Genomic DNA, 56,674 nt, shown 5'->3' on the forward strand with positions numbered 1-56,674 from the left:
CTAGGCATATATGATGAACAGAGAGTAGCAGTAGTGTAAAAAGAGGGGTTGGCGGGTGGTGGGACACAATGCAGATAGCCCGGTTAGCCAATGTGCGGGAGCACTGGTTGGTCGGGCCAATTGAGGTAGTATGTACATGAATGTAGAGTTAAAGTGACTATGCATATATGAGAAACAGAGAGTAGCACCAGTGTAAAAGAGGGGTGGGGGGGCACACAATCCAAATAGTCCGGGTAACCATTTGGTTACCTGTTCAAGAGTCTTATGGCTTGGGGGTAAAAACTGTTGAGAAACTTTTTTGTCCTAGACTTGGCACTCCGGTACCGCTTGCCAAGCGGTAGTAGAGAGAACAGTCTATGACTGGGGTGGCTGGGGTCTTTGACAATTTTTAGGGCCTTCCTCTGTCACCGCCTGGTGTTGAGGTCCTGGATGGCAGGCAGCTTTGCCCCATTGCTGTACTGGGCCGTACGCACTACCCTCTGAAGTGCCTTGCGGTCGGAGGCCAAGCAATTGCCATACCAGGCAGTGATGCAACCGGTCAGGATACTCTCTATGTTGCAGCTGTAGAACCTTTCGAGGAGCTCCGGACCCATGCCAAGTCCTTTTAGTTTCCTGTTGGGGAATAGGCTTTGTCATGCCCTCTTCACGACTGTCTTGGTGTGTTTGGACCATTCTAGTTTGTTGTTGATGTGAACACCAAGGAACTTGAAGCTCACAACCAGCTCCACTACAGCCCCGTCGATGAGAATGGGGGCGTGCTCGGTGCTCCTTTTCCTGTAGTCCACAATCATCTCCTTAGTCTTGGTAACGTTGAGGGATAGGTTGTTATTCTGGCACCACCCGGCCAGGTCTCTGACCTCCTCCCTATAGGCTGTCTCGTCGTTGTCGGTGATCAGGCCTACCAACTTGGAGAGGATGAGTAAAATGCAGAGGACTTTAGAGGGCCTGACGAAAGGTAACAAGTTCAATGACACATGGAAGTATTGTATCATTATTCACAGACTTAGTTTGACTGAGCTCACTACAGGTCAAAAAGGTTGTATTTCAATGTCTCAACCAACACCATGTGATTCATCTGAATGAAAGTTTCAAACAGCATTTGAAAGATGAATAGCTGTGAAGTGGATATAAATTACAATGATTTTGCTCTCTCAATGTTGATGTTACAACAATGCTCATGCTATTGTGAAAATGAGAGGCTTGTAGGAAATGAGTCCAACTTCCATTGAAGAGTATTCTGTTTTGTCTTGTAACTGAGGTCTGGAGCAAAGGGGCCCCCACACCTGCCAGGGAAATTCCCAAGCCCCACCCATTGAGCCACTACCTAGGACAGCATCTCTGCCAGACAGGACCTCACTTGTCACTGCTAAGTTAACTTGAGTCGGTTTCCTCATTGTGTAAATGGTTAAATGTACTTTTACCATGTTAATAAATGTCAACATGATATAAATACATATATATATATATAAATACATATACATATATATATATAAATACATATACACATATATATATATATATATATACATATACATATATATATATATACATATATATATATATATATATAAATACATATACATATATATATATTGCTCAAAAAAATAAAGGGAACACTAAAATAACACATCCTAGATCTGAATGAATGAAATATTCTTATTAAATACTTTTTTCTTTACATAGTTGAATGTGCTGACAACAAAATCACACAAAAATGATCAATGGAAATCAAATGTATCAACCCATGAAGGTCTGGATTTGGAGTCACACTCAAAATTAAAGTGGAAAAACACACTACAGGCTGATCCAACTTTGATGTAATGTCCTTAAAACAAGTCAAAATGAGGCTCAGTAGTGTGTGTGGCCTCCACGTGCCTGTATGACCTCCCTACAACGCCTGGGCATGCTCCTGATGAGGTGGCGGATGGTCTCCTGAGGGATCTCCTCCCAGACCTGGACTAAAGCATCCGCCAACTCCTGGACAGTCTGTGGTGCAGTCTGTTGGTGGGTGGAGCGAGACATGATGTCCCAGATGTGCTCAATTGGATTCAGGTCTGGGGAACGGGCGGGCCAGTGCCTTCCTCTTGCAGGAACTGCTGACACACTCCAGCCACATGAGGTCTAGCATTGTCTTGCATTAGGAGGAACCCAGGGCCAACCGCACCAGCATATGGTCTCACAAGGGGTCTGAGGATCTCATCTCGGTACCTAATGGCAGTCAGGCTACCTTTGGCGAGCACATGGAGCCCCCCAAAGAAATGCCACCCCACACCATGACTGACCCACCGCCAAACCGGTCATGCTGGAGGATGTTGCAGGCAGCAGAACGTTCTCCACGGCGTCTCCAGACTGTCACGACTGTCACGTGCTCAGTGTGAACCTGCTTTCATCTGTGAAGAGCACAGGGCGCCAGTGGCGAATTTGCCAATCTGGGTGTTCTCTGGCAAATGCCAAACATCCTGCATGGTGTTGGGCTGTAAGCACAACCCCCACCTGTGGACGTTGGGCCCTCATACCACCCTCATGGAGTCTGTTTCTGACCGTTTGAGCAGACACATGCACAATTGTGGCCTGCTGGAGGTCATTTTGCAGGGCTCTGGCAGTGCTCCTCCTGCTCCTCCTTGCACAAAGGCGGAGGTAGCGGTCCTGCTGCTGGGTTGTTGCCCTCCAACGGCCTCCTCCACATCTGTCTCCTGGTAGTGCCTCCATGCTCTGGACACTACGCTGACAGACACAGCAAACCTTCTTGCCACAGCTCGCATTGATGTGCCATCCTGGATGAGCTGCACTACCTGAGCCACTTGTGTGGGTTGTAGACTCCGTCTCATGCTACCACTAGAGTGAAAGCACCGCCAGCATTCAAAAGTGACAAAAACATCAGCCAGGAAGCATAGGAACTGAGAAGTGGTCTGTGGTCACCACCTGCAGAACCACTCCTTTATTGGGGGTGTCTTGCTAATTGTCTATAATTTCCACCTGTTGTCTATTCCATTTGCACAACAGCATGTGAAATGTATTGTCAATCAGTGTTGCTTCCTAAGTGGACAGTTTGATTTCACAGAAGTGTGATTGACTTGGAGTTACATTGTGTTGTTTAAGTGTTCCCTTTGTTTTTTTGAGCAGTGTATAAACATATATATATTTATTTTTTACAGGTACATATTTGTATGTTGACATTTGCCTGTGAAAAAAGGTGAATAACGATGAACCAGCGGAGTCATCCCAACATCCTCCAGCTCTACGAGGTCTTTGAGGCCAAGCACCAGCTGGTGTTAATTCTGGAATAGTAAGTTGCTACTCTTCCTTCATATTCCATTCTGATATTCCTTGTCACTCCATTATACTGTAGTGCTTCCCAACATTCTACATATAATTTAACAGGGATCAATAAATTAACAATTCATTAATATACTTTACTGATCTCCTGAGGGGAGATTTGGTTTGCTGGCAGCATACACTAAAGTACAAAATACAGACACTCAGAGACATACAGTGGGGCAAAAAAGTATTTAGTCAGCCACCAATTGTGCAAGTTCTCCTACATAATTTGCAAATAAATTCATAAAAAATCCTACAATGTGATTTTCTGGATTTTTTTTCTCCTAATTTTGTCTGTCATAGTTGAAGTGTACCTATGATGAAAATTACAGGCCTCTCTCATCTTTTTAAGTAGGAGAACTTGCACAATTGGTGGCTGACTAAATACTTTTTTGCCCCACTGTACATACAGTAGACAGAATCATCCCAAATATGGATACATGACGAAACAAAGTGCACAAAGGGGAAAGGAGCAGCGGAGTTGGTCAGCGTGCTGTCTGTGTGTGGCAGTGTTGAGGGTGGAGAGCTGTTTGAAAGGATCGTGGATGAGAGTGCACTGCTGACCGAGGTGGATGCCATGGTGTTTGCCAAGCGGATCTGTGAAAGGGTCAGCTACATGCATCAGTTGTACGTCCTCCACCTCGACCTGAAAGTGAGTATGGTGGACTCGATATGCATCGTCTCAAACCAGATTTTAAGGCCCACCACCAACTGTCACAAATGACAAGACACATTTTAATCACCACTTGAAGCACTGCGTGGTCACTCACCATGAATCAAAGAGGCACTCATGCATGTGTCGGTGTCATGAAAAGTAATCAATGGTTCTTTTATCCACTCCAATGTTTACAACCGGAGAATATCCTTTGTGTGAATCACACTGGCCATCAGGTGAAGATTATCGACTTTGGGCTGGTCAGAAGGTAATCCCTCCTTTCTCCACAGCTGTGTGTGTGTTGGGGGCTTTATTGTGAGTAGCTCTCTCAAAGGTAACCTTGAAAATGAATGTTCTTTCTTCCTGGGAATCAGATACAGGTCACGGATAGGCTCTGAGTCAATTTTAGAACCCCTGAATTTCTGGCTCCAGAGGTGGTCAACTTTGACTTTGTGTCCTTCCCCACAGATGTGGACCTTAGGGGTCATCACTTATATGCTGCGAGTCTAATATACACTACATTAACAAAAGTATGTGATTATTACAGTTTAATTGTAATACTTCTACCCGTTTCCCTGTTTGGCCAGAGGACGAATAAGTGCTGCACAGTGTCTAAGACGCCCGTGGCGCAACAACATTGCAGAGAAGGCCAAGGGCAGCAATATAGTACTGAAGTCCCAGGTCCTACTGAAGAAATACCTGGCGAAGAGACTATGGAAGATCATCAGTTCAACAGATTTCCTACACCACACATGGTACTCTGGTTCATTTTGTGGTTAGAAGATATATTGTTTACATTACAGCAGTTTTATCATCTTTGCACTGCAATCAACTTCATGTAAATTGATTCGGGTCTACCAGTTGATGAGATGCAACGAAGCTTCCTGCCTTGCTCACTGTATGTTGTAAATGTGCTTCTGACCTCTTCCGTTGGACTGCATTCCTGTAAAGACTTCCCTCACAATCAGTCAGAAGATCCTCATCTTGGTCTGTCTGTGTAAAATAAACTGGTGTGTGATTAAATAGTGGCTACGCTACATCATTTGACTCGTAAAATGTACATAAATGTTCTTTAATATTTGTACCTTTTCGTGTGGAAATGTATGGAAGCAAATTCATGCCAAAACAAATGACATTACACCTATGGATAAATGTGTTCGATAGTGAAAAATCAATCAATCTATGTGGTACTTTAATGTTCACATTCTGACAATAAGAAAATGCTTCAAAGATAATATGATAAGAGCAATTCTTATTTTGTAACTTCTTCTACAGGGTGATGGTACTAACAGCAAGAGGGTAGTCCTAAAAGCTAACGGGGATGTTTGCCTAAATAGTAGCTCATTTTACTGCAGGCAACACCGCAATTCAATACAACAAAATCACCATTTAACATAATATAATGGGAACTTAATTATTGTGCTAACATCCTTCCGTCAATATGCTGAGCTAACCTCAAAACAAATCTAGTACTAAAGTGTGCGTTCGTTGAACTGACAAAAAATAAACTCTACACAATAATATGAAGTAACAAGTTGCTCTTTTCTGAGGTAGTCAACGGTCACGTTCCGGGCCGACTACATTGCAGACAGGTGCATTGCATCAACCAATGGTGGCATGTTACGTCATCGACTGTACAGCCGGGCATCCGATTGCTATATCATATGATGTGGTTGGCAGATATCTTAAAACACCTATCCAGGTGTTGTGAGATCTGGCAGGCATCTGCAATGTAGTCAGTCTGGAATGCGGCAAACAAGTATAAAATAAACATGGGTGTGGAACAGAGATCTACATATCAGGATAGGATATAATACATGAGAACTGGTAAAAGAGACAATGTTCAAGGAGATGTTATACAACATTTTCCGTACTGCTTGTTACACTTCTTGTTATATTTTTAGATTACACCGGTGACAGAATATGGCAGAAAAAAAAACATATACTATAATAGTATAGAGGTAGAAAGAATACGGGTCAATTAATATCACTGTATGTTGTATCAACAACAACAAAAAGCAACTAGATTCATAAAACCTACATTTTCACTTTAGATCTAATGGCACAACTCAGAGCCAAAGTCAATTGGAAAGATATAGACCTACCCTAACCCCACAGGACACAATTCTGTTTAGCTGTTCATCTAGGATGTTGTTGAGGTAAAAGGAACAAAACATTTTTTAAGACATCAATTCTCTCCTTTCATAATGTCATAAGTGCTTTAACACAGTCGAAAGTAGGCATCCAAGAGGCACAACAGTAGCATTTTTTAAGACATCGGTGCGACATTTCACTGAATACAGGATACAGTCAATGATATGCAGTAATATGAAACCCATTTCAGTAAAACTCTCTAAAGAGGTGTTTGCCAAACCTCTCGAGTACCCCCTGCAATTCCACTTATTTGGTCTATACCAGAACACGCACAGCTGATTTAAAACGTCAACTTAAACAATAAGGCCCGGGGAGGTGTGGTATATGGCCAATATACCACGGTTCAAGGCTGATCTTATACACGACTCAATAAGGAGTGCTTGGATACAGCCATTAGCTATGGTATATCGGCCATTTACCACAAACCCCTGAGGTGCCTTAATGCTATTATAAACTGGTTACCGATGTAATTAAAACAGTAAATAAATGTGTCATACCCGTGGAATACGGTCTGATATACCACGGATTTCAGCCAATCAGCATTTAGGGCTCAAACCACCCAGTTTATAATAATAATCAAGCCCTTGATTACTTGAACCAGTGTGCTAAAACTGTCTGGAACAGACCAAATAAGTGGAATGGGGTACTGGGTAGAGGAAACTTCTTTAAAGTAACTTAAAAATTAAACGTGTCTAGTTTTTGTATAAATAAGCGTTACATGATGACACAAAAGTACAATATTATGCAAACTGATGTTATATATCTAGCATAACAATTGTCATCAAAGTAAATCACATTGTTGAAAAAAAATAATCAAGATGAGTGGCAGGTGTCATGTAGCACTTATGTCCACATTGTATAGACCTGACGCGATCTTTCCAAAGTGCAACCACTTGGCCTATTTCTAACAGGTTTCAGTAAAACAACATTTGGGTTGCTAAAAGACACTCCCCCTATTCTCCTTCTGCTCAAGTTTATTTTAATCGGATGAGGTAATACTGATGAGGTGGTTCATTGTGTTCAACGTCATAATGGAAATTATTGCCACCGAAAGCTTAATGACCATCGTTTTTAAAGACTGAAAATGTATGTGTTTTTTATTTTTTTTATTTTAATGCAAGCACATTGAAATCATATACACCACACAACGAAAAGTATGTGGACACCTGCTGTCTGGAACAGTTGACTGGGGCAGCTCTAGCAGGGCAGAAATTTGACAAACTGACTTGTTGAAAAGGTGGAATCCAATGACGGTGCCACGTTGAAAGTCAGAGTTCTTCAGTAAGGCCATTCTATTGCCAATGTTCGTCTATGGAGATTGTATGGCTGTGTGCTCGATTCTATACACCTGTCTGCAACAGGTGTGGCGCAAATAGCCCAATACACTGATTTGAAGGGTGTCCACATACTTTTGTATATATAGTGTATGTATCACTTGTGTATTCTGGTCATTTTAGACCAGGGATGGGCAACTGACCTGCGGATCAATGCACCAATGCATCAATGCACAAATTTGTAGAAATGAATTAAATTTGTTATAAAATTGCTAAATCTTCACTCTGCCCCATTGCTAAACGTGTTAACTGTAAACCCCCCCCCCCCCACCCCCCCCCCCCCCCGCTGTTAAGAAAGGGGACAACAAAATTCCACTTGCCCATCCCTGTTCTAAACACTCATATTCTATTGGAGGCTTTATTCGTGACTATTTGAAGTGTCCCTTGGCTTGGTGTTAGATCACGTGGGTCACATGGTATCAGGCTGCTCACTGTTGAAAGGCCTGGTAGTAGCGAGGTAGGGAGGTGGAAGTGCTCATTCCAGGGTTGCTGAACCCCTGAGGTAGCTGGTTGTTGTTGTGGTTGTGGGTTCCGGGACCCTGGGGTGCGTGCGGTTGTGGAGGCTGCAGGAAGGTAAGGCCTCCTGGGGCCTGAGAAGGCAGGGGACTGGAGGAGGAGGGCGGCTCAGTGGAAGTGGAGCTAGAGGGGTAGCCAATCACCAGACCTCCCATACTCATATGAGCACTGTAGGGAGGCAAGCCGAACGGCAGGAAGCCCAGGAGAGGACCCAGGTCCATGTTAGCAGCGCATGACAACTCGGCCGAGGAGAGAGCGGGGCTCCTGGACAGAATGTGGGGGTCCCCTGGCCCACCCTGGGCTTCTGAGAGCACCTCCCTCTGAGGAGAGGAGGAGGAAGAGGAGGAGGCTGCGGTCAGGTGTGGGGGCAGCCCACTCTGCAGGTCCATGAGAAAGCTCTCCGTGTCAGGGTGGGAGTATGAGGTAGATCCATGCTGGTACCTGGGCATGTGGCCATAAGGCTGCTGTTGCTGCTGGGGCTGGGGAAGGTGGTGGTGGGGGTGGGAAGCGGGGTCCGGCATGTGGCGGCCCACCCCCATGGCCGTGGACAGGGAAACCTGCATGAGGGAATGGTGGTGGTGGCCCATGCCTGGATTGGACATGGTCTGCAGGGGGTAGCTGCTGTACATGTCCATGGGGAAGGTCTCTATGGGCTCCTTTGAGGGGGGCCCCATGCCACATGACACAGGACTCTGCTCCTCCTTTACGGGGCCAGGTGTGGTGGGGGCAGGTGTGGCTGTGGGGGTGGTGGGTGTGGCCTCCTGGACGTGGCTCTTCTTCAGGTGGCGTGTCAGATGGTCCCTGCGGCCAAAGCGCTGGGCACAGCGCGGGCACAGGAAGTCCCGGCGGCCCGTGTGCACCACAGCGTGGCGCCGTACATCCTTGCGGGTGTAGAAGCGTCGGTCGCAACGCTCGCACGAATACTTCCTCTCCCTGATGGCGTCGGTGGCACCCCCCAGTGGCTGAGGCCTGTCGGTGTGGCTCCCTAGCTGCTCCAGCAGGGTGGGCTCTCCCTCCTGGAAATGGAGCTCACCAGAGAGGGAGGTGGGGGTGTGAGTGGCCAGAAGGTGGCGCCGGTAACCCAGCTGAGTGCTGTACTGTTTGCCACACTCCTGGCATTGGAACACCTGCCTGTTGGCGTCATGGGCCTGCAGGTGGCTTTTCAGGTGCTCCTTCTGTTGGAACATCTTCTAGCAGAGGGAACAGTGCTGGGTCTTCTGCAGAGGGCAACGGAGCATAAGCCTGAGTAGACTCATGGGGTATTTTAAGAGAGGACCTTCAAACTTGACAACCTTGGCTCCACCCTTAATGGAGAGTGGGGTGTTGAGTGCTGCTGAATGCTGTTAGTGGAGTGTTTCGTACTCTCTCCAGGCGACGGTCTGTCCGCCTGTCTCCCTTTCCAGTACAAGCTTCTATCAGATGGGGTGGTTCTGCAGCAGCAGCTGCCATAGCAACCCAATAGGGCCTGGGCGATGAAGGGAGAGGAGTCAAACACTCAGCCGTTAAAGCTCGGACTGGATGTGTATGAACCTACCTGAGCTTGTGTGAGTTGTATGTGTGTGTGTGTGTGTCTCTCCAGAGGGTAATTCTTGGGTAAGTTGTGTGGTTCTTCTCCCGGTCTCATCCAGCCACACCAGCCAGAGAAGGGGTTGAATGTGAGTGGCAGTTCTTCATGATTACAGCCCTATATATAAGCACAAATAAGCACAGATCAGCCTATAGTTGTTGTGTGATGAAATTACCCACAGTCACGCTGGTGCCTGACACACCCCATACCTATACCTGTGTAATAACCATAGACATATGTCATTGGTAGTAACAGTGTAATTACATAGTAATTCAGTAATTACTTTGAAATTGTAATGTAATGGAGTTCCTCGGATTTTGCAATTACACAGGTGAAAAAAAGGAAAACTGTCGCAATAAGTTGAAGTTCAGGATTTAGTACAACGATGGTTATAATTGTGCAAGTGCTGCAGATCAATATTCTAGTCATAGTGCCCTCTTGTGGAAATTGGGTGGCATGATGAGCCAAGGTTTTCTATATTAGAAAATTCTAACTACAAAACCGTCTCTGATCTCAACACAATGTAAAACAAGGTATGTTAGTAACACTTGAAAACCAATCAAGTGTCTAAATACAACGAACATATGGTTAATCATCAACTCGAGCTGCTCAACCTGTATATGATCTTTAATGATGTGTTTCAGAAATGTGTTTTTTAAACGACTATCTAAATCACGCAACGCTAGTCAATTAGAATATAGAGTAAACAGAAAACTCGATAAACGGGACTAGCTAATGTAATTCATGATCGAAAAACGTAATGGTGGCACGTAGTGCGAAGATAAGGACGAACATTTAAAAAAACTTTTTTAACACTTTTGTATTCTGAACATTTGGTGAGCGCCAGCGGAACAGTTATGCTTTTCATTATTACAGATAGTAATTAAGTAATTAACAGAAATAGACATATTTCACTACTATTTGAAAACTGCAAAAGAAATTCAGCAAGTTCATGTCACGAAGTTGCTCGGCATGAGTCGATTTTTACTATCAGGCTGGCAGACTTATATTTGGGACTTTTCTGTTAGAAATTGGCATAAACGTACCTTTAAAACTTTCGGGAATCGGTTCTTGTTCCTTTTCTCTGAGATATTTTGTAAAACTATTTTATTATTTTCAGGGCCTGGGTTTTCCAGTGCAGCGCTGGAGTTTCAGAGCGCGTGCATTATGGGAGTGTGACGTCAGACACACCGCTTTGACAAACTTTTGCTGTGGTTGCTAAATACGGTTCACCAACACTGATTGACCTAGTATGCGATACTATACTTCATATTAAACTTGAACACTTATGACAATATGACATTATGGGCCCCATGTCATGATACTATATAAGAAGCGAAGATGATGGAGGAAGCTCATCTTTTCCATCTCATTTGCTGGTCAAAATCTGGAAATAGTATCTAAATCCATGTTGCAAACAGTTCCTCGATGAAGAACTTTGTTGAACTGTTAGCAACATGGATTTAGGTTGCATTAGTTGTGGAGTAAGTTTGCATAGCCTACTGTTCAAGTTTTTGTAATTTTCTTCTATAACGTATAGCTTCCAACTATATCACCATGTCAATTTCACAAACTCTGTCCAGGTTTGCATTCATAGCTCCATCCACAAATGTGGTGACATTTCCTTAGCCCCATACCTCAGTTTACAAAACAATGTGTCAGGATCAGGCTGTTGAAATTACAGGTTATACCTATTTTATTAAGGTGAATATATGTATGTTTTAATGTGGATGTGCTCTGTGTGACTTCGTTTTGGGACACGGACAATCATTATTATCAGTACTCTATGCATTATAGACTATACTCAGGTATCAGAACGCATTTGTTGTAAACACTGCAGCAGTATGTTCCCTTATCGTATGTAATGTGAGTAGCCTATGAGTACAATTTTGGAATTGACGGAATTTTTTATCGAAACGTGGTATCTGATTTTAGATTCTTCCATATTTTTTATTCAGGTAGATCTCTGGCAGGTTACATGTTGACGCCATTGTGGCTCATTTTGCAGATAGTAGAGCCACAATGTCTTGTTCTCCGTCATTTCCTTCCCACTAGCGTTGGTTTGTAGCAGAGTGGCTACATAGAGAGGGGGTGGGGAGAGTTGTTTTGTGTTGCGTTCCTGCAGTGTGTTTGACCCTTAACCTCGTTGTTGTGTTCTCTCCGCCTTGCATTCCAAAGTGAGGTTTTCCTGCAGCAGATGTAGCTTCAACAGACGAGAGGCGCTCGTAGCTGCTAGGGTTCGCTCGTTACTGCGCTCCCCGTACGTGTTTACTAGATAGCTTCTCATGAGCCTTCTGTCACGTTACAGTGCACTAGACTAGAACAACAATAGTTTATATAAATGAATTAGCTCACCAAGGGACGTGCCTACCGAGCACAGGACGAGCGAGAAAACGAGCAACTGCGTGGTGGGAAGGCTAAGTTAGCGAAACGGAGAGAAACCGCTCAGCTAACGTAGCTTGCTGACCCATTGAAGCTATCGCAACTGCTGCTGGAGGAGCAACTGAGAGAGGATAGCTAGCTACTAGAGGGAGGAAATGAAGGACAAACAGAAGAGAAAGAAGGAACGCACGTGGGCTGAGGCGGCTCGCATGGTAATATACTACTAATTATTAGTTGTAATTGTGTAATGTACTGACAGCCCCTGTGCGACAGGATAGACGAACAACTGTCGGCAACCGAACAAAGATTGTACCGAGTCTGGTTGGCACTGCACGCAGCCCGCTAACGCTAGCTGGCAGGGAGTGCTCCAGCATTAAATTGCCAACATGTTAACAATGGAATAAATACATGCATTGAGCCCCTAATAACGTAATACCGTTTTTTATTCTCTTGATTTGCCATTCCGCGTGTGGCTGTAGCTAAACGAACCCTCATTGTTGACAGGCGCATAGCTAGCTGGCTAACGTTAGGGGGTACGTCTGCCTTCCCGTTTGACCCTTTGTTTGCTAGCTAGCATAACTCACTGTATTAGCAAGTTAACGTTAGCCAGACTACCACCATTTATTGAACATGTAACAACTACATATACATTTCCTAGTTAACCACCAAAACTGTTTCCCAGCTGACGTTAGTGTAATTAACGTTAGCTGTTCGTATTTTTTAACACATTTAGCCAGGCCCCTCTGTGGCTGGAGTCAACGAGGGTCAGGGGGGCATAACGTTAAGGTTACCACCCCCAGCTAATGTTAGCTCGCTGGGTGGCAGCTAGCTACAACCATATAAAGATGTGGATAAATCCTTCTTTATGTAGCCATCACCATAGTTTTTGGATAGCTAACCTGGTGCATGCGTGCAAATGTTTTTATGTAGCCATGTTGATAAATAAGCCAAATAAGAAGTAGCTTGTAGGCTACCGTAGTAGTATAGAAATCATGTCTGTGTTCTTGTGTACTGCAAGTCCTCAATGCTGCTTTTCGACTGTAACACCAGTGTTACACTAGTGTATACACCTTTATGTTATACTAGGGAAATTATATCCCTAGCTAGGGCTGAAAGTGAGGTTGTGACGAGCAGCAACAACCTCTGCATAATCTAAACAGTTGTGAGAATGTGTTAAAGTTCAGTCAGATCTACCAGAGCCATGGACCAATGAGACACAGGTGCCGGACCATAGATGGAAACAGGAAAGTCTGAGCCTTTTGGGTAAACAATGTGTGGAAATGCACCACAGTGTGTTTCTATGGTTAGTGCTATCTGGGATGTTTGGGACGTCCTTACCTGACCTTAACCCGTACTTTACCATTTACAAATCTAGATTTGTCAGACATTTTTCGGCCGTGGTTTCATCTGCTACATACACACTATTCTCTGTGCTTTGTAGAGGGGTCTAAATAGCTAGGTCTACTAAATGAGGCAAATAAAGTAATTTAGAGAGAGAGGGGAGAGAGAGAGGGGTTCATGTCATGCCACTCGGAATTGACTTTATGCTGAGCAGCATGATCAGGCCCCTACATTAGTTATGCAGAGCCCTAACAGTGCATATTTACTGCTATAAACAGTCTGCATCTGGCAAAAGTCCATTCATTTCAATGGGAGGCAGTCCACTCTTCTGCAACTGCCAGACGAGGCTGCGTTGCATAGCTGAGAGCTGCCCAGTGACACGAGCCTACCATACGAGCTAAATAACTTAGCTTGTTTCGAGGCAAGTAACACTGAAACATGCGTGAGAGCCTCAGCTGTCCTGGAAGGCTGTGATCACGCTCTCCACAGCTGATGTGAGTAAGACCTTTAAACAGGTCAACATTCACAAGGCCGCTGGGCCAGACGGATTACCAGGACATGTACTCCGAGCATGTGCTGACCAAACGTCTTCACTGACATTTTCAACCTCTCCCTGTCTGAGTCTGTAATACCAACATGTTTCAAGCAGACCACCATAGTCCCTGTGCACAAGAACACTAAGGTAACCTGCCTAAATGACTACCAACCTGTAGCACTCACGTGGTCATGGCTCACACCAACACCATTATCCCAGAAACCCTGGACCCACTCCAATTTTCATACTGCACCAACAGATCCACAGATGATGCTATCTCTATTGCACTCTACACTGCCCATTCCCACCTGGACAAAGGAACACCTATAGTGGGGCAAAAAAGTATTTAGTCAGCCACCAATTGTGCAAGTTCTCCCACTTAAAAAGATGAGAGGCCTGTAATTTTAAGTACACTTCAACTAGGACAGACAAAATGAGGGGGAAAAAATCCAGAAAATCACATTGTAGGATTTTTTATGAATTTATTTGCAAATTGCAAAAAAAAAAATTCTCATTTTGTCTGTCATAGTTGAAGTGTACCTATGATGAAAATTACAGGCCTCATCTTTTTAAGTGGGAGAACTTGCACAATTGGTGGCTGACTAAATACTTTTTTTGCCCCACTGTATGTGAGAATGCTATTCATTAACTACAGCTCAGTGTTCAACACCATAGTGCCCTCAGAGCTCATCATTAGGCTAAGGACCCTGGGACTAAACACCTCCCACTGCAACTGGATCCTGGACTTCATGACAACACATCCGCCACGCTGATCCTCAACACGGGCCCCTCAGGGGTGCGTGCTTAGTCCCCTCCTGTACTTCCTGTTCACCCATGACTGCACTTCAGGCACGACTCTTAACACCATCATTAAGTTTGCTGATGACACAACTGTGGTAGGCCTGATCACCGACAACAATGAGACTGCTTATAGGGAGGAGGTCGGAGACCTGATGAGTTTTGACTACAGGAAAGGGAGGACCGAGCACGCCCCCCCCCCCCCCCACTCTCATCGAAGGGCTGTAGTGGAGCAGGTTGAGAGCTTAATATTCCTTGGTGTCCACATCACCAACAAACTAACATGGTCCAAGCACACCAAGACAGTTGTGAAGAGGGCACAACAAAACCTATTCCCCCTCAGGAGACTGAAATGATTTGACATGGGTCCTCAGATCCTCAAAGGGTTTTACAGCTGCACAATCAAGAACATCCTGACCGGGGCCAAGCTGACCGTCGGCAAATCTTGGTCCAAGAGGCTTTTAAACAGCTTCTACCCCCAAGCCATAAGACTACCCAGACTATTTGCATTACCCCCCCGGAACGCTGCTGCTACTCTGTTGTTTTCTATGCATAGTCACTTTAATAACTCTACCTACATGTACATAATTACCTCAACATCGGTGCCCCCCGTACATTGACCCATTGACTCTACCAGTACGTACACCCTGTATATAGCCCCGCTATTGTTATTTACTGCTGCTCTTTAATTCTTTGTTATTCTTATCGCTTATTTTTTAAGGGATTTTCTTAACTGCATTTTTGGTTAAGGGCTTGTAAGTAAGCATTTCATTTCACCTGTTTTATTCGACAAATACAATTTGATATTATCATTGGTGCTTCTTGAGGATCTTGAACTGGATGCAGTTAATGACGCGTTTAATTTTATTCAGTTCACAATGCTATAAATCCTACCATGTTTTATATTGTACATGCATACTGCAGATGCGTTATAGCTCATTTCTCCTTCCTTAATATGGGTGTGGAAGTTCCTTAGATGCACAGGCCTGCATTTTAGGATGTGGCTCTGTTCAGTTGCCAGACCCTATTTTACTGTTTTCTGCATCCCTGCACGCCATGGAAGTGCTACAAAGCTCTGTGCCATTTTTGGTTTTGACTGTGCAGAGAATGCATGTATTTATAAGCTAAGGCCCATATGTCACTGCCGATTCTTGTGGAGAATGTGTAGCTTTTGGGAGCATAAACAATATTTATAGGCTGAGACTAATAACAGGAGTCCAGTGTGTTCTGAATCTTGTGCTATGCCATGCTAGGTTTGTGTGTAAAATAAGCATGTTCAAACTAAGGACTTCTGTCATTTGCTGAGGCATACAGAAATGACTGACCAATTAGTGTCACAAGACATATAGAGGCTGGAAACACACAAATACATTGCACGCTCACATTCAGGTAGATAGGCAGTTGTATATTCAACAAGATAGGGGCTCACACTTTACCAGTTCCATATATATATTTTATATTATATATATATATATATATATATATAACTGAGCAGGTTATTTTATTTTCTCCACAGATTGCAGAGTACCCTGATAGGTCTAACCTATTGACCATCTGGTTCCTCAGGGACAGTTTTCTATTTTTACGTTTTCTTCTGGGACAAGGACAAGAGAAATGTTACATTGATTGCCACATGTCGTAGCATTCTGTTATTCACCAACTACTCACCTAATCATGGAGCATACTGTTTCTCTATTGGGATCTGCATCTTTAGGGTGCGTGCGTGGTTGGTGGAGTGCTTGGAGGCTTTGTCTGCTTGTCTCTCCCTGACCAAAATACCCTTCCTCTCCATTCCATTTCCTGCTTGTATGTCCTTGGGTTCATTTGAAGCAGCACTCTACTACCCAGTCTGTATTATGTATTGTTCCTTCTCACGCATCCTGTCATGGCGACACACGGAGATACGCTGGATCGATCTCACAACCCCAACTATCTGTCTCTGGTCTTTTCATCTTCAGCATTGCAATTAATCAATAATTCACTGTATTTTTAAGTGAGTGGAGATGGCTGTTAAACCACAGGTTACTAGGCTGTGTAGTGATGTCACTTTAGAAAAAATATTAAGCTACATTGCCTGATAGATATGAATTGGTTCACCTAGAGTGATGGACCTAGTTGTGGGTTTGTGTTGTGTACTATTTCTGTCTTAGCGTATTGCTATAATTTCCCCTTTCTGCTGACAAAGCTTGAGTGGTTAACTCATGTGTTTTAAGCATTTTAATAAATACTTTTAAAAGTTTTAGGCACGGCCTTTCTGAGTCTTCCATTCTTGAGGTATGGAGTTCACATTTTGTTTCCACCCGATATTTCTGAAGCTTCTGTATTCACTGACTGTATGTATGGTACAGACTTATAGTTCGCCTCTATGAATGGGTTAGCTTTCTCCTAACTAGCTATAGCAGATGGACTCCGGTGGAGTTTTGTTTAGAGCCCTGATGCTCATTCTGAACATTAAAACACAAAGCTTGCGTTACAGTTTTGGAAACATAAGGAACGTGTCTTTCAACATTGAGAAATATTTTAATAAAGGTAAAATTACTACACATCTTTTTATAAGGTTAGTATTTCCACACAGCCATATCTCCATGTTGCAGCGCTTGTTTAAGGAAGATGTAGATGGCCACCTGTGCTAATTGGCTATCTAGCATGCTCTGAACACCTGTGTGTCAGCGTAAATGGAGAGGAAGTGCAGTTTGTCAACTGGAGGCACACAAAGCATATGGATCTGTGCTAATCTGCTACAGTAAGTGTATCTTTTTTTATTTGAAAGTTTATTTCTTGCTGATATGAAAGACAAGGGGAATATCAGCATATATCAGTTTTGAAAACCGTTTTGCAAGCGCGGCTATCCCCGACATTTTTTAAAAATATATATATTTTTTTACCTTGGTCAACCGATAGTCGTCTGTTCTTTCGACCAATCGATTGGTCAACATATTTATATGCGCATCAATCCATATATAGATACATCCGGTGTCTTGGTCAAATCAACTAGCAGTGCGCTTAACTATTTCAAACACCGAGCTTGGCTGATGCTTTAAGACTCACATGGCTAGAGGAAGTCCGACCGCAATTGATTTGATTGTGTTGGGCCGGACTCAGACTTGCTGTGTAAAAAAATATATAATAATTTAAAAATAAGATAGACTGCAAGCAACTGTGACTAGCACCCGTTGTCTCGCTCTCATCCCTGCTGCAGCGACCACCACAGAACATCAACAGTGTATCACGCTGTCTGTGTTGCTGAAGATGCAGCATAATTACAGCCATTTCTGACTGAAAAGTTCTGTTACCAAATTATTTGTTTAGGAAAAACATTCCCGATTTCCTCAACCCTTTCTCCATATCTCTTTAAGTGTGACACATGCACGTGACCAATAGGGCCTGACCTATAGCATATCATAATCACACCAATAAATTGGTTATAACAAAATCTGAACACCGTAACACATGTGACTGTCACATTCTCTGCCTTAATTTTGCAAACTCGAAGCAGGAATGTTTACTGGTTGCTCAGGAGGTAGAGGAAGGATGGTGAGTGGAATAAATTTGACTTGTGGAAAATATCAAATTTACATAATTATTCAGACCCTTTACTCAGTACTTTGTCGAAGCGACTTTGGCAGTGATTAGAGTCTTTTGGAGTATGACGCTACAAGCTTGTCACATGTATTTGGAGTTTCTCCCATTCTTCTCTGTAGATCCTCAAGCTCTGTCAGGTTGGATGGGGACCGTCGCTGCACAGCTATTTTCAGGTCTCTCCAAAGTTGTCTGATCGGGTTCAAGTCCAGGCTCTGGCTGGGGCACTCAAGGACATTCAGAGACTTGTCCCGAAGCCACTCCTGCATTGTCTTGTTGGAAGTTGAAACTTTGCCCCAGTCTGGGGTCTTAAGTGCTATGGAGCAGGTTTTCATCATGGATCTCTCTGCACTTTGCTCTGTTAATCTTTCCCTCGATTCTGACTAGTCTCCCCAGTCCCAGCCGCTGAAAAACGTCCCTACAGCATGATGCTGCCAGCACCATGCTTCACCGTAGGGATAGTGCCAGGTTTCCTCCAGACATGACGCTTGGCATTCAGGCCAATCTTGGTTTCTCATGGTCTGAGAGTATTTAAGTGCCTTTTGGCAAACTCCAAGCGGGCTGTCATGCGCCTTTTATTGAGGAGTGGCTTCCGTCTGGCCATTCTACTATAAAGGCCTGATTGGTGGAATGCTGCAGAGATGGTTGTTTTTCTGGAATGTTCTCCCATTGCCACAGAGTAACTCTGGAGCTCTGTCAGAGTGACCATTGGGTTCTTGTTCCCCTCCCTGAAGGCCCTTCTCCCCCGATTGCTCAGTTGGGCCGGGCAGCTAGCTCTAGGAAGAGTCTTAGTGGTTCTAAACTTCTTCCATTTAAGAATGATGGGGCCACTGTGTTCTTGGCGACCTTCAATGCTGCAGAAATGTTTTGGTACCCTTTCCCAGATCTGTGCCTCGACACAATTCTTTCTCGGATCTCTACGCACAATTCCTTCAACCTCGTGGCTTGGTTTTTGCTCTGACGTGCACTGTCAACTGTGGGACCTTATATAGACAGGTGTGTGTGCCTTTCCAAATCATGTCAGCTCAACAGGTGGACTCCCAAGTTGTAGAAACATTTCAAGGATGATCAATGGAAACAGGATGCACCTGAGCTCAATTTTGAGTCTCATAGCAAAGGGTCTGAATACTTATGTAAATAAGCTATTTCTGTTTTTATTTGTAATACATTTGCAAACATTTCTGAACCTTTTTGCTTTGTCATTGTGGGTTATTGTGTGTAGATTGATAAGAAAAAAATAAATATTTAATACATTTTAGATTAAGGCTGTAACGTAGCAAAGTCAAGGGGTCTGAATACTTTCTGAATGCGCTGTATATGGATGATTTATAGCCAGGCACATTTTAACTTAGGCTGTTAATTATAGGCCTAATTAAGTTGGTTTCCTCATCACTTCTTAGACAACGCTGCTGCCTCCACCTCATTGTTCTCCACATTATTATGCTGTTTAGCTTTGCTATTATGCACATGGCAACATGGTCTAGGAAAAGGCAATCCACTATCCAACGCAGGACAAGGCGCGTTTGTTAAATAATTTTTTCCCCCATTAGTGTTGCACCATTGTTCTTATGTTATTTAACCATATACACTACAGTTCAAAAGTTGGGGGTCACTTAGAAATGAAAACATACATGAAATGAGTTGCAAAATGAATAGGAAATAGTCAATATGTTGACGAGTTTATGAATAAAAACATTTTTTAAATTGAAATAATTGTTTAAACTTTAGTCAAAGAATCCTCCATTTGCAGCAATTACTGCCTTGCAGACTTTTGGCATTCTAGTTGTCAATTTGTTGAGGTAATCTGAAGAGATTTCACCCCATGCTTCCTGAAGCACCTCCCACAAATTGGATTGGCTTGATGGGCACTTATGTACCATATGGTCAAGCTACTCCCACAACAGCTCAATAGGGTGGAGATCCGGTGACTGTGCTTGCCACTCCATTATAGACAGAATACCAGCTGACTGCTTCTTCCCTAAATAGTTCTTGCATAGTTTGAAGCTGTGCTTTGGGTCATTGTCCTATTGTAGGAGGGAATTGGCTCCAATTAAGTGCCGTCCACAGGGTATGCCATGTTGTTGCAAAATGGAGTGATAGATCCATTTTACCCTGATATCTCCCACTTTACCACCAAAGCACCCTCAGACCATCACATTGCCTCCGCCATGCTTGACAGATGGTGGCAAGCATCTTTTCATTTTTTCTGCGTCTCACGAATGTTCTTCTTTGTGATCCAAGCACCTCAAACTTAGATTTGTCTGTCCATAACACTTTTTTCCAATCTTCCTCTGTCCAGTGTCTGTGTTCTTTTGCCCGTCCTAATCTTTTATTTTTATTGGCCGGTCTGAGATATGGCTTTTTCTTTGCAACGCTGCCTAGAAGGCCAGCATCCCGAAGTCGCCTCTTCACTGTTGACGTTGAGACTGGTGTTTTGCAGGTACTATTTAATGAAGCTGCCAGTTGAGGACTTGTGAGGCATCTGTTTCTCAAACTAGACACTCTAACCCACAAATGCTGATGCTCCAGATACTCAACTAGTCGAAAGAAGGCCAGTTTTATTGCTTCTTTATCAAAACAGGTTTCGGCTGTGCTAACATAATTGCAAAAGGGTTTTCTAATGATCAATTAGCCTTTTTAAAATGATAAACTTTGATTTGCTAACACAACGTGCCATTGGAACACAGGAGTGATGGTTGCTGATAATGGGCCTCTGTACGCCTATAGATATTCCATAAAAATCAGCCGTTTTCAGCTACAGATGTCATTTACAACATTAACAATGTCTACACTATTTCTGATAAATTGTTTATTTTAATAGACAAAAAATGAGCTTTTCTTTCAAAAACAAGCACATTTCTTAGTGACCCAACTTCTGAACGGTAGTGTACAATTTCAGTAACATGTCTTAGAGTGATGGACTGTGCCATCCCCACGGCCTCCACAATGGTTCAGTCCACTCAGACAGGTGTCTTCTACAACGTTATTTGCAAAATATTTTTACTACTGCTCGACTAAAGAAATCTTGGTCAACCAACAGCCCATCGACTAAACAATCGACCAGTCGAATAAATGGTCAGTTATAGTACACACGCAGCCAACCGTGAGCGACGCTAACAGCTATTTTCGAGAGCTATGATTAGGCCCAACTCTCAAATGTTCTGTGTTTGCTCTAACATGTTCATTACTTATTGTATTTTTCAGGTTCTAGAGAACTTCTCTGATGCCCCCATGACGCCCAAGCAGATCCTGCATGTTATCCAGACCAAAGGACTCAAGGAAATGAGGTCAACAACCACACACCCACACCTTTTGATTAACGCACATCTCTACTATAATATGTAATGTATGTACAATAATAATATCACTCGTTTTATGTAAAATAAGTAACTCACTTTGTAATTTTTCACCATTCCCCCATGATCTCTACCTGGCGGGATACACAATGTGTTCCACAAAAACAGAAGGTGAGATGGCACAATAACAAAAGGAAAATATTATCATTCTTTATTTTTTTTGTGCGGTCTCTTTGCATACCATAGCTTGCAAGTTCACATTTTTTGTCTGCTTCTCACACTCATCTGCTCTTCTCTGTCCATAAGTGGCACGGCCCCTCTGGCCTGTCTGGTGACCATGCTGCACTCCCAAGTGAGGGGGGACCGAGTAAAGAACAGCATCTTCTTCAAGCTTCCTGGCAGGATGAGTCTGTTCACTTTAAAGGTATGGAACAAGCCCACTCCATTCACCAAATCTCTTGAACATGCGCACATACAACTCTTATCCCTACCCCTTATAAACGCCATACAAACCTCTACCTAAAATGCACATGCACACACGTTTCTGATAGGAGTCACTTTTCTGACTCTCCCTCTGCAGAAGAACGCTCTGCAGTGGACCAAGAGTTCGACAGAGGCGGAGACAGCGGACACCACCACACAGGCTACCGCTTCCACTGCAACAGCAGGGCCAACGGAAGGGGGGGAGCAAGAGAGCTGTGACTCCATGGAAATGATTGCGGCCAGCGGAGAGAATGACGGTGTGTATGGTCACATCTACTGTAAATTAGTGTTAGAGTTTACATTACTTACCTCTAGTGCTGTCACAATACCAGAATTATTTTTTAGGGCTTACTTTTACCATAGCCTATACATAATCCAATAAGCATTATCAGCTGTAGCCCAACTGATGCAGCATAATGGCTAAATAAATAGGCTGAAGCACAGGATTGCATATATGCATACCCCATTGGGCAAATCCTTAGCTGGATCCCAAACTCTAAACATGATCTTGTTACTAGTTAGCAACGTATTGATGACTTTAATGTCCCCATAAACACAGTGGATATAATGTAGGCGTCTGTTAGAATTATCCAGTGTTACATTTAGCCCGAGTCTCCCCTATGCACTCACTGTGAATTAAGGAGCGCTAGCACGCCGAACCATGCTGATGTACTCCGTTTTAAAACTGTGCTGTTTGCGCTCATTTTTAGGAGTTGTAGTAGCGATCGAAAGCTGGGATTCCCTTTTTTTTATAAACAAAGGCTATCAAAACTTCTTTCAAATGCGTTTTCCCCACGATTGCATTAAACAACAAGCTGACTAGGTAAATAGGTCAACTATTCCACTATGAGGTTATCTGATTTGCTGTTCGTTACTCGTCTTGTTCAGGCAAATTACTAGACTGACTTAATCCTCTGTCAGTATACAACATGAGACAGAAGAACCGAAAGTAACACATTGGAGTTATGGACCATTTTTCAAGTTTGGTTACAACGTGCAACCTGACTCACTGCCCATTTTCTCAACCACTGTTTACTGTTTATCCACCTTTTTGTTTTTACCACTACATCCCTGGTCTTTATTAAGCACAAAAATCAAATGCTATTTAATTACTGTGACTGGTCTGTTCAAAGGTGCTTTCGAAACAACACCGGAATATGTATTGTGATACAGGCGGAAGGCGCATGCCCACGAGAGGGCTTTTTGAACAAAAACTGGGAATCGGAGACAGGTTTTTTTCTCCCTAAGCACACACATGCGCAGGCACACACACACAGGCACACATGACACTGCCATCCCCGGCCTAGATCTGTGTGTTTGTCTGTGCACTTTAAAAAAATGTTTTTTAAAGAGAAGCATTTATTGTTTATTTGTATGGGAGCTGCTGTTTATGCGAGTCTTTGAATGCATGGCTGATAAATTCTAGATGATAAACGCACCATCACCAATTGTGGTAACAGAAACCGAAACGTGCAGTGTGAAAAGCCTTCTAGTCAGTGTATGTGATCCATGGACCATTTGTCATCAACTATGCCAGTTGGAACCCAGTAAAGAGTAACAATTTTGATATATGACCATACCCTTCTCTGCCCCTCCCCTAACCCTAACCCTAACCCCCCCCCTCCCCACACACACACACACAGCGTCAGTAGATGAGAGCTCATCCAGTGCGTCCTGCTCCACAGAGCCCCAGACCAGGCTGAGTAGGTCTGGAGTCTCTGGACAGGTGCGCTCCGAGGCCCAGGCGCAGACCCGACTAAGCCGATCCAGACAGGTATGCTTTACCCCCCCACTCCCTCTGAAGAGGTTTTGGATATAATGTATAAGAAATAATTGCGTATTGAAGATCCCCTTTATCTCTGACTTAGTGATAGAATGCTAAGACTGATGTTATTACCTCTCACCATGTCCCCTGCTCTCCTTTGCTGCAGTCGGGCAGACAGAGGAAGAAGGCTGTGATGATGCCACGCGTGGTCCTCACTCCACTCAAGGTCAATGGTGACCACGTCCCATCAGGTTAGCACTGCTCTCTACTAGCCCCTTTGCTACCCTAACCCCATCTCTCTGTGCCCACACACACACTTCCTGGGCAGCAAATTGTGGTAGCATTACACACCAACACCATTTGAGTCCTATGCCTACGGTGGTCTTGGACCATTTCGCACCCAGCATTGGCCTCTGCTCCTTTTGCGAGTCTTGTCATTTATATGTTGCCTATTTACTGTTGCAGCAGCATTCTTAGACCGTAACCTCTGAGCTCTTCAAGTTCCTCAGCAAACTTGGGGTAAAACAAACACCTGTCTGTGAATGGCCTTCAAACTGTTTTCTCATTAGTACAGTCTATGGGAAGAGTGTAGAAATGGCTGGTGTGTTGACAAATGTCACCACAGCACCACCAAAAGATGACCTGTGTGCTCTAGTGTTGGGCGATTTTACAATTGGATCGACTATCAAAGATGTTTGACAGCCATCGTTGATCTTGATGTCACAAATGATGGGTTGAATTTGAGTCTGGCGGTGGACAAGAGCGCAGCGCAGTGAACACACAGCAGGGTGACCTGCCAAATGGTCCATTCCCTATTTGCCATAGCATAAATGTTCAATACATATGTGGTAGTTAAACTATTAACATATTGCAAGAGAACAATGCAAATTGTAGAAAGAGCGGAGAGCACCAAAGCAGCGCATAATGTCAGATGGGGCCTAACATGCTGTCTAGATCGGGTGTGCACCATTGCGCGCATGTTGATTTTGTACATCTACACCAGATGTGATCCAGAATTATCAAAAGGAACTCTGAATCAACTATGTTAATTTGGAGACTGGTCGAAACACGTGAAACATTTAGCTAGCTTGCTGTTGCTAGCTCATTTGTCCTGGGATATAACCATTGGGTTGTTATTTTACCTGAAATGCATAAGGTCCTTTTTCCCCCTGGGTCTTTGTAGAATTTTGAGTTTCACAAAATTGTATGTTCTCTTCTCCAAAAATGAATCCACAGATAAAAGGGGAAACATAGTTAGTTTCTAGTAATCTCTTCGCCTTCAGTAGAAGTAGTTGTCTTCTTCTGTGGACTTTTATGTCGATTGGCAACCAACTTTAAGGTGCATTACCACCGACTGAAGTGTGGACCTCAGTTCATCTTTCCTATAACATTCTTTATAACACTTGAATGAACATGGCGTGCGTTTTTAAACGAATAAACCGATTAGGATATGCCTATACAAATCCTAAATATAGACCTACATGTTAAAAAATAAATCAAAGTAGCCTTAACAAAATACTAAAATAAAAAAGCAAAAATGTTCTGTTTTTTTAATAAGATGCATCTGGATTTGAATATAGGCTACATTTTTTAACTGAAATGAAGTACCATTAGGTTTAGTAGTTTTTTACCATGTCTCAAGCCTACCTAAATGTTTCTGGCAATGTTTACCTTTTCTAGTGAACTCAGAACTCAGGTTTGTGGTCTGTCCGTCTTTTGTCCTAATAATCTTTTTGCGTATGCTGCAAGGGACTTCGTCAGGTCTGCTGGCTCACCTTTATCATTCGGCCTGAAATCGAAGAACTTCCAACTTGGTGTCGACATGCTTTTCTTTCCCACCAAGTCACCATATGTTTTTTTCCCCGGATTTAGCTTAAGCTATACTTATGAAATCCGGTCACTTTTTTTACTGTCGGAAAGTATCCCTATTGAAGAAACTACACTTGATATGCTATAATTAAGCTACAAGGCCTGAGGTGTGGTATATGATATATATTACTGCTCAAAAAAATAAAGGGAACACTAAAATAACACATCCTAGATCTGAATGAATGAAATATTATTATTAAATACTTTTTTCTTTGCATAGTTGAATGTGCTGACAACAAAATCACACAAATTATCAATGGAAATCAAATTTATCAACCCATGGAGGTCTGGATTTGGAGTCACACTCAAAATTAAAGTGGAAAAACACACTACAGGCTGATCCAACTTTGATGTAATGTCCTTAAAACAAGTCAAAATGAGGCTCAGTAGTGTGTGTGTGTGGCCTCCACGTGCCTGTATGACCTCCCTACAACGCCTGGGCATGCTCCTGATGAGGTGGCGGATGGTCTCCTGAGGGATCTCCTCCCAGACCTGGACTAAAGCATCTGACAACTCCTGGACAGTTTGTGGTGCAACGTGGCGTTGGTGGATGGAGCGAGACAGAGGTGCTCAATTGGATTCAGGTCTGGGGAACGTGCGGGCCAGTCCATAGCATCAATGCCTTCCTCTTGCAGGAACTGCTGACACACTCCAGTCACTTGAGGCCTAGCATTGTCTTGCATTAGGAGGAACCCAGGGCCAACCGCACAAGCATATGGTCTCACAAGGGGTCTGAGGATCTCATCTCGGAACCTAATGGCAGTCAGGCTACCTCTGGCGAGCACATGGAGGGCTGTGCGGCCCCCCAAAGAAATGCTATCCCACACCATGACTGACCCACCGCCAAACCGGTCATGCTGGAGGATGTTGCAGGCAGCAGAACGTTCTCCACGGCGTCTCCAGACTCTGTCACATGTGCTCAGTGTGAACCTGCTTTCATCCGTGAAGAGCACAGGGCGCCAGTGGCGAATTTGCCAATCTTGGTGTTCTCTGGAAAATGCCAAATGTCCTGCACGGTGTTGGGCTGTAAGCACAACCCCCACCTGTGGACGTCGGGCCCTCATACCACCCTCATGGAGTCTGTTTCTGACCATTTGAGCAGACACATGCACATTTGTGGCCTGCTGGAGGTCATTTTGCAGGGCTCTGGCAGTGCTCATCCTGCTCCTCCTTGCACAAAGGCGGAGGTAGCGGTCCTGCTGCTGGGTTGTTGCCCTCCTACGGCCTCCTCCACGTCTCCTGATGTACTGGCCTGTCTCCTGGTAGCGCCTCCATGCTCTGGACACTACGCTGACAGACACAGCAAACCTTCTTGCCACAGCTCGCATTGATGTGCCATCCTGGATGAGCTGCACTACCTGAGCCACTTGTGTGGATTGTAGACTCCGTCTCATGCTACCACTAGAGTGAAAGCACCGTCAGCATTCAAAAGTGACCAAAACATCAGCCAGGAAGCATAGGAACTGAGAAGTGGTCTGTGGTCACCACCTGCAGAACCACTCCTTTATTGGGGGTGTCTTGCAAATTGCCTATAATTTCAACCTGTTGTCTATTCCATTTGCACAACAGCATGTGAAATTTATTGTCAATCAGTGTTGCTTCCTAAGTGGACAGTTTGATTTCACAGAAGTGTGATTGACTTGGAGTTACATTGTGTTGTTTAAGTGTTCCCTTTATTTTTTTGAGCAGTGTAATAGAAAGTCAGTGGCTTGACAGTTGGCACTGGGGGGGGGAATAGAGTCAACGTCAACACGGCCGTGAAACTTTCTGAACATTGCGGATAGAAATAGAATGACTTAAATGGTTAATATACCACTGCTAAGGGCTGTTACTCATGACCCAACTCAGAGTGCCTGGACACAAACCTTAGCCGCTGTATATTGGCCATATATCACAAATCCCAGAGGTGCCTTATTGTTATTATAAACTGGTTACCAATGTAATTAGAGCAGTAAAAATATATGTTTTGTCATCCATGTAGTATACAGTCTGATATACAACTGCTGTCAGCCAATCACCATTCAGGGCTCGACCCACCCAGTTTATAATATAATTATTTTTTAAGGGTAGGCTAATATAACTATCTATGTATTTTTATGGACAAGAGAATCATAGCCCTACCAATTTGAAAATTATTCTGCAGCCTAGACTAGATAAAATAACTAGGCCTCGCAATGTGTCCTTAATATTGTGTTCTCTTTTCCGTGCGCAAAATAATGTGCGATCAAATTGTAGATCAACCCTAGTGAGCTGCTCATGTTTGACCGTACTCCTTATGTGTGCACCCAGAGTATTTCTCTCATTCTGAGGTGCCCCAGAAGATCCTCCCTTCTTGTGGTTCTGTCCGTCTCTGCGTGCAGAATAACCTTCCCTTGCCCTCACTGACCTGAGTGCAACTTCCAATACCCTCCTTCTTTCTGTGTGTACCTGGAATATCAGTCCCTCCCTCCTGCCTTACGTTTAGCTGCCCAGTAAACCTGATTTGCTCTGTATGAGAGAGGGTGAGGTGAGCACTTTCTCAGATGTCTGCTGCACCCCCCCCCCCCCCACCCTCCTCTCTGTGTTTGTGGGCCTGGGTAACTGCTCCTCTTGCTTTGTTATGTGCTGCTCACCCCTCCCAACCCCCCCATCCCACCCGTGCTATTGGCTCTGCTGTCCCCCCTTTTGGATTGTCTGCCTGATCTGCCCTCCCCCGCTTGTAAACATCCCCCCCCCCCCCCCCCCCCCCCCCTTACACACGTGATGGGAGTGTCTCACCAGGCTCCCCCTCCTCCCCACCTCTCCCCCTTAGGAGCAGCGGGGAGGCGCAGGGAAGGCTCTAGGGGGGGTCCAGGCCCCACGCTCCGTGCCCGCCCTGAACTGGCTAGCTGGAAACGCCCCCAGCACTTCAAGAGCATTCGTGGCCACCACTCAGGTACAGGGGTTAGACCCGGGTATAATCACCCCCAACCAACATCCCCCTCAGTAACCACGAAAACGCCAAACCCCTCTCTCCCCCTCAGTCTACCCAATTATCAAACCCTAAACAATTAGCAACCCAAAAATCCCCTGGATTTGTGGAAGCTTAGTCTGTTGCACTGTGGTTGAATTCAACAAAATGTATTTTTCTCTTCATTGACTGTCCCATTTTTATTTAGTCCAATTCAGCAGGGAGGGGGACGGGTTCAGCTGTGAAGCATTTTTTTCCCTCCCATCATTGTTCAGGACATCTTTGGCAGAGAGAGATGCCTGATGGACCTGAACTGTAAACAACTTCACAAATCTTTATCTTATGACTTGAATTTAGCTATCACAAAGGAAAAGGCCAAACATCATAGTCTAGATATAGCACACGATCTGTAGAACTATTAGATGTATATAGATGTTGCGCAGGTCAGCTGTCTACAAATGTTTATTTATTTTACCTTTATTTAACCAGGTAGGCAAGTTGAGAACAAGTTCTCATTTACAATTGCGACCTGGCCAAGATAAAGCAAAGCAGTTCGACACATACAACAACACAAATAAGCACCAAACGTGGACAGGGTGATTTGGTAGCTAACTAATGGTACACTGGTCTCTAACATTGTCAGGATTGCATTGGTCGCTAATGCTAACAGGCAGTGCTTTGCAGGTTGCTAACTGAATGCCAGGGTCGGCTAGCTATCCCAACACTAGCCATCCGGCCAGGACTTACTTAACCGCTCACTGACTGACAGCTGTTGTGGTTGTGTTGGCTGCTAAGCTAAACACCTACTGTGCTGCTGCTGGCTGGCAATGGAATGGCCACGCTGTGCTTGCTGTTAGTTGAATGAATGTGTTTAAACCTAGGGTTGGATAGCATTAGCCACTTGCTAACCCGTGCAGGCCTATGGGTTGTGTTTGTCTGCAGGGCCCATGAAGAGGAGCCGAGGTGGGGTGGAGGTGGACTTTGAGACGCCTGGCTCAATCCTGGTCAACACAAACATCAGGGCCCTCATCAACATGCGCACCTTCTCTGCCTTCCCAGCGCAGTACCAACAGCAACTCCTGCAGCTCCTCCCTGAAGTCGACCGCCAGGTGAGTGCGCACGCTCAGAATTTATCATTATACTCATAGTTTATAACTGATAGTTTATAACTGGGACACTTTTCCCTGGAATAAAAAGCTTTTTCAATGGAGATTCCCTATTGGAGCGTGCCTTTTAGTCGAGCCCATAACGTCTCGTCATTTCTGTGCCATATTGTTTTTGGTATTTCTCTGGAATGTAACCCAAGTATGTTCTGTCTTCCTTCTTCTCTAGGTGGGACCTGACGGTCTGGCTCGCCTCAGTAACTCGGCTCTCAACAATGAATTCTTCACTCACGCCTCCCAGAGCTGGAAGGAAAGGCTCGCTGAGGGTTAGTACCTAACTGTAGTTAGTTATAATGTACACATATAATGTGATTAAGGGGGTTAGTGACTGGCTGCACATATAGTGAACACCTTCCCTTCAGGGTTTAATTGGCTAACAATTTATTTGGCCAGGAATATTTCCAGGTATTTTTTCAGATATAACACGGTGTACAATAATAACTCAAATCAAATTGTTTTGGTCACATACACATGGTTAGCAGATGTTATTGCGTGTGGAGTTAAATGCTTGTGCTTCTAGCTCTGACAGTGCAGTAATCTAACAATTCCACAATTACTACCTAATACACACAAATCTAAGTAAAGGGATGGAATATATACATATAAATATATGGATGACCGAGTGGCATAGGCAAGATGGTATAAAATACAGTATATACATATGGGATGAGTAATGCAAGATATGTAAAGATTATTAAAGTGACTAGGGATCTATTTATTAAAGTGGCCAATGATTTCAAGTCTGTATGTAGCAGCAGCCTCTCTGTTTGCTAGTGATGGCTAATTAACAGTCTGGTAGCCTTGAGATTGAAAAATAGCTTCTGTCTCTCGGTCCCAGCTTTGATGCACTTGTACTAACCTTGCCTTCTGGATGGTAGCGGGGTGAACAGGCAGTGGCTCGGGTGGTTGTTGTCCTTGATGATCTTTTTGGCCTTCCTGTGACAATAGATGCTGTAGGTGTCCTGAATACCGCACCACCCTCTGAAGAGCCCTGTGGTTGTGGGCGGTGCAGTTTCCGTACCAGGCGGTGATGCTCTCAATTTTGCATCTGTAAAAGTCTGAGGATTTTAGGTGACAAGCCAAATTTCTTCAGCCTCCTGAGGTGCCCCACTGCTGTCCCGTTGATGTGGATAGGGGGGTGCTCCCTTTGCTGTTTCCTGAAGTCCACGATCATCTTGTTTTGTTGACGTTGAGTGAGAGGTTGTTTCCCTGACACCGCACTCCGAGTGCCCTCCCCTCCTCCCTATAGGCTGTCTCGTTGTTGTTTGTGATCAAGCCTACTACTGTTGTCTGCAAACTTGATGATTGAGTTGGAGGCGTGCATGGCCATGCAGTCTTGGGTGAACAGGGAGTACAGGAGGGGGCTAAGCACACACTCTTGTGGGGCCCCAGTGTTGAGGATCGATGAAGTGGAGATGTTGTTTCCTACCTTCACCACCTGGGGGTGCCCCGTCAGGAAGTCCAGGATCCAATTGTACAGGGCGGGGTTGAGACCCAGTGCCTCAAGCTTAATGATGAACTTGGAGGGTACTATGGTGTTCAATGCTGAGCTGTAGTCAATGAACAGCTTTCTTACATAGGTATTCCTCTTGTCCAGATGGGACAGGGCAGTGTGATGGCGATTGCATAGTCTGTGGATGTATTGGGGCGGTATTCAAATTGAAGTGGGTCTAGGGTGGCAGGTAACTCTCTTGGGGAAACCAGAAAGTGCCCATTGATACTACAACATAGCTTCCTAGTAAATACCAGGGGAAACAATCAGTCAATACACAAATTCATGTATTATTTAAACCCCTATAGCCAGATATCTGTGGATTAATCTTGTCCAATATTGTTTGACCTACTCAGGGGAGTTCACTCACGAGATGCAGGTGCGATTTCGCCAGGAGATGGAGAAAGAGAAGAAAGTGGAGGCATGGAAGGAGAAGTTCTTTGAGGAGTACCACGGTCAAAAGTAAGTCTCCTGAACACACCCCGTCACATCAGTATTTTTTTAAGCTCGCTCTTATTCCATGGACCATTTAGAAAATTACTTTCATTATTTCAATTGGGTGAAAGTGTCTTTTATAAATGGTATATACTCTGTGCACTAACGTTGTGATCTATGGCTGCAGGTCTGGCCTGACCCGGGAAGAGTCTCTGAAGTTGACAATGAGTGAAGAGGCCGATGCTGCCGCCAGCGCCCTGGAGAGTGAGGTGGCATCTGTGGCTGCAGGAACGCCCAAGCGCCGTGGTGTGGGCAGGAGGCGGCGGGACGGCAGGATGAGACGGCGAACGCGTGCAGACATGAGACGCAGGGCGCGGCGCACCCTCTGCAAGACCAACTCCCCCGCCATGCAGACCCCCGAGCAGCCGGAGGGCACACTCACTCTAGACGCTGTTGCCTCTGTCTCTGCGCCCTCTCCCGTCCCAGAGGCCACCATGGTGCAGGGAGAGGTGGTGCTACAGGCCGAATCTGGACTGGAGACCCCGGCCCAATCTGCCTCCCTAGAGCCCACGCCCTGCCCTTCCCCTGTGCCCACGCTCCTGTCTGTGACCGTGCCTGAGCCTGAGCCCACCCCGACCCCCAGCCCCAGCCCTGCATCCGTCAGTGCCATCGACGAGCCTGAAGTCACTGCCCGCCTGCTCCCCGAAGAGCTTGCACCCGCCATCGCCTCAACATCTCCCTCCTCCTCGTCCTCCTCCTCCTCCTCGTCCTCCTCCCCTTCCTCCTCTCCCTCCTCAACCTCCGAGAGGCAGGGGGCGTTCACCGCCGGCTTGGACTCTTCTTCCTCTTCCTCCTCCTCCACGGCCGCCGCCACCGCCGATCCACTAGACGATGGGGCCTCTGTGGTCACCTCGGTCACGGGGGGAACGGCCACCAGCAGCCAGGAGAGCAGCCCTGCAGCCAGCCCCACCCCCACTGCCGCCACCTCCACCCAGACCAAGGAGCAGAAGAGGAGGCCAGACGAGACCCAGGCCTTCTCCAGCTTCCCCGAGAAGAGGCCGCGAATAGAAGATCGTCAGTCCTTTCGTACCACAATCGACGGGGTCCACACGGAAAAGCCGCAGCCGACAGCAGAGGAGCCCAAGGTCCCACCTATCCGGGTATGAAGTCACCATTTGTAATTGTAAGTCTTTATTGTGACTAGTGGTGCAGTGGCAGGCACCCAATTTCCTAAGACCTGGAGTCCACAATCTGTAAAGTAAGTTGGATTATTTTTTGATTTCTGTCTCCACAAAACATTTCAAATCAACTTGACAAAGACCACGTTCTTTCTCTGAAGATGGTAAATCAATAGAGATGATTGACTCTGGGTTTCGGTGTGAGATTATTAGCCAAGCAATGCATGTGAATGTCCTGTATATGGCCTTGGTAAATTCCATATTTGACATGCTCTCCTTCTCTCTGTCCCTCCAGATTCAACTCTCCAGAATCAAACCGCCCTGGGTCAAAGGGCCGCCAACCTACCAGATCTGTCCCCGCATTGTGCCCCCCGGTGAGGGCTTGCGGCGCACGGGGACGGGGGCGCGCACCCTGGCGGACATCAAAGCTCGCGCCCAGCAGGCCCGGGCCCAGCGCGAGGCCGCTGCTGCTGTTGCAGCCACTGGGGACGGGCCAGGGCCCGGCGGGGGCAGGGCTGGTTCTGGGCTACCGGATCGCAGCAGTGGAAGACGAACTCGAGAGCACCCAGGACCCGTCGAGCCCGGAGGAGGAGGAGGAGGAGGAGGAGGAGGAGCAGGAGGCGTGGAGGAGCAGGGATCGCCTGCGGGCTCTCATCCGCCTGGAACACAACTACAGCTGTCCAATGTAGAGCCCTCCTCTACCCCCACCCCCCACACAGCTGCCTCATCCCCCTCCCTGTCTACCTCCTCCAACCCCTCCCTGTCCTCTTCAGAGCCCCCGCAGACCCCCACTCCACCCCTACCCACCCAGGAGGAGCGGCTGGGGGAGCTGAGTGGGGAGGAAGGGGCTACACTAACACCACCACCAGTCAAATGCACCACCAACGGACTCTCGGACAAGGCAGCGCTTCTGAAGCCTGAGACTGTGTCCAGCCACCTCCAAGGGCAAAGCGAGGGGGCCGACTGTGACAGGACAACGACCCAAAGCGGTCCCTTGGCACCCACCTCCATCCCAGATTCTCTGCCCAGGTTCGGGGCCCAGGGAGTGGATGTGATCAGGTCCCTGGCCGGCACCGAGCAGGCCAGGGGGGGAGGAGGGGGTGTCATCCAGCATGGTTCCCACCACGTGGGTCCACAGGAGAACCCCCCCACCCCGGCTAGAGAGGGCCGCATCCAGGGCGAAAGGCAGCAGTCGGAGCCCCTGGGGAGGGAGAGAGAGACAGCCTCTCTCCCTCGTCTCCCACCCTCAGTCAGAGAGGACGACGCAGGGCATCACAGCGACTCCACGGAGACGGCCTCCGACTGTGAGAACGAGAGCCAGGAGGAGGAGCCCCACCTGAGCACATGGCGCCACCACCTGCCCGCTCAGCGCAACGGCAACATCCAGCACCTCCAAAGGCTGTCTCAGAAGGCCCATGGCCAGCCTGTGATCTGCAGTCCCCCTTCACAGCAGAACCAGCAGCCGGTCATCCAGGCCCATGTGTCCAACCAGCACGGCCAGACGGTCATCCAGCCCTGCTTCCCCAACGGCCTGCCCAGCCAGAGTCTCATGCAGCCGGGACAGAATCCGCAGCAGCCTGGACGCACTCCCCACCCAGACCAACAAGCTATCGCTGCGCCACACCCCAAAGCCCAGAGGGGGCACAAAACAGACGCCATCGAAGACTACAAAGCATCTAGCCGTTGCTTGGCTGATGAGGACTGTAGGCTGGGGCTGAATCCCTCTCCCACCGCTAGCTGCAAGAGGCTCCCTAGTTCTGCCCGGCCCGTGTCTACAGTGGAGGCCAACAACCCTCTGGTCACCCAGCTGCTCCAAGGCAGCCTCCCGCTGGAGAAAGTCCTGCCGCAGACGCACTCGGCTAGCAAGCTGGAGATCAACCGCCTGCCAGAGGGGCTTCAGTCAGGCCCCAAGTCCCAGCTCAGCCGGCAGCAGCAGACCAGGAACCCAGGCACTCGCTTCAGGGGCCCCCCAGAGTCCGGTACGATGGAGTCGCTGGTCCCCGAGTTGTCCTCTCAGAACCAGCAGAAGTCCCCTGCTGGCCGAGGAGGCTCCCCTGGAGCAGGCAGGAGCTTTGCGTCCTCTCCCCCAGGCACAGTACCCTCCCGCATGGCCTGCCTGCTGGAGGAGGCCTCCTCTCGGGCCACGGCCATGCAGCAGTATCTCTCCCAGCAGCCAGCTGGTGCCGTTCCCCCCGGGGCTGTGCCCGTCATTACATCCCTCTCTTCTTCGTCCTCTTCCTCCAGACGCAACTCCCAGGAGTCGGCCGTCATCAGAGAGTCTCCAGAGAGGCACCACAACTTCACCCAGCCGCGGGCCACCCCGGACGCCCCATCGCCCCCGCACAGCAACCTCGGCCTCTCTGACGTGGTCCCCACTGTCAAGATCAACTGGCACCCTTCCAAACCCCACCCCCCACACCAACAGCAGCTTTCGCCCGTGAAGAGCGAGGTCACCTCCCGGCCCTCTTGCCAAACTCTTGCCAAAACCTCTCCCTCTGGCCCCATGGCAGGTGGCGGGCCAGGTGTGGTGGTCACCAAAAAGGAGGCAGTGAACTCTATGGACGGTTACCTGACTGGAGGAGGTATAGGAGGAGGTGGGGCTATGGAGGGACTGCTGAACATGGAGATGTCCTTAGCCCGCATGGCTAAGAAGGAGGCGCAGAGCAAAGCTCAGTACTCCTCATCTTCCTCCTCCTCCCTCCCTTTCCAGCTCTACGGAAAGCTGCCTAAGCAGGGTGGCGTGGCGTCACCCGGTTTCAGCTACACGGCCAACGTGTCTGTGGTGGACGGCAGCGGCTTCTCGAGGAGCATCGCTGACGGCGTCCTGCAGCTGCGTCAGCGCCACAGCGCTAGCCAGAGCGCCACACTCAGCATCCAGGCGTTCGCCGACAGCGCCGCTGAGGAAGTGGCCCTCAAGTGCTCGTGCCGCCTCAAGGCCATGATCATGTGCCAGGGCTGCGGGGCCTTCTGCCACGACGACTGCATCGGCCCCTCCAAACTGTGTGTCTCCTGTCTGGTGGTCAGATAGGAGCTTTCTCTGACGTTATCACGGTGTTGGTGGTTTGATGTTATATGCTGTGCCACCTTCAGCATACCTGCTCCATGTATAAACTGTTAACTAACCTAACACACCCCGAACTTGAGAGAAACAAGGGTGTGGGACTTCAGGCTTTGACATGTACATAACCCTTGGAAGTGTTGCCTTGTATTATAAAATCGGTATGTATTTTTTTGTTGCATATTTTTTCTAATGCTGTTATGTTGATGTAATTATTATTTTGTTATAATTATTAATATTGTGAATTTATTTGGCACGGTTGATTGTAAATTGTGCCTTTTTTTATTCTTTCCTCAAAACATTTACCTCATCTTATCTTGACACACCTGTCAGCAGTTCAGTGTGAAAATGGTGGCCGTTATTGTTTGTTTTCCTCTCTGGCCCTGCATGGAGGGCTTGGAGGGGGATTTGTTCTTGTCTCTTTCTTGCAAAGAAATATTTTTTTAATCATTAAAGCAAGCATAAATTACATTGTTCAGTTTTGTAAGTGCTTTCATTCTATTTTTCCCTGCACAAAATCAAGTCTGTACTCTGCAGCTAAGCACAGTATTCAAAATGAATAACTAAGATTGAGCAGTCTGGTGTTAAGCAATGGCACTCATTTTGGATTTTCTGGCAGTATAGTTCAACTTACAACTTTTGTCACACGTAGATATTTATTCTAAATACACATGATTTATTCGATTAACAATTTGAAGAACTGTAGAACTGTAGAACATGTAGAACTGAACAGCAAGACACATTTGGACCCGTCAAGTGCTGGATAAGTTTGGCACTGAGAACGTCAGACAAAACATTTCAATATTTTTTTTTTTTTTATATATATACCTCAACAGCATCGGAGCATAACACACACAGTCCATCACACTGGTTCCAAGGTAGACAAATAAGTGCTTAAATTCCTTCACAGGTGGATGCGCACAGTGAGGTCCAAATGTATTTGGACAGTGACATGTTTTGGCTCCGTACTAAAATTATACAATGACTGAGGTTCAAGTGCAGACTGCCAGCTTTAATTTGAGGGTAATTTCATCCATGTCAGGTGAACCGTTTGGAAATAACAGGACTTTTTGTACTTCTGTTTCCCTTTGCCCCCCATTTTATGGGACCAGACATGGAAAATTCACTCATTAAAGTAGTCAAATGTTTAGTCTCATATTCCTCGCACGCAATGATATCAGGCTTGTGACTGAACTTTCTGGCTGCATTTGCACTTTTTTTGGTTTCACATTTTGTGCCCATGAATGAGGCATAAATATTGTAAGCCCACAAAAAATGCCAACCTCTCCTGTTATTAGAAATAGCGAGAGGTCAGCATGTCTTGGGGTTGTGTTCTTTGTGCCACTAACTTTCTCACTCATTATTCACGACTCATTCAGGATTTTCTGTAATCAATGGTAGCATCCACAATGTAGAAGGGTTCAGAAAAATATTATATTCTTTACTCTAAGTGACTCAAATGACAATACATGATTTACCATACATTTCTATTGGGCACAAAATAAACTGAAACAACCAAAACACTGCAAATGCAGCCAACAAGTTTGTAGAGTCACAGCTTGATGTAATCATTGCGTTGCAGGAATATGGGACCAAGTACTAAACTTTTGACTGTTTAATACACAAGTCCTAATACTTTTGGTTCTTTAAAATGGGTGGGGACTATGTACAAAAAGTATTTTAATTTCAACCGTTCACCCAATATGAATGAAAATACTTTCAAATTAAAGCCAACAGCCCGCACCTTAACCTCAATGTACACTACATAACCAAAAGCATGTGGACACCTGCTTGTCGAACATCTCATCCAAAAGCATGGGCATTAATGTGGAGTTGATCCCCTTTTGCTGCTATAACAGCCTCCACTCTTCTGGGAAGGATTTCTACTAGATGTTGGAACGTTGCTGCGGGGACTTGCTTCCATTCAGCCACAAAAACATGAGGTTGGGTGATTAAGGCTGGCTCGCAGTCGGCGTTTCAATGTATCCCAAAGGTGTTCGTTGGGGTTGTCAGGGCTCTTCCACATCGATCTCGACAAACCAAATCTGTATGGATCTCACTTTGTGCACGAGGGCATTATCATTCTGGAACAGGAAAGGGCCTTCCCCAAACTGTTGCCACAAAGTTGGAAGCACAGAATCGTCTAGAATGTAATTGTATGCTCTAGCGTTAAGATTTCCCTTTACTGGAACTTAAGGGCCTAGCCTGAACCATGAAAAACAGCCGCAGATTATTATTCCTCCTCCACCAAACTTTACAGTTGGCACTATGTATTGGGGCAGCTAGCGTTCTCCTGGCATTTTCCAACCCAGATTTGTCAGTTGGACTGCCAGATGGTGAAGTGTGATTCATCACTTCAGAGAACGCGTTCCACTGCTCCAGAGTCCAATGGCAGCGAGCTTCACACTACTCCTGCCGACGCTTAATTGCACATGGTTAGCTTAGGCTTGTGTGCGGCTGCTCAGCCATGGAAAGCCATTTCATGAAGCTCCCGATTAACAGTTATTGTGCTGACGTTGTTTCCTGAGGCAGTTTGGAACTCAGTAGTGAGTGTTGTAACTGAGGAGACGATTTTTACACGCTACGTGTTTCAATACTCAGCGGGCCCGTTCTGAAAGCTTTTCTACACCTGTCAGCAACGGGTGTGGCTGAAATACCCGAATCCACTAATTTGAATGGGTGTCCACATACTTTTGTATATATATATAAATATATATGTTTGTGTGTGTAAAATTTGAATTACAAAGTGCTGGAGTACAGAGGCAAAATAATGTATCACTGTCCAAATACCTTTGGACCTCACTGTACATTATTTACTGCTTTAATTACAGATCTGCTTTGAGAACCTAATAGTAAATTGCTTTCCCACACTCACTTTCTACCCCTAATCCAAAGGTGTTCTACGGTCCAAAGGCATTTGCAGTCTCCCATTATTTGATGTTGAAGAAATAAGAATTCACAAAATGAGAGTGAATTTGGGTAATGCTGTTTGACAATGTGGTCATTTCTTTGCTATACCGTGTAAAAATGTGTTAATATACTTTTTTCATGCCTGTAGGTCTCTTCAGTTAAATTACTTTTATTTTTCACCCCTGCTCTCAACAAGTATATTCAATGCAGAGAAGATCTTACAGATGTGAACACAGAATGAGCAAATGTTTCCACACCATTTGGGGCTTTCAGTTCTTGTAAGTTGATCTCAAAAGCTCCCCTGAATTGTTCGGTCACAGACAAAATCATCATTCTCAGAAAAATCACATTTACAAAATTCAAAGAGGGAGGAAAGAAGGTCTTCGAGACTGGGTGCCAGTGTCAGGCATGAGACAAGATACCCCAAAAGAGGGGGAGATAAAGTTCATGGGTGGGGCATTGAGTGGGATGAGACTAGTTTTCTAGTGTTCAGAGGGGTTGTTGGAATAGTCCTAGGGGGCTGGTGGTGGTGGTGAGGGCTTCTGGGGGTAGGGGTGACCCTAAGGATGCTCCCAATCCCTAAATCCTTGTTTTTCCAACCTCGACCTCTACCCCTCAGGCACCTCTGTAGATTAGATAGGCGTACCTGGGCTATCGGGGAAGGGGGAGATGGAGCTATTACCATATTGCTTCTACTTATCCAATTCTTCTAGTTATTCACTTCAACATGAAGTTTCTAGGGCTTACATTTTGAATTCGGATGGGAACTCATTTTAGCCATTCCTGTGGAGTGATCAGCCTATTTCTTACACATTAATTACTTTTGTATCCAGAAAGGGGAATCAAGAGCATAGGGATGGGAACAAGTTAGAGAATGGGAGCACAGCTTCTTGTCTCCTGTACCTCCCTACTTCTCTCTGTAGTGGAGCATGTACATCTTCAGAGGCTCAGGGAGCGGCAGGCTCAGGATCCTTTCTCTAAGCAGGTTCACTGGAGCCTCATGTAGAAGGGCACCGCCCTCCCTACTCTCCTCCCCCTCTTCCTCCTGCTCCTCTTCCTCAGGTTCTCCTCGAATCCTGCAGTTCCCTTCTTCTTCCTCCTCTTCTGCGTCTGAGCGGTTGTTGTCGTCGTCCATCGGCCCGGGGATGAGGCGGCTCATGAATACGTAGCGGTTGGAGAGCAGGGTGGAGCCACAGTGTTGGGCCTGCCGGAGCCGCTCCCCGTTGTGGGCCAACCCCCTGGGCAACGGCCCTGGCCCTGGCCCCACCACTGTCTTCTTTAACGTCAGACGGATAAAGATGCGAGCCAAGTCCTGCAGAGTCCGCACCTCAAACATGGTCGCTGAGGAGGTACACACAAATGACAAGAGGATACCATTTCACACACTCCCACATAGTAAGTGATGGAAGTTCTGCCTTCCCATTTTGTAACTAGTCCAACATGCATTTGAGACAACAGTGTTCAACAACTGTCACCTCCCACCCGTGGTTCTGAGTCTCCAGGGCCTGTTTTCACAAAGCCTCAGAGTAGGATAGCCCCCCCCCCCCCCGTCATTTATTATAATCCAAAAGGCTAAATTTATCCTAGATAAGCACCTACTCTGAGATGCTTTGCGAATACCGGCCCAGATCTCCGATATGGTTACTCATCACACAAAGGCTCACTTGGAAAACAACCTCTGTTACATACAGTGCCTTGCGAAAGTATTCGGCCCCCTTGAACTTTGCGACCTTTTGCCACATTTCAGGCTTCAAACATAAAGATATAAAACTGTATTTTTTTGTGAAGAATCAACAACAAGTGGGACACAATCATGAAGTGGAACGACATTTATTGGATATTTCAAACTTTTTTAACAAATCAAAAACTGAAAAATTGGGCGTGCAAAATGATTCAGCCCCTTAAGTTAATACTTTGTAGCGCCACCTTTTGCTGCGATTACAGCTGTAAGTCGCTTGGGGTATGTCTCTATCAGTTTTGCACATCGAGAGACTGACATTTTTTCCCATTCCTCCTTGCAAAACAGCTCGAGCTCAGTGAGGTTGGATGGAGAGCATTTGTGAACAGCAGTTTTCAGTTCTTTCCACAGATTGTCGATTGGATTCAGGTCTGGACTTTGACTTGGCCATTCTAACACCTGGATATGTTTATTTTTGAACCATTCCATTGTAGATTTTGCTTTATGTTTTGGATCATTGTCTTGTTGGAAGACAAATCTCCGTCCCAGTCTCAGGTCTTTTGCAGACTCCATCAGGTTTTCTTCCAGAATGGTCCTGTATTTGGCTCCATCCATCTTCCCATCAATTTTAACCATCTTCCCTGTCCCTGCTGAAGAAAAGCAGGCCCAAACCATGATGCTGCCACCACCATGTTTGACAGTGGGGATGGTGTGTTCAGCTGTGTTGCTTTTACGCCAAACATAACGTTTTGCATTGTTGCCAAAAAGTTCAATTTTGGTTTCATCTGACCAGAGCACCTTCTTCCACATGTTTGGTGTGTCTCCCAGGTGGCTTGTGGCAAACTTTAACCGACACTTTTTATGGATATCTTTAAGAAATGGCTTTCTTCTTGCCACTCTTCCATAAAGGCCAGATTTGTGCAATATACGACTGATTGTTGTCCTATGGACAGAGTCTCCCACCTCAGCTGTAGATCTCTGCAGTTCATCCAGAGTGATCATGGGCCTCTTGGCTGCATCTCTGATCAGTCTTCTCCTTGTATGAGCTGAAAGTTTAGAGGGACGGCCAGGTCTTGGTAGATTTGCAGTGGTCTGATACTCCTTCCATTTCAATATTATATTATTATTGCACAGTGCTCCTTGGGATGTTTAAAGCTTGGGAAATATTTTTGTATCCAAATCCGGCTTTAAACTTCTTCACAACAGTATCTCAGACCTGCCTGGTGTGTTCCTTGTTCTTCATGATGCTCTCTGCGCTTTTAGCGGGCCTCTGAGACTATCACAGTGCAGGTGCATTTATACGGAGACTTGATTACACACAGGTGGATTGTATTTATCATCATTAGTCATTTAGGTCAACATTGGATCATTCAGAGATCCTCATTGAACTTCTGGAGAGAGTTTGCTGCACTGAAAGTAAAGGGGCTGAATAATTTTGCACACCCAATTTTTCAGTTTTTGATTGGTTAAAAAAGTTTGAAATATCCAATAAATGTCATTCCACTTCATGATTGTGTCCCACTTGTTGTTGATTCTTCACAAAAAAATACAGTTTTATATCTTTATGTTTGAAGCCTGAAATGTGGCAAAAGGTCGCAAAGTTCAAGGGGGCCGAATACTTTCGCAAGGCACTGTATTCAATCATATGACAGATGTGCTAGTACAGTACTTACGTAAAGGCACTGCTTTGGGTTTACTGTTGTCTCTGTGTTTGGGCAACACCAGTGGGGCAAAGGACACGGCAATTATGTTTTTGGTCTCCCAGCTGTTGTAGCCTGTTCGAGTGATCTTGGTCAACTAAGGAGAGAGGAAGGGCAATAATGTGTTTGTGTACTGGAGATTTTTTTGTAGTAAGCAGTGTTAAGAAATATGTATTTATATACATATTTTTCTCTAAACAAGTGGAGCACAGAGCATTAGCTACACACAAAGGAAACGAGTATCAAAATGTCTCAATGTGTATAGAGGGTATACAAACAAATTCTAGGAGCGGGACCAAGAAAGATGAGACAACAAAGTCTACAACAGAGAAGATGTATAACAGGGAAGATGACACCACAAGACACCAGAATATATCAAAGTGCTAGAAATAGCACTGGGTTAAGAGGTGAGTTTATCTAAGTTTATTCTGGTTTTAAAAGTGGCCATGTCTTTACAGTCACAATTTAGCCTTGTGAAACCATCCTGATTGCTACGCTCACCATTCTGTTTCACTTCACATTTTGTGTGCCTGGGTCACAGGAGGTTGGTGGCACCTTAACTGGAGAGGACGGGCTCGTGGTAATGGCTGGAGTGGAGTTCCACGTGTTGGATACCATTTTATTTGCTCCATTCCAGACATTATTAAGAGCCGTCCTTCCCTCAGCAGCCACCACTGGGGGTGTGCATGTGCGAGCGCTGACCTTCTCCTCCAATGGCAGCACTAGGATTCCCTCCACTTTGAGCAGGTTCTTCATGTAGTCTTCCTGCTCCCGCTGCACCCCAGCTCCACAATACACCCGGTCATACGGACCACTCTCTGGGGCTATCTCCAGACAGTTCCCCATCACGAAGCAGGGCTCACAGAACTCAAACCTACACACACACACACACACACACACACACACCCCTATGATTCCCCCATTCCAGAGCCACGTCTGATGTTCCTTGGATACCTGTAGCACTCCCGACACAGTTTCCTCAGAGAATCAGCCTACCTACTATAACTGCAGTATGTTATCTTACTAGCTTGTTACAGAATAATTATGTTTAACTGGATCCTCCTGATAGCTTCTATAACTCTGGTATAATGCCATTAAACTGGATTCTCCTGATATACCAGAGTTATAGCCATTTAACTGAATTATCTTGATAGCTCCTATAATTCTGGTATAATGCCAATTAACTGGATTCTCCTGATAGCTCATAACTCTGGTTATAATTCCTACATTGTCATTTTCATCATGAAACTCCTACCTGTCGAAGCTGTCGCTGGTCTTGATGAAAAACTCCAGTTTCTGGTATGCATACTCAATGACATCTTGGTGCAGCTCCACCCCATGGTTCACTCCAAATGGACCTACAGTAAAGGGGAGAAACAAGGTGTGAGTACATTTGCACTTTCCATCTTATTTTCCATTTTCTTATGTAAAGCAATGGTAAGAATGATTTTTAAGCCATTCTTGCCCTTATTATTGTTTTATTTTGTTTCACCTGGCCAGGTGAGGTTTGTGCCATCCTGACTCACCCAGTATGAGTCCCACCATAGTGCTGAGGTAGCCCGTACCACTGCCCAGATTGAGGAAGGACAGGCCAGGCTGGAGATCCAAGGCCTCCATCACCTCGGAGTAGATGCAGGGTGCTGAGAGGTGGATGTTGCCGTGCCTCCAGGCCAGGTCCTTGTAGGCACTGTCTCTGAACTCTTCCAGATAGTAGTCGGCCCTGTCGATGGCCCTAAAGGCCTGCTCCACCAGGTCCGAGCGGATGTACTGAGCCTCCTTCAGGTTGTCAATCAGTTCATCGTTGTCCTCCCCCGCACTCACAGCTCCTCCCATCCTCACGGACTGAGAGAGAGATGAGATGAGGATAGAGTCAGACAAAAAGGTGTCTAAAAATATTGATCAATTGATTCAGATTGATTCATCCCCCTCATCTCCTCAAAGACTGTTCACTGTTACCATCTTGCAAACGGTATCAGAACATCGGGTCTCAGGGCAAAAGGCTCCCGAGACAGCTTCAAACACCAGGCAATCAGACTGCTGAACAGCTACCCCTTGCTGTATACCTGCTCAGACCTGCTCCTGAGAGATTATTTGTACCTCAGAGACTATCCACACTTTACAGACTATAGGCACTGACTCTCATACACATACAACCCTTACACATAAACACACACATACTCACACAGTCAACACTGCTGTTCTATTATGTACTATTTATTCAACTGTGCGAACAGGACACAATCCAATTTATATCTGTAAAAAGTCATACTTGACATAGGACGTTCATAATTTACAGTGCATTCGGAAAGTATTCACTCCCCTTGACTTTTCACATTGTTACGTTACAGCCGTATACTAAATAGGTTTACAAATGTTTGCAAATTTATTTAAAAAAACGAATATTACATTTACATAAGTATTCCGAGCCTTTCCTCTGTACTTTTTTGAAGCACCTTTGGCAGCAATTTCAGGCTTGAGTCTGAGATATGACGCTATAAGCTTGGCACACTGGTATTTGGGGAGTTTCTCCCATTCCTCTCTGCAGATCCTCTCAAACTCTGTCAGGTTGGATGGGGAGCATTGCTAGACATCTATTTTCAGGTCTCTCAAGAGAGTCTGAGGTCCTGAGCGCAAACATCCCCACAGCATGATGCTGCCACCGCCATGCTTCACCGTAGGGATGGTGCCAGTTTTCTTCTAGACATGACAGTTCAATCTTGTTTTCATCAGACCAGAGAATCTTGTTTCTCATGGTCTGAGAGTCTGAGTGCCTCTTGGCATACTCCCAAGCGGGCTGTCATGTGCCTTTTACTGAGGAGTGGCTTCCGTCTGGCCACTTAACCAAAAAGGCCTGATTTGTGGAGTGCTGCAGAGATGTGGTTGTCCTTCTGGAAGGTTATCACATGGCACTGGTTTGAATGCCTGAGCCAACTAGGTGAAAAAAAGTCAAACAAAACACCAGTCTCAACAGTGAAGAGGCGACGCCGGGATGCTGGCCTTCTAGGCAGAGTTCCTCTGTCCAGTGTCTGTGTTATTTTGCCCATCTTAATATTTTATTTTATATTGGCCAGTCTGAGATATGGCTTTTTCTTTGCAACTCTGCCTAGAAGGCCAGCATCCCGGAGTTGCCTCTTCACTGTTGACGTTGAGACTGGTGTTTTGCGGGTACTATTTAATGAAGCTGCCAGTTGAGGACTTGTGGGGCGTCCGTTTCTCACACTAGACACTAATGTACTTGTCCTCTTGCTCAGTTGTGCACCTGGGCCTCCCACTTCTTTTTCTATTCTGGTTAGAGCCAGTTTGTGTACTACTCCCTTCACAGAACAGCGCAGCGTTGTACGAGATCTTCAGTTTCTTGGCAATTTCTCGCATGGAATAGCCCAAGTTTCTCAGAACAAGAATAGACTGACGAGTTTCAGAAGAAAGTTATTTGTTTCTGGCCATGTGCTAACATAATTGCAAAAGGGTTTTCTACTGTTCAATTAGCCTATTAAAATGGTAAACTTGGATTAGCTAACACAACATGCCATTGGATCACTGGAGGGATGGTTGCTGATAATGGGCCTCTGTACGCCTATGTAGATATTCCATAATAAAAAATAGAAATTAATCTGTCGTTTCCAGCTACAATAGTAATTTACAACAATAACAATGTCTATACTGTATTTCTGATCAATTTTATGTTATTTTAATTGAAAAAAATGGACAAAAACAAGGAAATGTCAGTGACCCCAAACTTTTGAACGGTAGTGTATACGTACGTACAAGTTACAGTACATTTGTTTGTTTTTTGATGTGAATAACAATCTAAGTGAAGCAGCTATCATTAACGGTGACATCCAGTCTCAGACATTGCAGTGTAGCCTGATTGGATTACCTGAGGTACGTGAGAGCACAGTGGGCCACTCTTTAACCTTCTCCACAATTAATGGTAATTGGGTTTTCGGTCTCGACCCCGCCCCCGCCCTGTGCAACTGGATCCTGGACTTCCTGACGGGCCGCCCCCTGGTGATGAGGGTAGGTAACAACATCTCCACCCCGCTGATCCTCAACACTGAGGCCCCACAAGGGTGCGTTCTCAGCCCTCTCCTGTACTCCCTGTTTACCCATGACTGCGTGGCCATGCACGCCTCCAACTCAATCATCAAGTTTGCAGATGACACTACAGTGGTAGGCTTGACTACCAACAACGACGAGACGGCCAACAGGGAGGGGGTGAGGGCCCTCGGAGTGTGGTGTCAGGAAAATAACCTCACACTCAATGTCAACAAAACAAAGGAGATGATCGTGGACTTCAGGAAACAGCAGAGGGAGCAGCCCCCTATCCACATAGATGGGACAGTAATGGAGAGGGTGGAACGTTTTAAGTTCCTCGGCGTACACATCACGGACAAACTGAAATGGTCCACCCACACAGACAGCGTGGTGAAGAAGGCGCAGCAGAGCCTCTTCAACCTCAGGAGGCTGAAGAAATTTGGCTTGTCACCAAAAACACTCAAACTTTTACAGATGCACAATCGAGAGCATGCTGTCGGGCTGTATCACTGCCTGGTACGGCAACTACTCCGCACACAACCGCAAGGCTCTCCAGAGTGTAGTGAGGTCTGCACAATGCATCGTCGGGGGCAAACTACCTGCTCTGCAGGACACCTACACCACCCGATGTCACAGGAAGGCCAAAAAGATCATCAAGGACAACAACCCCCCGAGCCACTGCCTGTTCACCCCGCTATCATACAGAAGGCGAGGTCAGTAAAGGTGCATCAAAGCGGGGACTGAGAGACTGAAAAACAGCTTCTATCTCAAGGCCATCAGACTGTTAAACAGCCACCACTAACATTGAGTGGCTGCTGCCAACATACTGACTCAACTCTAGCCACTTTAATAATGGACAAATGTATAAATGTATCACTAGCCACAATATATAATGTTTACATACCCTACATTACTCATCTCATATGTACAGTGGGGCAAAAAAAGTATTTAGTCAGCCACCAATTGTGCAAGTTCTCCCACTTAAAAAGATGAGAGAGGCCTGTAATTTTCATCATAGGTACACTTCAACTATGACAGACGAAATGAGAAGAAAAAAATCCAGAAAATCACATTGTAGGATTTTTAATGAATTTATTTGCAAATTATGGTGGAAAATAAGTATTTGGTCAATAACAAAAGTTTCTCAATACTTTGTTATATACCCTTTGTTGGCAATGACAGGGGTCAAACGTTTTCTGTAAGTCTTCACACACTGTTGCTGGTATTTTGGCCCATTCCTCCATGCAGATCTCCTCAAGAGCAGTGATGTTTTGGGGCTGTTGCTGGGCAACACGGACTTTCAACTCCCTCCAAAGATTTATGGGATTGAGATCTGGAGACTGGCTAGGCCACTCCAGGACCTTGAAACGCTTCTTACGAAGCCACTCCTTCGTTGCCCGGGCGGTGTGTTTGGGATCATTGTCATGCTGAAAGACCCAGCCACGTTTCATCTTCAATGCCCTTGCTGATGGAAGGAGGTTTTCACTCAAAATCTCACGATACATGGCCCCATTCATTCTTTCCTTTACACGGATCAGTCGTCCTGGTCCCTTTGCAGAAAAACGGCCCCAAAGCATGATGTTTCCACCCCCATGCTTCACAGTAGGTATTGTGTTATTTGGACGCAACTCAGCATTCTTTGTCCTCCACACACGACGAGTTGAGTTTTTACCAAAAAGTTATATTTTGGTTTCATCTGACCATATGACATTCTCCCAATCTTCTTCTGGATCATCCAAATGCTCTCTAGCAAACTTCAGACGGGCCTGGACATGTACTGGCTTAAGCAGGGGGACACGTCTGGCACTGCAGGATTTGAGTCCCTGGCGGCTTGGTGTGTTGATGGTAGGCTTTGTTACTTTGGTCCCAGCTCTCTGCAGGTCATTCACTAGGTCCCCCTGTGTGGTTCTGGGATTTTTGCTCACTGTTCTTGGGATCATTTTGACCCCACGGAGTGAGATCTTGCGTGGAGCCCCAGATCGAGGGAAATTATCAGTGGTCTTGTATGTCTTCCATTTCCTAATATTTGCTCTCACAGTTGATTTCTTCAAACCAAGCTGCTTACCTATTGCAGATTCAGTCTTCCCAGCCTGGTGCAGGTCTACAATTTTGTTTCTGGTGTCCTTTGACAGCTCTTTGGTCTTGGCCATAGTGGAGTTTGGAGTGTGACTGTTTGAGGTTGTGGACAGGTGTCTTTTATACTGATAACAAGTTCAAACAGGTGCCATTAATACAGGTAACGAGTGGAGGACAGAGGAGCCTCTTAAAGAAGAAGTTACAGGTCTGTGAGAGCCAGAAATCTTGCTTTTTGTAGGTGACCAAATACTTATTTTCCACCATAATTTGCAAATAAATTCATTAAAAATCCTACAATTTGATTTTCTGGATTTTATTTCTCATTTTGTCTGTCATAGTTGAAGTGTACCTATGATGAAAAGTACAGGACTCTCATCTTTTTAATTGGGAGAACTTGCACAATTGGTGGCTGACTAAATACTTTTTTGCCCCACTGTATATACTGTACTCTATACCATCTACTACATCTTGCCTATGTCGTTCGGCCATCACTCATTCATATATTTGTATGTACATATTCTTATTAATTCCTTTACACTTGTGTGTATAAGGTAGTTGTTGTGAAATTGTTAGGTTAGATTACTTGTTAGATATTACTGCATGGTCGGAACTAGAAGCACAAGCATTTCGCTACACTCGAATTAACATCTGCTAACCATGTGTATGTGACAAATAAAATTTGATTTCTTAATTGGAAGAGAAAGTGTTCTCTCAGGTTTCCTTGACGTCCCTCTGGTAAAGTAGAACGTGTTGCCAACAATGGCTTTCACAACAGATGATTGATGAGAAGGATCTTAGATATTAACTAAGTTTAGTATTTCAGTCTTGTTGGATCCTCTGGGGACACAATGCACCTTTTACTTGGTAACACTTTACATGTAGATTATTATTGTGCAATTAAATTGTAAATACTCACATACACAGTACCAGTCAAAGGTTTGGACACACCTACTCATTCAAGGGTTTTTCTTTATTTTTACTATTTTCTACATTGTATAATAATAGTGAAGACAACCTATGTAATAACAGATATGGAATCATGTAGTAACGAATAAAAAAAAGTGTAAATCAAAATATCTTTTTAGATTCTTCACCCTGTGCCTTGACAGCTTTGCACACTTTTGGCATTCTCTCAACCAGCTTCCCCTGGAATGCTTTTCCAACAGTCTTGAAGGAGTTCCCACATGTGCTAAGCACTTGTTGGCTGCTTTTCCTTCATTCTGCAGTCCAACTCATCCCAAATCATCTCAATTGGGTTGAGGTCAGGTGATTGCGGAGGCCAGGTCATCTGATACAACACTCCATCCCTCTCATTGGTCAAATAGCTCTGACACAGCCTTGAGATGTGTTTTGGGTCATTGTCCTGTTGAAAAACAAATAATAGTCGCACTAAGCCCAAACCAGATGGGATGGCGTATCGCTGCAGAATGCTGTGGTAGCCATGCTGGTTAAGTGTACCTTGAATTCTAAATAAATCACCAACAGTGTCACCAGCAAAGCACCATCACACCTCCTCCTCCATGCTTCACGTTGGGAACCACACATGCGGAGATCATCTGTTCACTTACTCTGCATCTCACAAAGACATGGTGGTTGGAACCAAAAATCGAAAATGTGGATTCATCAGACCAAAGGACAGATTTCCACCGGTCTAATGTCCATTGCTCGTGTTTCTTGGCCCAAGCAAGTCTCTTCTTATTATGGGGGGCTTTAGTAGTGGTTTCTTTGCAGCAATTTGACCATGAAGTCCTGATTCACGCAGTCTCCTCTGAACAGTTGATGTTGAGATGTGTCTGTTACTTGAACTCTGAAGCATTTATTTGGGCTGCAAATTATGAGGCTGGTATCTCTAATGAACTTATCCTCTGCAGCAGAGGTAACTCTGGGTCTTCCTTTTCTGTGGCGGTCCTCATGAGAGCCAGTTTCATCACAGTGCTTGATGCTTTTTGCGACTGCACTTGAAGAAACTTTCAAAGTTCTTGACACTTTCCAGATTGACTGACCTTCATGTCTTAAAGTAATGGACTTTCGTTTCTCTTTTGAGCTTTTCTTGCCGTAATATGGCCTTGGTCTTTTACCAAATAGGACTATCTTCTGTATACCACCCCTACCATGTCAAAATACAACTGATTGGCTGAAATGCATTAAGAAGTAAATACATTCCACAAATGAACAAGACACACCTGTTAATTGAAATGCATTCCAGGTGACTACCTCGTGAAGCTGGTTGAGAGAATGCCAAGTGTGTGCAAAGCTGTCATCAAGGCAACAGGTGGTTACTTAGAAGAATCTCAAATTTAAAATATATTTTGATTTGTTTAACACCTTTTTGGTTACTACGTGATTCCATATTGGTTATTTCATAGTTTGTCTTCACCATTATTATAATAGAAAATTGTAAAAAAAATAAAATAATGAAAAACCCTGGAATGAGTTCTAGTTGGAGAAAGGATGAACTTTGAACATGTCATTTTGGGTCTGAAGGTGTGTGTAAAAGACAGGCCTGTTTAAGAACCTCTTTCTTCGGGCCTTTAATGAAGTTCTTATATTACAAACCAGTCAAATAAACTCGTATTGGATTCTGCTTTCACGAGTAGCCGGGCGGTGTCACTGCCACAGCACACGATAATGTGGCGTGGAAACGCCTTCTTTGTAACTGCAGGAGTAGGCGAATTCGATTATGCTGAGCCGTGGGGCACCTGTCTATGTCCCGTGATGTGCCGGGCAAAAGCGGTGAGGGAGGAGCGCCCATCTGAAATCGAACATCAATGCCGCGTTCACTGCTAGTCGGTACTAGAAAACTGAAATGTCCTATGTGCTGATTAGTTGAACGTTGCACGTGTATAACTACAACCAGTTAAAAATAGAACATTTCCTAATTCTGACTAGCAGATGAACGCGGCATAATATCGGACGTTCGGTCATGTTGGCAAAAGAAAAAATGGTGTATCATCCAGAAATACATATCTTTGCCATATAATAAACCTTTGCATTTTCAAACTAGTTTCATTGGAAGGCAGATAGGGCGTTTATATCAAAAGCAATCATTTGTGCATGTGAGAACACAGAATCCTAGTCGTCACTCAACGTGATTAATTACATCACTTTTGTTTTGAGCCGATTTCGCCGTGTGCTTTGAACCAGGTCCCTGGCTCACACCCAGGACGCAGCCCGTTCCAAAACAAATGCCACTACTTTCACCCAATAAAAAACACGCCTAACCGGGCGCCCGGACCAGATAATCGAATCCTCTCAGTGATGCATATTTCCCACCAATGAACGCACACACAAAATACAGCTGCGCCACTGAATAACAAAATAGTATGTGTTTACATAAATATTATTATTATCACCAAAAGTACTGCAGCCAACAATTGGGTAAGCATTTGTTGTGCATTCATAGTGTCTTTCTTAATCTTCTTTCAAATAGTTTGACATTGGCAATTTGATATTTAACAACCAAACACAACATGTTATCGAACTGCTGCTTCAACGCGAAATATATACATAAATATGCATCACCTTTGTCTCTGTTGATGTCGTCAACGAAGCGCTCTGCATGGGTACATGGGAGAGAAGATAAATTATTGTCTGGCTGGAGCTAAAAAAGACACTCGCCATAAGAAATACGAAGCAGCGGTCTTTACCTTATGGATGTGACGGTTAATTGACACTGCTTTATAGTGTCAATTGTATTTCGAAAAAAGATGTTGTTACCTTCTCGTTTTCCCCCATAAACATTCAATAGATGTCGCCACAATTCTGGACGTAAACATTGACCAGCTGACACTGACGTCACACAAACACCAAACTCTGATCAGTCAGTTCCCCAGTGGAGAGGGAGAGTTGTACTCGTCTTGCATTGGCCGAAATGTTAAATCTCCAATGGAAAATGAATTAGGTAAAATTATTTTAAATTGGATATTCGGTGTAGCCAATAGCTGCTAGACAAAGAGTGACATGACTATGATAATGATACATTCTGAATCAGGGGAGGGTGTACAAAAATCCAAATTTTTTATTTATTTATGTATTATTATTATTATTATATATTTTTTGCTTTCAATCATCAATAGCTCTTACACAAAGTGTGCCTTGACTATTAAAATGATATATTCTGAATCAGGGGAAGGTTGGACAAAAATACACAGCTTTTTTGTTGTTGTACATTTCGTATTTATTAGTATATTTTTTTAGCATTCAATCTTCAATACCTCTTAGGCAAAGCAGGTTGGACAAAAATCCACATTTTTTGTTCTTGTTGAAATTGTAATTTTCTTTTTAGTTGGGCTTCAATAGCTCTTCAATAGCTCTTGCCATGACTATGAAAATTATATATTCTGAATCTGGGGAGGATGGACAAAAATGCGCTTTTTAATGTTTTTGCTTTCAATCTTCAATAGCTCTTACACAAAGCATCCAATCCTCCCCTGATGCAGAACATCTAATTTTCATAGTCATGGCATGCTTTGCCTAAGAGCTATTGAAGATTGAAATCTGAGATCTTATTTCAAAATAGTTTAAAAAAAGGAACAAAAAAAGGTGTGGATATTTCTCCATCCACCCCTGATTCAGAATATACCATCTTCATAGTTATGGCATGCTTGGTTCAATAGCTATTGACGGGAGTAAACAAAATATCCACAAACATCCGGTATGAAACTAATTTTACCTAGTTTAGAAAAAGGCTTTGAAGGCAAATTTTGGAATATCACCCCAAAGCTTTTGAACTTGTTTGACATGAAACGTAAAACAGTATGTGGGCTGTACGCCTGTAATATGCCAATTGTAACCCTTATGCCTATATCATAGAAATCAATTGCTATTTGCATGTGAAATTATCATGGAATGTACTTCAGAACGTTTATCCAGATTTTGACTGGTGGACCCACTCTTTGATGGTAAACAAAACTCTTAACAGTGTGGTAGTAATAGTATAGTCCAGCGAACAGGTGAAATAATTGTTCCATTTTATGATGCAAGTATCAAACTTTCTAAACTAACAGTAGATACATTAAGGGACATTTTAAAGGTTGGAGGCAGCCTAGGAATCCTATCAGTCAATTGCTGACATCTGGTAGTACTTTGGACATTTTTAGAACTATAAAGTTTAAAGTCAAACTCCTCATTAAGGCCAGTGTGTTGAGCCAGTAAGATTCCCTTTTGAAGTAGTTTCCTCTCAATGTATGATAGCTGATGCCCGCTGGACTGTCCATTAATCACGGTACTCCATTCTGTTTATATATATATATATATATATATATATATTATTTTTTTTGTTTATCTGCCGGCCCCAGCCGCAAACTCAGGCTCTGTGTGTAGTTAACCGACCCTCTGCCCATTCATCGCCATTTTACCTGTTGTTTTAGCTGATTAGCTGTTGTTGTCTTAGTTAGCTCTCCAAATCAACACCTGTGAATACTTTATGCCTCGCTGTATGTCTCTCTCATATGTCAATATGCCTTGTATACTGTTGTTTAGGTTAGTTATCATTGTTTTAGTTTACAATGGAGCCCCTAGTTCCACTCATTATACCTCCTTTGTCCCACCTCCCACACATGTGGTGACCTCACCCATTATAACCAGCTTATCCAGAGATACAACCTCTCTTAATATCACTCAGTGCCTGGGCTTACCCCCGCTGTACCTGCACCCCACCATACCCCTGTCTGCACATTATGCCCTGAATTTATTCTACCACGCCCAGAAATCTGCTCCTTTTATTCTTTGTCCGAAACGCTCTAGGCGACCAGTTTTGATAGCCTTTAGCCATACCCTCATCCTACTCCTCCTCTGTTCCTCGGGTGATGTGGAGATAAACCCAGGCCCCGCGTGTCCCCAGGCACCCTCATTTGTTGACTTCTGTGATCTAAAAAACCTTGGTTTCATGCATGTCAACATCAGAAGCCTCCTCTCTAAGTTTGTTTTACTCACTGCTTTAGCACACTCCGCCAACCCTGAAGTCCTTGCCGTGTCTGAATCCTGGCTTAGGAAGGCCAGCAACAATTCTGAGATTTCCATACCCAGCTACAACATTTTCCGTCAAGATAGAACTGCCAAAGGTAGAGGAGTTGCAATCTACTGCAGAGAGAGCCTGCAAATTTCTGTCATACTTTCCAGGTCTATACCCAAACAGTTTGAACTTCTAATTTTAAAAATTAACCTCTCCAGAAATAAGTCTCTCACTGTAGCCGCCTGCTATCGACCCCCCTCCGCTGCCAGCTGTGTCCTGGACACCATTTGTGAATTGATCGCCCCCTATCTAGCTTCAGAATTCATTCTGTTAGGTGACCTAAACTGGGATATGTTAACACCCCGGCAGTCCTACAATCTAAGCTAGATGCCCTCAATCTAACACAAATCATCAAGCAACCCACCAGGTACAACCCTAAATCCGTAAACATGGGCACCCTCATAGACATTATCCTGACCAACTTGCCCTCCAAATACACCTCCGCTGTTTTCAATCAGGATCTCAGCGATCACTGCCTCATTGCCTGTATCCGCTATGGGTACGCGGTCAAAAGACCACCCCTCAACACTGTCAAACACTCCCTGAAACACTTCTGCGAGCAGGCCTTTCTAATCAACCCGGCCCGGGTATCCTGGAAGGATATTGACCTCATCCCGCCAGTCGAGGATGCCTTGTCATTCTTTAAAAGTAATTTCCTCACCATCTTAGATAAGCATGCCCCATTCAAAAAATGCAGAACTAAGAACAGATACAATATAGCCCTTGGTTCACTCCAGACCTGACTGCCCTTGATCAGCACAAAAACATAATGTGGCGGACTGCTATAGCATCGAATAGTCCCCCCGATATGCAACTGTTCAGGGAAGTCAGGAACCAATACACGCAGTCAGTCAGGAAAGTAAAGGCTAGCTTTTTCAAGCAGAAATTCACATCCTGTAGCACCAACTCCAAAAAGTTTTGGGACACTGTAAAGTCCATGGAGAACAAGAGCACCTCCTCCCAGCTGCCCACTGCACTGAGGCTAGGTAACACGGTCACCACTGATAAATCCATGATATTTGAAAATTTCAATAAGCATTTCTCAACGGCTGGCCATGCCTTTCTACTGGCTAATGGAGGGAGGCTTCGGCAGCTCAGACCTCGTAACGGTTGGAGGAGAGACCTGAGAAAGTTCGGGCTCTGACAACGACTCGTTGCTTAGTGAGGAAAACCGGTTGACAGTTTCTATTGGCGGAATGAGCGACACCGGTTGAGCATGTCAAAAGCATTTCTTTCCAGAAGTTATGAGAAAATTGTCTGGCTGCGGAGACTGTGTAAGGGGTTTAACACTACTACCTGAATTCCCGATGGCACAGACGCTGTATCATTCTTTCCTACATTTAAATTGCCTTTGACTAACGATTGCGTCTGAAGCCGAGCTTGCAACTTGGGTATCCTTACCTTAAGGTGATAGTTCTTCTGTATATTAAGAGTACAGCTACTCCAATGAGAAGGCATTATGTTACTTAGTTTTCTTTTTTATGGCCAGAAGAGGTCCTGCAGATCTATGTCCAGATAAAGCGTCCAGGGTGAAAAAGTTTCACATAGTCATGTGAGGACAAAACTAAGACCTTGGTAAACTTGTTAAATACAGAGTTTGATAAAATAGTTATTAAGAGTAAAATATGCAAACATTGTCAACGTGTGTAGGTATAGGCAGGCGTTGCATTTGGATGATGTGTTTTATGCATATTAAAATAATATTATTCAACAGGCTACTACTGTGCAAGCGTTGATTGAGAAATGATGACGTCATTTTCTTTTATTGCCCTCCGGTACCTAAAAGAACAGCACTACACCAATGAGTATAATAGGTTAAATCTCAATGGTTCTATATCTAGACATCTTTGTTCAAACTTTTGATTACTTTGTGTAAAGGCTGAATGGGTTACCTGTCTCTCTGCTAGACTTACTACATTCCTATGTAATTTCTGGGCCATTTTATTGTGTTTTCCAGACATTCTAATATTATTATTTTTTTACATTTTCCGTTCAAAAATGTTAAGCCATCATTGGGCTGTATGTAGCAATTATTTATGAAGATATGGCCAAGTGAATCGAGTTAAATATGGCCCCATGCAGTTGGTTGGTGCCCATATTAGAAATTGCTGCCAGGGGGGTAATGGAAAATAATCTGTGATGGCACTATAGCCCAAAATACCTCTTTAAACATGCCCCAATTGTTTATGAAATTTGGTTGCTCTATCACAAAGTCCACTAGTTTTTCCTGTAACCATTGTACTATGGTCAAAATTGCCTCAATATGACCCTCATTAAGGTCTTACGGGTATTTTTTGTGCACAGAATTATTATGCACAAAAAACGTATTTCTCTCAAATGTTGTGCACAAATGTGTTTACACCACTCCTTTGCCAATATAATCCATCCATCTGCCAGGTGTGGCATTTCAAGAAG

At 44.8% G+C, this 56,674-nt stretch overlaps 3 protein-coding genes across 10 annotated transcripts; 1 reads left to right on the forward strand and 2 right to left on the reverse strand.

The window, feature by feature from the left end:
- Positions 1-5,015: 5,015 nt before the first annotated feature.
- On the reverse strand, positions 5,016-10,784 carry LOC110532134 (zinc finger protein PLAGL2). 2 transcript variants are annotated; one of them, XM_090184349.1, is made up of 3 exons: positions 10,591-10,719; positions 9,512-9,661; positions 5,016-9,442 (listed from the first exon to the last, which is right to left on the reverse strand). In XM_090184349.1, the coding sequence occupies exon 3, from the start codon at positions 9,162-9,164 to the stop codon at positions 7,890-7,892; it is 1,275 nt and encodes a 424-aa protein (XP_090040475.1). In that variant the 5' UTR covers positions 9,165-9,442; positions 9,512-9,661; positions 10,591-10,719; the 3' UTR covers positions 5,016-7,889. The 2 variants fall into 2 exon arrangements, with proteins under 2 accessions (XP_090040475.1, XP_021471437.2); XM_021615762.3 differs by having other exon boundaries at positions 5,016-9,661; positions 10,591-10,784.
- A 954-nt stretch (positions 10,785-11,738) lies between these two features.
- LOC110532136 (polycomb group protein ASXL1) lies at positions 11,739-36,318 on the forward strand. 4 transcript variants are annotated; one of them, XM_036988051.2, is made up of 12 exons: positions 11,739-12,138; positions 21,384-21,466; positions 21,779-21,899; positions 22,056-22,215; positions 23,602-23,732; positions 23,890-23,974; positions 28,384-28,506; positions 29,464-29,630; positions 29,854-29,950; positions 31,533-31,638; positions 31,799-32,771; positions 33,085-36,318. In XM_036988051.2, exons 1-12 carry the CDS (start codon positions 12,082-12,084, stop codon positions 35,815-35,817), a joined length of 4,836 nt encoding a protein of 1,611 aa, XP_036843946.2. In that variant the 5' UTR covers positions 11,739-12,081; the 3' UTR covers positions 35,818-36,318. The 4 variants fall into 4 exon arrangements, with proteins under 4 accessions (XP_036843946.2, XP_036843947.2, XP_036843948.2 ...); XM_036988052.2 differs by having other exon boundaries at positions 23,644-23,732; XM_036988053.2 differs by lacking the exon at positions 28,384-28,506.
- Positions 36,319-36,641: 323 nt separating this feature from the next.
- Positions 36,642-52,132, reverse strand: LOC110532137 (protein-L-isoaspartate O-methyltransferase domain-containing protein 2). 4 transcript variants are annotated; one of them, XM_021615765.3, is made up of 7 exons: positions 51,894-52,132; positions 51,769-51,801; positions 43,662-43,977; positions 43,391-43,493; positions 42,838-43,009; positions 42,109-42,232; positions 36,642-40,098 (listed from the first exon to the last, which is right to left on the reverse strand). In XM_021615765.3, exons 3-7 carry the CDS (start codon positions 43,966-43,968, stop codon positions 39,665-39,667), a joined length of 1,140 nt encoding a protein of 379 aa, XP_021471440.2. In that variant the 5' UTR covers positions 43,969-43,977; positions 51,769-51,801; positions 51,894-52,132; the 3' UTR covers positions 36,642-39,664. The 4 variants fall into 4 exon arrangements, 2 of the variants coding, with proteins under 2 accessions (XP_021471440.2, XP_021471439.2); XM_021615764.3 differs by having other exon boundaries at positions 51,964-52,077; XR_016483284.1 differs by having other exon boundaries at positions 38,911-40,098; positions 42,637-43,009; positions 51,894-52,058.
- Positions 52,133-56,674: the final 4,542 nt, after the last annotated feature.

This window comes from Oncorhynchus mykiss, chromosome 9, assembly GCF_057628025.1.
Source record: "Oncorhynchus mykiss isolate SJ-2025 chromosome 9, ASM5762802v1, whole genome shotgun sequence".
Lineage (NCBI taxonomy): Eukaryota > Metazoa > Chordata > Actinopteri > Salmoniformes > Salmonidae > Oncorhynchus > Oncorhynchus mykiss.

What these genes read in the sequence shown, in the direction of transcription:
- LOC110532134 (XM_021615762.3), bottom strand. Translation starts at nt 9,164, where the DNA reads ATGTTCCAACAGAAGGAGCACCTGAAAAGCCACCTGCAGGCCCATGAC.
- LOC110532136 (XM_036988051.2), top strand. Translation starts at nt 12,082, where the DNA reads ATGAAGGACAAACAGAAGAGAAAGAAGGAACGCACGTGGGCTGAGGCG. An exon ending in GAAGGAAAGGCTCGCTGAGG is followed by an intron (nt 29,951 to 31,532) that starts GTTAGTACCTAA and finishes TGACCTACTCAG; the next exon opens with GGGAGTTCACTCACGAGATG. An exon ending in GAGGAGTACCACGGTCAAAA is followed by an intron (nt 31,639 to 31,798) that starts GTAAGTCTCCTG and finishes CTATGGCTGCAG; the next exon opens with GTCTGGCCTGACCCGGGAAG.
- LOC110532137 (XM_021615764.3), bottom strand. Translation starts at nt 51,987, where the DNA reads ATGTTTATGGGGGAAAACGAGAAG. An exon ending in CGACATCAACAGAGACAAAG is followed by an intron (nt 43,978 to 51,768) that starts GTGATGCATATT and finishes TCTCTCTCTCAG; the next exon opens with TCCGTGAGGATGGGAGGAGC. An exon ending in ACCAGCGACAGCTTCGACAG is followed by an intron (nt 43,010 to 43,390) that starts GTAGGAGTTTCA and finishes GTGTGTGTGTAG; the next exon opens with GTTTGAGTTCTGTGAGCCCT.